Genomic DNA, 72089 nt, shown 5'->3' on the forward strand with positions numbered 1-72089 from the left:
ACTAGAGTGTCCCTGGGGATCATGGGGATGTGGTTATCTGGAGAAAAAAAATCACATAACACATGATATACATGTACCAGAAATAAATTGTTATTGTTGCTAGATTAGCCACCATGCTTGGCACTTGTATATTGTATTACAATAAGAGGTTGGCAAGTTTACAAATGGAAGAAATGTAGGAATATAAAAGACAAATTGTGACATCAGTGTATAAAAGCTCTATGTGATTTATACAATTCATAATTTGTGATAAAATCAGTGCTTGCTCATGTGGAAATGGTGGATATTTCAATTTGTATCTATTTGGCAACCTATATTCCTTGAAGAAGTTACGGTAGTAATTATAAAATTTACAGCCAAGAGGTCAAACCATGAGTCAACAATGTGTTTGGTTTTAGTGACTGTGCATGTAACTGAGGTGACAGTCGATCATGAAAAAGACTATACTTCGGAACCTGTTGAAAATCAACATGGACAGAAGAAAGATTTGTAGAATATCTTATTGTAAATAGTCTTCATTTTTTGTTTAATGCAATCAATGTGACTAAAATAATGCAAGCGAAAAAGAGAAATGATCACAAGACAGCAAAACAGTTGGTTTCATGCATCATTTGAATCAATGAACGTGAATCAGCTCAACGCCAAAGTATTGCGGTTCAAGGTTATACCATCAAGAGATATGCTGCCTGTAACTACTTTGTAGTTTGAAAGGGTGTATAAAGGAATAAGGATACAGTTGGGCAGGCGAGTCTTTCTGTTGGTCTATTGTAAAAAACTGGGTCAAATTTTTTTGCAAATTGTAATAAAACTTGGTATACCGATTGACCCGAGGGTGTGCAAGACACATTTGTTGTGTCTGTCTGTTAAGGTACCTCCATGGTAACCAAGCTTTGCACAAAGAATACAATTTTGTTTTAATAATCTTGTGGAGCATATTCTTTCCAAGTTTTAGCAATTTTATAGTTTTGGTATCTTTGATGAGGCATTATAATAACAGTATAAAACTCAATGCATGTGCAGTGTGTAAAATAAGTATGTGAGCAAACTATTGGAAGTAGTTTGATCGATTCATATGAAACTCAGTACACACAACGCAGAATTGTCTTTTGTGTGCGTATAGGACATGACCAGTTTTGAAATGTCTGTGCTATTTTTTTGAAAAACCTTATGTTGGATGTTAATCACTTGAGGTGATATTCATAGTCGAGCATTAGGGAAGATGAAAGACATATATGTACCTAACTATACTTAATTTTGTGCTGAAACTGATATGATTCAGGATTTGAGATCGATATGGAGTACGTATACATGTATACTCGTACACATTAAGGAAAAGAATCACTCAGACAATTTTTAAAGCATTTATATATAAAGTAAGATGTGAAACTTAAAAGATAAAACCAGTTATGGTCATGCGACTGCATTGTGAAAGGATTGTTGTGGAATCGATCAGAAAAGGTTGATCATCTAGCATATAAGTCTTGGTGTGTACTGCAAGGTTCTAGAATCATCGAAATGATAAAAAAATTGGCCCAGTCTTGGTAAAGTTACAAGCACTGTACACAGAAAGATGTATATGGGACTACGCACAAGTGCGTGACACATGCGTTATATCTATCAAGTCCAAATAGATATAATAATTTACCAAATATATCAATTAGTAGGCAGTTTCTCGGCAAAATTTGTATGATCACGTACTAGTCAAAACATTGTGTGCGGGCAAGCACTGAATCAAATGACCGGGGTAATAGTATATTTGTCAAGCGCGTAGAAACATTACTGTTATAGATACTTTTCTTTGGTAAACTTATCTACACATTGCCTATAGAGTATGTCAAGTTTTTATGAAAGACACAAGATAAGATGTATATAAATAAGCAGTAACTAATAAGTAACAAGACATGGTGGTATACAAATAAAGTATATTGCTCCTTCTTAATGACGACGGTTAAAGTTGTCATAGCGATAGATGCTAAATAAAAATGTGCCTTTTTTAATACACATGATCTGTTTGTATGCAATGGTTGGAATCAACATCACGTTTAAATATTGCCTTCAGTACAGCAAGTATAATTTGTATTCATCTCAATAATGTTGTGTAAATTTAACTGTTAGTTATGGCCGAATAAAGCTTTCAATGTACACCATAAAAATATGTTATGTATCTTCATTTTAGCATTACTATAATTATATTAAAATCTTATGTCTTTACACATTTACAAGTTATCACGTACTGACGTAGGTCATGCAATACACAGGCACTGTAGAACACAACTTATTTACAAGAAGTTACAATCACTTTTTTTTTTAAACTTTACAATTGCATGCAGTACCAAAATAAGAATACTGAAAAACACTGCATTGTGGACAAGTATGAATCAAGTAAGATGTTAAATTAATTCACTACTGTTATTCATTATAGTATACTGATACAACAATTTTTAATATTTTGTTTAATTTATTTCTTTTTATTTCTCCACTTTCCCTTTAGCCATGTACCTTCATGTTGTTATATATGTTAAAGGTGTCGCTCTGGACCTATAACATATGATAAGACAAAAAATCCACCAGTTATTTCTGATTTCTATCAAATTTTTAGATTTTGTGTTGTTGTTGTTGTTTGGTATTATCGGCGTTTCATTCTTTTTTAGAATATTTACGCCTTTCACTTTATTTCTTTTTTTTCTTCTATTTTTGGTACTATTTGTCAATTCATATTCATCTCTTTTTTTTGGATAATATAATCTCAGATCTACTGGTCCATGAAAACCCCTCACCGCAATTGGCACCTTCCTGCCAGACCGGCGCGGTACATTGCGCAATCTTCTCGGCCATCATTGGCCTAGGCAACTCTGGTGCCGGTGAGAGGATTCTGGGGTAGATCTTTTGAGTCTCTTGTTTGGGGTTTACCGTCCTCAATCCGTCTTTACTCTTTCTTACCTTTTCTCTTCTAGTATTTTTCCATTTTGTAAAACCTTATTTTTCTATCAAAGTGGGTATCAACATCTTAGGGCATTTGGTTGTCGTGCGATATGTGCCAAAAAAAAATGTGGATTTAGTAATTCCTTTTTGAATGAAACATGGATTTAGCTTCTTTTGGAATTGAATGGATTTAGCTCCTTTTGGAATGAAACTGTAATAATGTTGTTTACTTTCTTTTCGAAAGGTTATATTTATGTGTGATTTCACTATTATTATTTAAAAGGAAAGGTTTGCTGCTAAATTTGAATAAAATTTCAGTGACTTTATTGAGAAAATATGATTTATTTTTTATTTTTTAGGTACAATAACATGTTTCATTCCAAAAGGAGCTAAATCCACGAAAATAAAAAATCAAAAAATTTAGTAAAAATCAGAAAAGCCGAAGGGAAGATTTTTTCTTATCATTATTGGCAGATAATCAGGTCCATGCAGGGTGACACCTTTAACATATATAACAACATGAAGGTATACATGGCTAAAGGGAAAGTGGAGAAATAAAAAAGGCAATTTACTCAGAAGTACCCAAAGTGGATTTGGCTCCTTTTGGAATGAAACTCTTCACATATTATAAAAGGAAGACAAGTAATATAAAAGGAAAAACGAAGGCCCACGTCATTTACATAGAAGGTAGGTGGACAGATAACCTCGATGTTTTTAATCTAATTTCATCTGATCATTCCACAGCTTTGTTCCTACAAACGAAATACAAAATTGCCCTTGCGTTGTCTCACATATTGGTTGATAGATAGAGTAAGCCACTTTCTTTACACTGTAGAAGTAATCAACTGGGTCATACCAAGGAGTGTGTAGTAACTCCTTGGTCATACCAGGGACTTGGGATAACTAACAAGTCCCTGGTCATACGACGTACAATACATACACATACACTACTACTAGGTCGAGCGTACTCGCACTACATACACATACAGTATTCGCATATCGCGCTCAAAAACAATAGCGCTACCAGTACCACAGACCATGCAATTATGTGCAGGCCTCGCATACCATAATGTGTACAATATAAATCAGTCAGCGCGCTATAGACATGGTTCGGATATTACTCGCACGCCCATATCCGATCGTCGTCTTGGCGAAAATTCACGGTGTGCTGCCGCTTGACCGAGAGGTGGCGCTATACAATTACACTGAACACGCCTCGAAAGTAAAATTTTTGATAAATAAAATCATTTGCAGTCGAACAGGTTTTTTGCATATAAATTCACTCTAATGTAATATTTCGGATTTATATCTTCAATGATGCATTCTTAGACATGTATTGTATGTTTTTTATGTTTAGATCATAGTTTCGTTCGCTAATGTGAGTATTGACCAACACTCAACTATTCCTTTAATATAAGAACCATCGGGTTGCGGTAAGCAATGGGTTAAGACTTACCTTGATTATCCTATCCCCTGTCTGTACTCCTGCCTTGTATGCTGCTCCATCTGAGGAGAGAAAACAACAACAGTGTAAACAGATTTATCAAACACACCTTTCATACAACTGGCCTGCATTTGTACCTGTCCCCAAGGTGACAGTTTAGGACCTTTATTGTTTCAAGGACTTTGTTCTCCTCCCTTGTACGCAGCGTATTTCTGAAGAAAACAAAACAGAGTTATCTGAACACACCCTTTTTATATCACTGCCCTGCATTTGTACCTGTCCCTAAGGCGACAGTGTAGGACCTTTAAAGCCTGTCTGCACTAGCTTAGCCAGGGGGGATTAGACCTCCCTGCAAGGTCACTCACAAGAGGTTATCTCATCAAATAAGCTCTCAATTAACAAACAAAAAAAGGAGAAAATAGGGGACAAACAGGCACTGATTAGGCATTGTTTGCCATGTAGAGGGCGCAAGTAGCTATAAGTAGTGCAGTGGGGGGTTTAATGTTTCAAGGACTAGGGTTGCATGCATGCCCCAAATTTCATCCACCAAAACAGCTCCCAACTAGACATTATCTAACAATGCAAACCGGATGACGCAAACAGAGGATGTAAAATGAGACACTTATTCCTACATCCTGCCAACTCCAATCTGTATCTTCTTCTTCTTCTGGAGGCAGATCGCTGCCCCTCGATTGGAAACTACCTTTGATATTTCTGGTGGATTTTCAAGAATATAATTGGTATTCATGGGAAGACTGCATAAGAGGAATGAAGCGACACAAGGCAAATCCAACTCCAGATGCAATCTCCGTTTGGCTCACGGCTCCAAATGTCAGAGGCAACAGAGGATTATGGAAACTACAAGCCGTTTCATGCAAAAGGAAAAAAACCTGGGAACTTTTACTTCTTTCTTTTTTCGTTCTACCTCTCGGGTATCTAGATGAAAATAAAGCCTCAAGGATTATACATGAATCGTAAGTGGAATCAGGCTTATACTCAAACCTGGGTTTCTTTATTTTTCTTTTTCTTCTTCATGGACACACCTGACAATTTTTATTTTTTTTATTCATTGGTGCTTCTAGTAGTAGTCAAGTGGTTTAGTTACTTGGCTGGAAATTTGAAGGTCGTGGGTTCGAGCCACAGCGCGCTGCACTTACGTCCTTGAACAAGGCATTTTATCTACATTGCTACTCTCCACCCAGGTGTTAAATGGGTAACAGGTAGGATGCAAACACAACTGTGGTTGGATTAGCATGTTGTTGGTTTTTATAAAAGGATGTGGGCAGAGATTTAAGGAACTCATGTGTCCCAGGCACCCGTTAGTATCAAGCCCTGTATTACTTTGCATCATGTCATCTTTTTGGAGGGGGATGGAAGAGATGAAGGAGAGATAGGAGAAGGGAAAAGAAGATGAAGGAATGAATAGAGGGGAGAGGGGGAGATGAAGGAGAGATAGGAGAAGGGAAAAGAAGATGAAGGAATGAATAGAGGGGAGAGGGGGAGATGAAGGAGAGATAGGAGAAGGGAAAAGAAGATGAAGAATGAATAGATGGGAGAGGGGAAGATGAACGAATGAAGGAGAGGAGTAGGATGCAAACACTGTTTTTTAAGGATTTTTAAGGATGTGGACTGAGATTTATGGCACCTCAGTGTGGTGAGCCCCGTATCACTTTTGATCATTTCATCTTTTTGGAGCCAGAAGGGCATTAACTCATATACTTAGCTTCAGAGTCAATGCCCTTCTGACAGAAAAAAAACTGCTGAGATGAAGCTAGACTTACGATCTTTGACACTTTGGATAAAGACGGGGTTGTCGCCGGTAACCGTTAGCCCGTATCCCTTCTCATCTTTCTGTACAATCACGCATCTTTGAAGCATTTGCTGGGGACCTGGAGAAAAATGAGGAAAAATCATATTAAAACAAGCAATGTTAATGTTATCTACTTTGTAAAAAAAAAAAAAAAAAATTGGCTGAATCAGTAAAGTCTCTCTGATGCAGTGGAGGACAACTTTCCCATTTGTTCCAACACACAAAATGACTAAAATCTCAATTTTTCAAAAAATGTATAACCTGACCTGTAATAATATATTTTGAGTAGTGAAGGCACTTGGGAGAAAAGCAGAAATTAGTGATTTTTTTTTTAAAACCCGACAAACATCACTACGTCACAATCCACTGAAAAAAATTGCCAATTTGAGATTTGCATAGCTGTAGTGATCTCGTATACATGTATAAACATTGATAGCTTTCTTATTATGGGTCCGATTTATTACAAACTTTCGCCATACTGTTTATCTGATTATACATGTATGCTTTCATTCAAATTAAAATATTACAAGGGTTGGATTGCCCTTTAAGTATTTTAGTTTAATAATAATAATGATAATATGTCTTGTTTACTCAGGGTAGCCTCATCAGTATTCATACTGTTCTCCCTGAGGGCCCTGCAATCATATTATTGATTGCCCTTTACATTAGATGAATTGGTTTGGTTGCTGCTCTTTTAGACTCCTACATTTATTACAGACAACATACTGTAAATGACAAGTAGGATTCTTTATTTCTTTTATTCATTCATGGATTTCTCTGCAGAGCCCCAAAACACACATACCCACATCATACATCTGATGACTCGCGGTTTATCATGTTCGCATTCTGCGTTTGAAATCGTATCCTCTCGCTTTTGATGTGGAGCGCAAAGTACCATGACTTCCGCGCGTGTATCCTCTTCATCATCCAATCTTTAATGCCCAACATTCTACAGGATAATGCAATCTATTCCGACCCATTCTGTTACACGATTCTCAATTTGTATCAAGTGGACTTGACGCAATGCAATACATTTGGCTGGAATTACGCCGCTAAAAAGTCGGCACGCCGGGTGCACCATGCTTCCAAGAATAACACGATGGGTTCTAAAACACGCTATAGGCTTGTACTTCAGGCCTGTTTTATGGTCTCAGCCTCTAAGATGTGAATTAGAACTAATTGTTTAAGTGTGCGGTGCTTTCATTTTACCTTTCAATCAGAAAAGTATTTCATTTTAGTTCATGTCAGTTCATTTATTACCAAAATGTTTAAGATACTTTGCATTTCAGCATGACAGTTACCATACATTTTATAGTATGATTTGACAAAACCATTTGCCAAACTACTGTAGGGATAAGAATGCAGTGCACTTGTGGGGAAGTAATTTATCTTCATGCTTAAATTGGCTTTTCAGAAATTTAATAGAGAAGATCTTGAAATTCATACTGTTTCCCTAATTTGGATGATTATTATTATTATTTATCAATGTTTAGTACAGAAAACTCAGTGGTAATTTGCAATAAGAAATCATATTATCCATACAATACAGAAATAAGCTGAAATTATATAGATTCTATACAATGACCCCCAGCACCAATTATATTGCTTACACTGGCATTTTGGACTTTATTATGCACCATAACTTTCATCTCCTCTAAAAAGTAATTACTTATAATGAACTATCATTTCATCTGTCCAACTAACCAACTATACACAATCCTTTCTCCATTTTTCATCCTTTCTCTCTTATCAAATCAATTTCTGCATTCATCACAGAGTGCTGTCAGTGCAACGGGTCTGTACTCCAAGGCTAAGTTGCCCCTGGCATTGCGCAGGTCATGGTACTTTGCAGAAAGCAATAATTGTTGTGTAGCAATGGCATGAGTCTTAACAATCTCATACTGAGGATATCATTTAAACTCTAAGGACTTGTGCAATCTACTTATATGCTTTTTAAAGGGACAGTCAGGAGATGGCAATGGTTTGCCAATCCGCAATCGCATAGAATTCAACATCCTTCTCCTCACATGGAAGGCTGTAAATGGATTGGCACCAAACTATTTACAAGACCTTGTTATGCCTTATACACCAGCTCGTAGTCTAAGATCATCACACCAGCATCTTCTTAAGATCCCCAAGACACAAGTAGCCTGTGGTGAAAGGGCCTTTTCAGCTGCAACACCTTCTCTTTGGAAAAATTTACCATTGAACTTGAGAATTACAACTTCCTTAGATATCTTTAAATCCTAGCTGAAATCTCATCTTTTTTAACAATACCTATACTTGGCACTATATGACACTCATCCAAACTTTCTTATTCTTTCTATTTTTCTTGTGCGCCTCGAAATAGAATTATCTAGATACATTGTAGAAGGCACTATAAAAATGCCTATTATTATTATATTATGATACCTGCCAACGTTTGCCAACGTTCCCCTGCAAAAAATAGTAATCTCCAAAGCCAAAGTTAGGAAGAAAGTGCACTTAAATGCATTTATGCAGATGTTTTCAGAAAACAAAAAGATATTGTTTAAAGCACTAGTTTGAAGGTACAATAACAAGAATCATTCCTCCAAACTAAAAATGGTTTAATAGCAGCTAAGCATTTTTCACATTTTGTTTTGTTTTGTTAATCATCATTAATATCTATCCCTTAAAAAATTTATGAATTGAAAATCAATTGATTATGACTACTGGTATAAACCTCTGTATTTGTGTGTTCCATTTTCCAATTTTTTCTTTATTTATGCCTTGGCCGTGGCCTTAAACACTTCAAGTTTTGGCCTTGGCATGGGGGGGGGGTGGGGTCTTGACTACATTGATGTTCTATTCAACAGGGGAAATAATTTATGAAATCAAAAGAAATGTAATAACATCTTTTTTTCAGCCGAAAGACTCAGTATTAAAGTTTATGAGTGAACGCCCTTCTGGCTCCACAGAGATGATAAAAGAGCAAACTTACCACTGTACATATCAGGGTAGCTGGACATTGGGGACCAGCTGGGCGGTCTTCTCTCACTGCGAGAGAAGCTATTCAGGTCCACCAATCTGAAAAGAACAATAATGAAACAATTTTATAACAATGATATTAGATAAGATGAAACTACATGATCATAACGCAAATCAATAAGACAACACTGTAAAATCGGGGTAGCTGGACATTAGAGCTGTTTTTTTTCGTGAAAAAACCAGTAATAAATTATAATAACAATGACAATAAATAATTATAATCACACACACAAATTGATAAGATGAATGAATAAACAGCAATCTGAAAATAATAATAAATTAAAAAAATGACACTGAAGCAGATCAGCAACAGATACAAAAATAATCATAATCATAACAAACTAAATGTTTTTAACAAAACTCTGGAAAAAAAGATAGATAAAAGCAGTAGAAGACATGTAGTAGTAGAAATTGATTTTGCTGTCCAGGTTCAACAAGCTGGAAAAAAATTGTAACAATAACCAATAGAACATTTGTTCTCACTCTCCATATGTTGCTCTCTTCTCTTCTTTGTTTTTCTCTCACTTGCTCTCTCTCTCTCTCTCTCTTCCTCTCCTAGTTGTTTGTCTCTCTTGTCCTCACTTTCACTTTCTGTCCCTCATTTTCTTCCTCTTCTTCTCACTCCCCTCCCCCCCCCCCCCCCCCCCATTCAAAGATGCTTCTCAAACATTAGGATTTCTCTCTCAAGACATTTGCATCGCATTCGCACAAATGTAGACGATCAGGAAATTGCATTTGTTCCGCAGCCCGCACACTTCCGCGGCTAAAAAAACCGGTGCGAAAACGATCGCCACTTGTCTGCCATGATTGGAAGCAGGTGGTCCGAAATATGCTATCTGCGGCATTAGTAAATATCTCCCTCTGGTGTCCTGCCTCATTGAGTATAATGTGTTGATGACTGCACTCTACTGCTCATGCATGAGTGAGATGCGACTAGTCTACATCCATCAGACAGCATTAGGTGTGTGAAGGATAGATCCAGAACGGTGCCAATTCATTCATCTATTTGAACTCTGTAATTATCTTCGCTTTTTTTATATTACTGATGTTCTCCCAACTGAACTGAATGCAGACATTGATATGAATGGGCCTAGAAATGAAGAGGATTAAATGGAGCTGATCTAAAATTAACTTAACTGAAGTGAACTATAATGCACTGAACTCAACTGAAGTCAACTGAACTCATTTGAACTTAACTGATCTCAACTGAACTAAACTGATCTAAACTGATTTTAACTGAACTCAACTGAACTAAACCGATCTCAACTGAACTCAACTGAACTAAAATGAACTAAACTGATCACAACTGAACTCAACTAAACTCATCTAAATTCAACTGAAATCATCTAAACTCGACTGAACTCAACTCAACTCAACTCAACTGAAGTTAACAGAAATGAGCTGAACTAAAATGAACTATTTTCAATCACCTTAATATGAGCAGCCTTCTTTCTCGCTCAACCTGGAGATAAAATATCAAAACAAAAGCACAGTGGTGCGCCCTCTGGTGGTTCTCGGAGGGCAGTCTGTCAGGGCAGCTGGCTGATCTTCTTTGACAATTGCTACCCCTTTCTGACACAAGCACCACAAGTGTGGTAATCATATTAGCAGGGCAGGATATGGCCGCTGTGTGTTTGATATGGAATACTTCCTGCTCCGCTAAATTCATTCTCTCAATAAAGTGAGGCCGACTAATTTTACGATTATCCTCCCGGTTTAAAAGCAAAAAACCACAAAGTGACACAAATCCCGCTTCAGTCACCTACACTGTAGCTAAAGTCCAGCGTGCAAGTGAAAAATGGCTCATGAGAACAGTGAGCAATTTTGAGTATCCAACCCTTCACATAAGCTCAGGTAATATAAAAAAAAACTCTTCGTAAAAAAAAATATTTAAAAAATACCAATGAAATAAAATAGACTGCTCAGAGAAAATCGTTGTCCTTACATCAGCCTAAACAGAGACCCTCCATGAACAAAAAAGTAACAGGGAAACAATTACACGGGGGCTCAGGGCGAATTAGCCCCCAAAATGCCAAAAAGAGCCCCCAAAAGTCATAACAGAGCCCCCCCCAAAAAAAATTGCATAGAGTTCAATGCAAATATAAAATAAAGAGTGTTATTTTTATGCAAGCAAGTTTGAAAAGTTGGCCCAAAAAAATGTTAAATATTTTTTTTTCCTTAAAAGTAATATTGTCTGTTTGGAGCCAGAAGGGCAACAACTCTCATGCATGCCCTTATGGCTCCAAACATACAGTATTTACACTGGGATTCTTAATGAAATTAATACAGGAAGTAGAGATCGATTGAGGTCTGGATATCTCAAAAAGAGCTCCGTGAAAAAGTAGCAGCGGCACAGCAACAAAATTTGCCACACGAATACCTTAAGTGAATTGTAAAAAGAGCTCTAGTGTTCTACATGTAAAAAGAGAGTAATCTTCAAACACTGTACACAGAAAGATGTGTATGGGACTACACGAACACGTGGCGTAAAAATCCTACCCCAGAGTTTTACGATGTTACATGACATATTTAGAATATGAAGGCATTTAAAGAGCCATGCTTTTCAGGGAACAAGTCTTATCTGATGTTCTTCCACACTTGCATAATACAAATGATAACGCTCACAAATTATTTTTCACCTCTTCCCAGAACTCAACCTTCTCTTAACACAACAAAAGGATAGCAAGCAGCGGAAACGGACATATTTGTTCATTACGCTTGTTCCTTCAGTTAGCGTTCATATTGTTTCACTGTGGCTACCTGTATACTCTTGCAGTTGATTATGAAGAATTGAGTGCAAGACGAAAAGCTTAATATGTCTCTATCCGGTGCTATTACTCGTAAGGGTTAATGTCCTCGACATCTCAGTGGATGACATATGAAAAACTATTATATCATCAATTTCCAACTCACCGCAGATGAGGCATCACAGCTAAACTTTCTTGAAATCAGAGAATAAAATAATCAACAATATGCTATCCTGAATCGAACAATTCCTCACTCGTATAGTGTACATGTATATGCATAGCAAGATAGGAAACTTCGAATGAACGAGGCCTCTTCGAGAAATTGACGGACAAACATGCAAATTGGGTTTTCTCCCCGTTTTCGCCACAAAAGTAATGAATGAATGATGAGTGCATCGTTTGGCATTTACAGAGGTATACCCGGCCGCGATCAATCCTAGTTTCTGTTAATTGGATACGATGGACTGGAGCCAGGCTCCCTTCACACAGAGGTCAGTAGGGATGATGGAGTGTCCAACCCCCTGTCCAGTTCAGACTATTGAAATTCTTCGCGCAGCTTTAGTGGTATAGCTATATGACAATTGATTATTTCTGTTCAAGTCTGAATGTTGTGTAAGAAAAACGTCTAATATGAAACGTGATCTACCACAATGGAGAATTGAGAATCTTTTCGATTGAACTCTGTAAAGAATCAGGGTCCACTTCTAGTCTAAACACTGCATCATATGAAAAAAATCATATGATTGGGCAGGTTTATCATGAACATGCATTGATCATCTTGTATCCTCTTGCAATACCAAGAAGTATTAAAGCTGTAACTAGAAATATAGGACCTCAATGTGATTTGTACATGTACATGTACGCACAAGACAAGAATTTATTTTGTTTTTTAGTTACTGTTGATGTTGTCATGATGGTGTAAAATGACCTCCCTGAAAATCGTATCTTATTCGTACCACGTTTCTCAAAAAAATACTTTCTTCACAAGTGCACGCCCCTCTGTTCACATGGTGATTCTTTATAGTTTTCTACATAGATTGTGCACGTCTTTCTGTTAGTGTGAACAGACCTAAATTGCTAGAATGAATGCAACCTCAAGCCTTCCTGATCACCACCTGTGTTTCTAATTTTAGTAGCTGGGTGCTCCTCCATTCACAAGAATCACCCTTCACACTGCCCCTTATTGTCTTTTCTTTTTCGAATTTTGTGTATGAAATATATTTATACCGATTGTATTTTTTAATCGAGAATGAAGTAAATGATATGAATTTAATTTAATTTAATAACCAAGTCACACTGCCAAAACTTACCGATAACACAACACAATATTGGCCACTCATGGTACATTGACATGTAATTCATTAGTGTGTTTTTGTTGGGGGGGGGGAGGGGGGTCTACTGCCAGTCTCATTGGCATGTAGAAATGTTTTCAGTAACAGTGCACAGGAACATACAACGTAATTTCATTAGAAATATCTACAATATACATGTACAACTCCTTGTACAGAGTACTCTCTTAAAAAAAAAGAGTGAATTTTTCACTTTATTTTCACTTTCTTGGGAGTGACGTCCGTGATCACTTGTTTAGGAGTGAAAATCGATTTTAGAGTGCTCTCTAAGAAGAAAAGAGTGAATGTTCACTCTATTTTCACTACATTTTCACTCTCCAGAGGAGAGACGTCCGTGATCACTTGATTTTTTTTAGAGAGTACATGTAGCTTTGATAAGGTTTGATTGTTCTTAGATTAGTCAAAAAATGACTATATTTCTAAGGCTAGAAGTATTGTTGTACATCAGTTATAATTATAGATGACACTCCAAATAAAGTTGTATGCTTCATAATATTCTGGTTTTACAAAAGTTCCTACAACTTACCCATCACAAACACTACTGAATTACAACTAGTTTCTCTTCAACTAGTGAGAGCAAGAAGGGCATTGGGTAATGTCCTTTAATAAGGTAGGCCTGAGTCATGTCGGGATTTTCATAAACCGGGTCCCGACGGCCTTGCACCGGTCGGGACCCGGTGTCCCGAAATCAGCTCGCAGGATTTGTCACTTGCCTCTATAAAAAGCGCATATCATCAGTATGTCCCTTAAAAGTGACATTTTTATCAGTCAAATAAATCAACACATGCATACCTCGGCACAGATTGGTATATTCTTACATTTGACATTATATTCATCCATGATTGGCGATGTTTAGTGCCATTATCGTGCCTCTAAAAGTAAAAAAACTCGAGCAAAAATATAAAGACTACAATCGAGCCGCCATTTTGATTTATGCAGGTTGAATAAATCTGGTCAAAAAATATGAATGTTAGAATAATAAAACGGCTTTCTAAAAAATTCTTCTGTACAATATACTGATCATATAATATTTTAAAGACAAAAATAAATATTTATCTCTTATTTTAAACATCGCATGCTTTTTTTTAAAAGCTGAGAATTACTTGGTAATCACAAGAAGTTTCGATACGAATAGCTGTTGCAAGGCTAGTTCAGACTAGTCTCGGAAAAATGCGCAGTGCTCCTCGTTATCTGTAATGCGTGCCAGAACGAACCCAAACAAAGACGTGATCGTAACGAGAAAAAAATCATTAAAAACTACGAGACCACAATTGGAAAGATATACTGCTCAAAATTACCATAATCAGATACATAACTTGGACAAAGAATTCAATAATCGCCCAAGAAATGCCACAGAAATTGTGATAATCGAGGAGTAACTGGGTACATTTTTATCGCAAGGGGCCCGCTGCAAATACTCGAATCCTTTGTTATACTGCTTTTTACCGTAGAGGGCGGTATTTGCCTCGTGTTCAATTTAAACACGTTTAGATATATTGCAGCAGGCCCTTCCGATAATGATTGTACCTATAGTAACTCATTAAATATCACTATTTATGTGGCTTTTCTTGGACAACTATTGTATTCTTCCTCCAAGTTATGTATCTGCTTACGATAATTTTGAGTAGTTGTCTTTCCAATTGTGCTCTCGTAGTTTTTAATGATTTTTTTCTCGTTACGATCACGTCTTTGTTTGGGTTCGTTCTGGCACGCATTATAGCTAACAAGGAGCACTGCGCATTTTTCAGAGACTAGTCTGAACTTGCATTGCAACAGCTATCCGTATCGAAACTTCTTGTGATTACCAAGTCATTTTCAGCTTTTAAAAGAAGCATGCGGTGTTCAAAATCAAAGAAAAAATATATATTTTGTCTTTTAAAAATTATTCGATCGGTATGTTGTAAAGAAGTACTTTTTAGAAAGTCGTTTTATTATTCAAACATTAATGTTTCTTTCAACCTGATTTATTAATTCTGCCGAGAGACCCGGCCAGTACAGTAGCTAGCTAGCAGCTGGCAACAACAACCCCATGGGGCGAACTGCTTTGCAACCCATATTTATATCAGCAGTTCGGATTGATTCTGGATGAGCTAGAATACGATTGGTAACAATTAAATACTTAAGTTTTAGGGTGGATTGATTTTAGTGGTGTGCAAAACTGCAATATCTTACATATTTCATTATTTTTTTCGGAGCGCCGGTTCTCAAAAAACGAAACCGGGACCCGACGGCAACGGTCGGGTCCCGGTGTGATCGACCGTACCGACTCAAGCCTAAAGGTAACACAGCCCCCCCCCCCCCCAATCTTCTCATAACAGATGTAATATTGTTTGTATTTCATGTCATTTACTTATATTGGTCCTTTTCCTTCCAATTTAAACATCACATAGTATCAACATAAATTATGATAAATCACATTATAAATGTGTGAATGATGTGAAACGTACACGTGCCTAACATACAGTACATAAAAACAATGACATCCATACCGATTACCGTATTTTCCGGCGTAAAGGCCGCAGTATTTTCGGGTGAGAAAAAATCAAAAAGTCGGGGTGCGGCGTATACGCAACAACAACAAAATTCAGCGGTCAAAACATCACGTCCATTTGCACGTATGGGACTATAGGAACGGTAGCATGACTAGACAACGGTACAGGACAATTCTAGAATAACTCCACACAACTTACCGACAAGTTTATGTTGCATAGTTGACATGAAGACGAAAAAACTTATTTTTCTAATAAAATCTGCCGATAGATCTAGATCTAAGTCCATACCATTGCATCGCCAAAAAGTAAACAAAGGGACAGGCCGTTACTTACGGAGCTAGCTGCCGCGCAACGCAACTGCGCAGGTCGAAAAATGCTATTTCGGATTACACCGCACATCGAGGAAGGGGTATTGTAGGATACCAAATCTGTGTACGATACAGTACTAGCTTAAAAGTCGATGAAGATCTGCTAAATTATGATCATTTTTGAGGTTAACTTCTTGTTGATTTATAAGAATATTGATGAATTTGGTATAGTTTGTAAAAAAAAAAAGAGTGTTCTACAAGAAAATTACGATCATTTTGTTTGGTCCGTTTTTTTTTTTTTTTTTTTTTTTTTGTAGTTTTTTTTTTTCCTCTACGAAATGTCAAAGTTGGGGGTGTGGCCTATACGGCGGTGCGGCCTTTACGCCGGCAAATACGGTAGTTGTTGATTGCTGGTATAAAGAGATTACATACATGTAAGCTGAATACAAGAGACAACCAGAGATAAACAATGCTCAGAAAATAATACAAAAGCCCAAATGAAAGGGAAAAATAGCAGGCGTATTGCAAACTCTGAAATTCATGCACATGCCCATATAAAAGTCTAGATTACCTTTAATTAGATTCTAAATCCAAACTCTACAGGAGAACTCATTGAATTCTTTCCACATGATATCATCATGATTATTACCAAGGCCATCAGACAGACACATGGCTGTCTCAACATAAACATGAATCCATCACCCCCTGGCACCATGTGGACAACTTCGCGCCAGTCTGGGGTCGTCCGGTTACCATAGGGATGGATGATGGGAAGCATCCCAGACACCAGGGCAGTGTTTCACGAAACCGTCCTAAGAACGAGTTCAACAACATCCTATTGAAATGCGTGTATTAAGTCTAACACACATTTCAATGGGATGTCGGTGGACATGTACTTATGAGGGTTTCGTGAGACGCTGCCCTGTCTCTGCCACCAGTCAGGGTTGCTTTGGGATGTTTGGATTGTCCGGACACTTGCTCCTGCCATAATAGCTAAGCGTCAATTTCCAAGACTAATTGAATTCTTATTAAACCCAAACCCTGGACCTAACGTTATACCTAACCCTAACCTGAACCGTAACCTTATTTGACAATTGCAAGTCTGAACCTAATTATAAACCTAAACCTTTGGCGAAAATAAAGCCCAGCGCAATTGTAGCAGGAGTAAATGATGGGTCACCGTGCAGGGGTGCCATGAACTAAAAATAAAGATAAGTAACAACATTTTGCAACTGAAAATATCAGATTTTTACCAAATGCGATGATTTCAAAATGAAAATCTTTTGATCCCTTTCACTTTCTCTTCGAAATCATTTTGGCTCTACCTTTTCTCTCTTGAGTCTTGACCTCTCAAAAATGTATTATTTATTGCCATCCTACTTCCCATAACTAATTTGTACTGTTTTATACTATTTTTATATATTTTTTTCTATGTATTTTTAATGCATTTGCTGGAATGGGAATAAACAAATTGTATTGAACAATTCCCTAAACTTCCCTCAATATTTCTCTCCCTTCCTCTCTCCCTCGATTCTCTCTTCCTCTCTCTCTCTCTCTATCTCTCTCTTTCTCCTCATCCCATCCCCCCTCCCTTCTCTCTCTTCGTCTCTCTCTCTCTCTCTCTCTCCCTCTCCCTCTCCCACCTCTCTCTCTCCCTCTCCCACCCCTCTCTCTCTCCCTCTCCCTCTCTCTCTCACTATCCCTCTCCCTCTCTCTCTCACTATCCCTGAGCAAATGAGAATGAATGGGAGTCTTAATAACAATATTCCCCAGTGGCATACATCTTCATTACCTATCTTCCATTGTAGCATCTTGCTTCATTATCTCATACCAATTCCTCATCATGAATACACTGACGAAATCCTCAAATGAATGATTTTTTGACCGACTAGGGAATGGTGCCCAGGCAAATGAAATAGAAATCATCATGAATCAGGACAATACACAAATCATCATTCATGGTCAATGGTTGTATGCTAAAGTTGACTCATTTAGTAATTGGAAAATTTGCGAGGGGCGGATTTTCGTGATTGATGTTCGGGGAAAACGGTAAAGTATGAATAGAGAATTGGGAATACCCGGTAAAAAAGCCTGATTAAAGAGAAGGTAAGGATACCACTGGTAACGCTGAGCGTGTAGTCTGGGCTGGGGTACAGCAGCAAATTACAACGAGTAATAATAAAACATACTGTAAACAAACCAAAAATGGTGCAAATTCAATATTCCCAGATTATCAGAAGTTCAAGCTGCATAGGGATCAAATAAATACACTCCAATCTGCAATTTGCTCAATTTACAGTTAGCAAGAAAAACCAATTAACTAGAAAATGGATAAATGAAGTGCTATAAAAGTATGTGTAGCTCTTCATTTATACAACAAATAATTTTCAGAAATTGATGTTGTTTAGATATTAAAACTTACATGCAGCTCATGTACTTGTAGGCATGCCATTTTAGGAAAATCCAGTACAGACTAGTCCCAAATCCTTGAGCAGAGCCTAGATGTGCCAGTATCTAGCTGTGTCCATACAATCAATGTATTCTCATTTTGCAGACAAGTGTCAAGGGTTTGTACAGATCTGCAGACTATGTCAACATCGGATCATCTTCCGAGGAAACGAATCAGGATGATGAGATTTTCTGCACTCTAATTGAATCTAACCGGGCAGGATATAGATGGTCATTTCACAAGTGCTTCAGGGATGTTATCTAATACTTTATATACACGTAAAGTGTAGCTAATCAAGTAAATGCCCATCCTGTGAGGAGGCTACAGCTGTTGGTGTAGCACGGTCATAGTTTTTAATTAAAATTTGCAAAACCATCAGTATGAAATGATGATGATCCACCAATGGGCAACAAATTCATGACCTCCAAATTGCATCCACACTTCTTTGTTAAAAAACAAACTGAAATTGCACGAAAGCAACACCATTGGTGCTAGTGCTATTAAAGGACTCTTATAACTTCAGATACTGTAATAGTCAGATTAGCACAGCCGATAACCAATGACTTGTCAGATTTGTTCTTACTTCAATTTGTTAAAACAAATAACATCATTTACTATAGACATAAGAGATAACATCGCTTTCATAATACCACCCCAGTCACAACTCTTACCATATGTCTTGGGAACCTACAAAAACAAGCTATGCTTTCCAGTAGCTTCCTGTTTCAGTTTATAATTTTGAACTTACTTTGTCAACTATGTTCTTTTTTGCGCAAACAATTGATATATGAAATGGAATGAATTTTAATCAATCAATCAATCAATATTTGACAAAATGACGCCTTGATAAATTGTCTTCAGAGCAGTTTCCGCTGGGGCATATTTCGAAGCACCCTCTCCTGTGGAGCTTAGTTTTTCACTGGACAGGTCGCAGTCAACGGATGCCCCTCGATACTGTTTAGCTTTGGTATGATTAGATATGATAGTTGCCAGGAAATAAGGGATTTCTGAGGTGATTAATACGGATGATGGGGATGCCAATATGATGTGCTATGCAGTTGATCAGAAACTTTCAGATTACTGAAGTGTCCTCCTATTAGGGTCATTCACACTACATGTAAAGGCAAAAAACATCATTTTTTCTCATGTTCGGAATTTTGCCGGAACTTGCTAGGCAACTACCCATTAAAATGTTAAGGAAAAACCCACTTCTGGAGTATTTTTTTTAACACTGGCCAAAATTCCACCGGATTTTACAGTGTAAACACAGGCTGTCAAAACACCAGCCATTTATTCATTATTTCTGAGTTTTGCTGATGTAAATGAACTGTAAAAGTTGATTACAATGTACATGTAGGTACTTCAGTCATAACACTATATCTACTGTCACTAATGTGAGGGGGTTTTTTATCATGAAAATACTAAACAATTCGACCAGTCTCGATGAAAGTTGTATACATTAAACATACTGCACACAGATATTGCTATGTGGGACTACACATACAGTAAATGGGAAGTTTATATTTCAGTCCTTGATTCTGAGCTAGTGGGAGTTTTCTTTGGAAAATAAGGGCTTCCTGTCCATGTGATATTTATTCCTTATTCTATTCTACCCTGTAGAAAGAAACAGAATCAGAAAGCTCAAAATATGTTTTCCAACTTTATTCAACAGGACTCGACCTTCTCTTTAAGCATGCAGGTGATACGAAGACAAGTGGAGCACGGACCAAAGAGAAAGGGGATTAGAATAAATGTTCTAGACATGTTTGGTAGACTGAGTCATCATCTTGATTTGGCTTTCACTCTGACACACGTCATCATGTAACCTGAGTAGAATTGACTGTCTCACTTCTGTCAATAGATGGCTCTCTTTCAAATGCAAGCACTCTCTTTACACACACAAACAAAAAGAAAGTTCCATTTGATCCAACTGTGTGGATTGATAGTCTTAATGCCTTTCAATGTTTCAAGATGGGATCCTTTGTTTTCTATCAAGTCTCTTTTGATTTCTTTGATATTGGGGTTGTCTAGAGAAGAATAATTGTTGAGAATAAGAGTTGTGACAAAATTATGTAAAATACACCTGTTCAAAAGATTTGTTTGTTTTCATTGCCCCTCCCCCTCCAAATGATGTTTGACAGTATTTCTTTTTTTACCTCAGTCTCTCTAACCCCCCCCCCCCCCCCCTCCCCTTCTCTCTCTCTCTTGTATGAGTTAATATCCTTCTGGCTCCATTCAGACACAATACTCATTAAGATCTATGGGATAGTATGTGATTATTCAAAATCACTGTACTCTAAGATAATCACAAAATAATAAATCTATAGAAATGAACAGTCCTCTTGGATTAATTATAAATGTTAAAAAGAAAATCCATACTAATTACTACATCGTCAGGTACAGATGAATTTCCAATCTTAAAAAAAGCACACTTCTTTACAATGTTGCTGTACTGTACATGTAGCTTCTCATCATACACAAGATTAAAGAAGACACTCAACCCTCCACCCATGTAGTCTGCACACACAGACTCTATTTGACACAAATAAATTTCCATAAAGCCTTGAGCCAAGCCTAACTCTGTGAATTTCCGGCTGTGTCATGAACAGCTCCTGTACAAAGTCTAAGGGGGGCAGTAGACTGAGCAGTCTACATAGTCTCACAGTTCAGACTTTCTGCTTCAGGCACTACGACCGACAAAGGTCTGTGACTGCAAACTATATGTACATGTACCATCATCCATACAGGGCTTTTCTGTCCCAGTTTTGGCGTGAGCACCACCCTTGGGGTCGAGATGATGTCATCGATGGAGTAGTATCAATAGCAGGCCAATCTACAACAAATAATGCACCAGGGACAAGCTTGTGTATTGATGTACACTCCACCAGGCACACAAGTCTAGATTCCCTTTCAAGATTAGGCTATTTTGGTATAGATTTTTCATCCAGACTCATAGCACCGGCAAGCTCAGGTTCATATTATGCCTACATCATGTACTATCCCCCAAAAAGTGATGTAGAAACGAAGGTACAATACTAAAACCACAAACTTTGTATGTTTTGGAAATCATTCACAATGGCCATTTTCATGACAAGAGCATTCCGGAATTGCACTAATGTCAGTGAAATAATTAATAATTTCTTGGCGGCGACATTATCCAGACTTTCTATTTTCACAAATTAAAGGGATCGTTTAACAATGTTAAATCTGAGATACACGGCCCTACGTGTTATCAGTGTCTGTGATATTGAAGCCCTAAAAAAATTGCGCTTCAAAATGATCAAGAATTGCCTCAAAAAAGTAAAAATCTTTGAGTGACTGGTTTTACCATACTCGTTTTCCCCAATAGACTGTAGTGTTATGAAAACCGTCCGGCGAACGGTTTTCAAAATTTGTAATTCCAATCATAAATATCTTGATAATCAGACAGGCGATCGGCTTGTAAAAGTTATGGGGTTCCTGACTGATCTAAAGGTTTATAATTAGCATTGCATCAAGAGCTAAATCCAGAATTTTGTTTCAGGATCTGAGACAAAGTTACCGGATCCCTTTAAGACCAGAAACTAGCATTTGGGAAGGTTTATGTTTTTATTAAGAACCATTATGCCTCTGATTTTTATAGAAATTTCAGAATCTCTATAGAAAATAAAAATCTACCGGTAGTTTTTATCAAATGGAATTTTCTATACAGGTTTGTTAACTTGGTTGAAATGTAAAGCTTTCGAAAGAGATATCAAAAGTTATTTTCAAGCATGAAATTATGCCTAATTCATCATCATCAATCATGTTCTTTGCACTAAATTAATTTCATTTTCCATATACTAAAAGATTGAAATATTGTGTTACAAATGTTTGCTTAGGATGAAACAAAAGGTGGGTGAGTACACGTCACTTGGGGTACACACTGTAGTTCCAAAAGCATGGAAATTGGGCAGTACTCTTCAGTTTGTGTATGTCTATAAAGCACTGTGCATTTTTATGTGGGAGGGAATTCCAGAGATAAACAAATAGAAACGTGAGAGGAAGAAAGATCCAACTTCACCAAAACAATTTTTGTCTCGGAGAAAATCAAAATCTCACTTTGATAATTTCAACAGACAAACGTTTTCATACGTACACTCTAGAGGTGTTGTGGTCTAGTGGATAAATCACTGGACTATGGATCACAAGGTACAGGGTTCAAGCCATTTCCTCAGCAGTAATGTCATTTGGCAAGACACTACTCTACACTCGCCACATTCGCCCGAAGTGAGAATAATTGGTACCTGGTATTTCTTGAAATGCTAGAGCGCTGTTATCACAGCCATGCTAAAGCTGGGGTTATATAACAAAGGAGCACCAGGCAAGAGTGTCAAGTACTAATGACAGGACTGGAATACAAGAACCCACCATCATTATTATTTTTGTTGTAATAAATTATCATTGTTCTTGTTGTTGTTCTTCTTCTTGTTGTTCTTCTCCTTGTTCTCATTATTGTTGTTGTTCTTGTTGTTCTTCTTGTTGTTGTTCTTCTTCTTGTTCTTCTCCTTGTTCTTGTTATTGTTGTTGCTGTTGTTATTAGCGCTTAGAGACTTTGGTGGTAAGCGCTTAAAAGTAACGTTTTTCATCATCATCATCATCATCATCATCATCATCATCATCATCATCATCATCATTATTTATTATTATTATCGATGTTATTGTTGTTGCTGCTGCTGTTGTTTGTATTTGTTGTTGTTTTTATTATCATCATCATCATCATTATCATCTATAGGGTCTTCATTCATGTAAATCTTTCCTTACATTCAAATATTTAGCATGCTCCTCCAATTCAAGCCAGACATTTAATGATCCATTATCATTCTTCTTTAAATTAATATTTATATTTGTCTCAAACACAAATGTATATTACATGTACATTGTTCTATGTTAATTATTGAATCAATAATTATGTATCACGCACATACTCATACTGAAATGGAAATAAATCAAATCAAATCAAATCAAATCAAATCTCGATTCATGAAACTTTTTTTTGCAAATATTGTTCTAATGAACTTGGGTCCTTTTACCTCCCATGTATGGAGATGATGTCATACCAAGCCTTGGCAGTGAGGCTGACCTCTTGTGGCACGCTCCTTGACCTCTCTGACCTCCGCACACAATGCAACTCAACCACGCTGCTCAGGCTCTAACCCCATACAGCACGCATGTGGGTTGATACCAGCTACTGTAGTTTGGTGGTACAAACCTTTGTCAGTTTCTGTGCGTAACAGTGCCTGCACTGTGAGACTAGGCTGACAGCATACAGCATAGGCTCTGTACTTAAGCTGCTTATTTGACACAGCCAGAGACTGACAGAGGTAGGCTCTGCTCAAGGCTTCAGAAGCTGTGATAAATGGCAAATTAGAGCCTGTGCCTGCAGACTAATAAATAGCCTGCATGTGTACAGACATGTACATGTAGATTCCAGTTGTAAAGTTCTGTCTCCTACACACACAAAAATACTGTCATGTACCAAAATATGTTATGAACTGGTCTTTTACTATGGGCATAATTGGTGCTGAAATCATTGAATTTAAACAGACAGATTCCTTCTACTCCTTGCTCAAAGACAGTTAAAGTAGCAAGCGATGAGACACAAGAAGCACAATTATAGATGAAATATTTAGCTTACTGTACAGGTAGCACAATGGTGAAGACTGATGCAATTCAAGCAGAGTTAGAAATGTGTTTCCATTGTAATAGATTAATGTCGAACACGTTTCGGCAAAACATCATCTGGATTTCAGTATTGATCCATTTTATAGAGGAATATAATTCCCAACCTCAAGCTGGCTGTCCGGTCATTAATTGCCATCGCTTAGATTTATCAATGACGGTTAATGATTCATGCGACTTGTGTGCATTTGAGTTTTAATCGTGGAAGGTGGCGTACAATTCTGGATGTGAAATCTGGTATAAATCCCTTCAATTACATTCTAAAACATGTAGCACTTACTGCAAAAGGCATACTACTGTTTAAATACAGAGTTTTGATGTTTGTTTTTTTCAAAATTAATGAAAAGTAATTTCTACAAAGTATGTGAATGTTTTAAAATGTGCTCTACACAATTTCATTTGTCTCTTCCTTTTTTCCTTTATTTCTTTCTTTCTCCTTCTCCTCTTCCTTCTCCTTCTTCTTTCTACCTTTTCAAAGCAAATGTCGGATTTGTATCTATATCGTTCTTTGCTCTGTTAAACTAAAGCACACTTTCATGGTTGTGTTTCAAACTAAATGATCAACAATGATTAAATGACTGTAAAATATGCTGAAAGTTAGGCTTAAAAAAAAAGATGTTGTATTGCACCCACAAATTTTAAAATTGACTTTTATCGGCGGCTTTTTTTTTTTAACCGGTTTTTTGAGAAGAAAAAAATGTATAAAAGCATTCAAAACTGAAAAAACATCAGCCAAAAGAGGGTTGTTTTTTTTTAATGTAAAAAAAAAAAAATCTGACCGACCGATTCATGTTTTGGCACCTATTAAAAGGGCAATTCAACATCTTTTTTTTTTTAGGCCTTAGAATGGTGTTCATTGTTCACCAGTTCATGTACTTCTTGGTAATGGCAAACATAAATTTTAAAAGCTATTAATTTGAAATAACATTCATCACTTTAGCTGTAGAACAACAGGATTAATGACCTTGTTGACATTTGGGGTAACCATGACAACCACCCACACAATATATAGACAGGATAAGAACCATATTCCAAAGTACAACAAACAGAGTACTTTGGACAACCACAACAATGTCCAGTTGCTGTTTTTATTTTATTTTTATCAAAAGCCAAGGATACATGCATATTTATGGCTTTGGGTTTTTTAACATAAAGGTACACGTACACACAAATGTACTCCAACATTCAAGGAATTTCTTCCTAACAGATACCACATTTACTTCACCTGAATATAGCGTGGCAAGTGGAGATTACTTTAATACTGTCTTGCACAAAATATTGTGCCAAGCAGAAGGCCATCGCAGGAAAGTTTCTTTACATTCAACTTTCCTTTTTTCTGATATGTGCTTGCACACATTCATCCCAATGTATAGCATGTACCTGTGTAGCATGACATTTCATTGCTGTTGTTTTTGTTCTGTTTTTGTTTGTTTTGTATGTTGTTGTTGGTTATTAATGATGCTGGTGTTGTTGTTATAGTTGTTTTTTATATTGTTATTCTCATTGTTGTTGGTCATTATGGTGTTGCTGTAGCTGTTGTTTGTTTCATGTCAATTTTCTTTTCTCCCCAACTCTTCTCCTTTATGTTAATGAGGGTGAATACAGATCTTGTCCATCTGTGTTGTTTTTTTCCTCAGTTTTCTGACAATTTTGTACACTTTGCCTGATGTCAAATAAAATAAGCATCTACATGTACTTCTACATGTAAATGTATGCAACTGCTCTCTGCAGATCCCATCCTACAGAGTAAGCATTCAGGAACAAAGCATGTTACATCTGTCTGTATATTTTGTAAATAATATGGAAAATCAATTTTCTAACTACCGTATCAAGAAACAAACAATACAACACAGAGGATATCTCCGAGTGTCACAGAAATTAAAAAGGGAAATCCCCTAAAAGTCCAATTTGCAATGGCTTCCCACATGTAGGCCTACAGTGTATCACATACAAACTGTACAGGTACATGTAATGTACATAAACCTTATATAACAGGTTGTATATTTCTTGAACATTTCTACACATTGCTTTAATGCATATCTCGCAGTGAATGCACCTCCTGCAGGCACAAAACCTCATTATTTTAATAGCTACAGTGCATCCAGCATTCAACGTCCAAAAGATCCTTTCAGCTTTTTCAGACTATGAATGTTTTGTGTGACTCACTGGCGACGGCGGCAGCGAGGACAGGTTACACATGATGGCTTTCTAGGAATGCGTAATATCAACTGCATAATTTACCCAGAGAAAGGCGTCATTGAAGGGATACTCCCTTTATATGTAATTCACAGGTTGAGAGTACGAGTGTTACAATTGATGACTGACACTGTCGCTGTATACAGCTACAATGCATATAATTAGTTCGTTAGGGGCCAAAAGGGTGTTGACTCTGTGTATTAAAAGTGATACAAGTTCATGCCCTTCTGGTTCCAAATGAACAATCAAATCAAATGATGATTATATTTCTCCTGCCAAACATAGTACAATGAATAATTATATCACAAAAATATGCAATGAAACGACAAATATAATAGGAAAAAGCATAAAAAAGAAGAACTAACTAGAAGCAGAGCTTGTTGAAGTGTTAGTTCCTCAGATGCTTGGTACACAAATTGGGCACGGATCATGGTGACATAAATGGGAATATTTTGATCAAGCTCTAAAAATACAATTGTATAAAGTGTGATGTTTTGCAGTGTTTCCTAGATTCAGATTCATTATTTCGTCCCTATTTTCACGAAGTGACGGTAGTGAATGAAAATCGCATAAACTTTGCGTAACGATTTTCCTCACTACCGTCACTTCGTGAAAATAGGGACGATTTGTACAACATGAAAAATTAATGTCATTTGATGTTTGGTTGGTAAACATCGAGTGATTACATTACGGGCCAGAAAATAATCAATGCCAACATAATATCCTGATTTGAAGGTGTGTGTATTTAAAGAGAAGGACACACATTGGCTATCAAATCCTTTGTGATTTCTCATTGAAAGAAAGAATCATTGAAAGACTAACATACAGGGTGCCTTAAAAAAAACAAGATTATTCTTCAATTGCTTTCATATTTAAATTGTGACAAGAAAAAGCTGAATAGTTTGGACCAAACATTCATGCCACATGTTTGTGTAGTCCCACATACTCATTTCTGTGTGCAGTGCACGTGATTATAACCAAGATTAAATCAACTGATTTGAATCATTCCAAAACCTCTCAGTATAAAATTGTACAGTACATTAATTCTATTGCTTTCCCTATTGCTTTCAATTTCGTTCACAATGAAATCACATGACCAGCAGTAAGCTTTGAATCTTTAAAAGCAAAATGTAGCACAAGTTGTTTGTCTGAGAATGTCTATCAAAGCTCTTCTGCTTTATAGCAGAAAAGATAATTTAAAAGACATCATAAACCCATATGTGTTTGACGGTTAATGTAGTAAACCAGTACCCAGTCATCCAGCTGATACACGCATCTTCCAATCAACTAAGCAGAAAATGATTTCATGAGTGACGGCCATCGGAGCGGAAAGTCTACACATGCTTTGCAAGGTAGGTCTAATGTACAGGAGCCATACACACAGACCGGAGAACAAAAAATAGATGGGAGCAGTGAGTGATTTAGCTCCGATAAGCGTTAAAAATAAAAAATAATAATAAAATACTTAAATATCATTGTGGGTAAACCACACTTATGCAGACACGAAATCCTCAAAGAGCTACTATACACAGACAAATGTATTTTTACCACTGACACAGACAAACCCCCAAAATGGGAACAACAACAAAAAAATTATCCCCATACAAAGTGTGTACAAGTGTGGACCAAGTGTGGACCAAGTGTGTACAAAGTATGTACAAACTACAAAGTGTAAAACCGTCTCATATGGTTGTAAAGTCATGTGAATTCTTTTCATAATAGGATTGTCTGCATCGTTCGTTGAAATTAGGAAAAAAATGTCTAGAACAGGGTCAAATAGTTTTAAAATAACAGATGTGGAAGTCGAACAGTGTCATAAGTGCCTAATCCTTCCTGTACCGGTATTCTACATACCATGGCCAAAGGAGGGTCATCTTTTTCTCATACAGAATACCCAAATTCACTGTACAGCTATATGAAGTTGTATAGCTATACTCTGACTAGATTTTTCTCGTCTTAATGGTGTATTTAAGAAATATCATCTAGCGAAACGAATGTTTGAGCATCATTTCTAATGATAACTTGATAAAGATGAAAGATCCCCCCCCCCCCCCACTCCGGGAACGGAGGGACCGCATTCATGTTCCCAAAATGTCCGGTAAAGAGGTACTTTTCAAGCAGCAAAGTCTGGCTCGTAACATACAAAAATTTTGGTCCCTATTGACTTTACACACCGGATTTAGGGGGTGTTTTCAAAAGGAGGGAACAAGCATATGCGTACCACAAATAACACTGAGTGGGGGGGGGGGGCGTGAAAAGATTAGTCCCTGTTCTAGTCTGAACATCGTATCATACAAAAATGGGCTGGACTTATCATGAACACCATGGCCCCGTTTCACAAATCCTTTTTTCAATGATAAATGACAAAAATCAGTGAATAATCAAAAGCAAGGATTTCACTAGCTTATAACAAATAGCGTCATTTGTCACTGATGACAAGTTTTGTGAAATGGGGCCCTGATGATTGGCCAGCTCATACAGTGTATATGTCAACTAACCTCTTCAAAACTAATTTCTTTTTAAAATGGTTTGATGGTTTCTTTTACCCGACTGCTAAAGAGAGCATGTGTATGCTTGTAACTAAGCAACCAGGGGACTGGTGGCAATCAGTCCTCTCTGAGGGACTTGGTAATGAGGATTGATGCCTTATCAAAGGGCACTAGCACATCGACTTGGTTTTGAACACGGGACCTCTGGGTTACGAGACCACTGCTCTACCAATGCTGTACCAATGCGCTACCATTGAGTCATCACGTCTCCTTTATACAATGTTGTTTTCTAGTCTGTTCGCCCCATTCCATTTTTCTTAAATTCTTTCAACTATCTTTCTTTGAACCGGTTCTGTATAAATTCCCTTTATTCTGAACAGGCCATCATTGTGTGAAAACAGTTACAGGAAGTGAGAAAGTTTGTTGGTAAGGATGTCTTTCATACCCAATAAGTACTCAATGGGAAATCAAATCAAAGCACTTCAAAGTTCAAAGACCATTTCCCAGCAATCAGAAAGCCACAATGTCTTTCAGGGTATATTAAGGTATAGAAGGACCAAAACAGTTTTCCCATGTTCTTCGTACATCCTGCAAAGGGAAGGGGGTTTTCCCTCATTTAAATACTACACAGACTCTCATTTGACACCGGTAAGGTCTGGGGCCAGGCCTACGTCTCGTTACCAGTCTCTCGCCGTGTCAAGTACAGACACTACGGTGCGCAGTAGACTGTGCAGTCTGTATAGTCTCACAGTTTAGGCACTCTGATATGCAGACGTCTAGCCAAAGGACAATATTGCTGGGCCTCAGGCTTGAACCCCCGACATTGCCATCTACATCTCATCCCTTACCATGCAAGCTCACATGGCAGTGAGACGGTACTTGTATATTACATCCATCTAATCTTATGATTTGTATTTTGTAGTTTCACTATTTTACAAGTGATATTGGCAGCTGAAGAGAAAATGAAACTAAGGATTCTACCAAGAAAGTAAAAGTCATTTCCTACATATATTTATATATTTACACCACTACACACAGGTTCATGACTTCATGTGCATATGACACTGGGAAATACCCAACAGAAATACCCAAGTTACTAAACTATCAATTACTTGGGGTCACAGGAAATCAGAACGCTGAAATGAATAAAGAAGTGAAATCACATTAATTACTTTCATAGTGGATTACAGTAGTGAAGTTGCTTTGAGCCTCTGTATTTATGAAACATAAATTGGGGGAAATTGATTTTTCACATACTTAAAACAAAAAAAAACTCAGTAAAAATGTTTTTGTTAACTGTATACACTGGAATTGCAGAGAAGAGAGATATGTGGTGAATTGATGTGTTTCAATCAACTTCAGAACTAGTATCCAAGTATCAGGACAATTACCCCCTGGAAAATGACCCCCCCCCCCCCCCCCACCCCACACCCGAGGACAATTACCCCCAGGAAAAATACCCAGCAGGTTACACTGCATTTAGTATTTGAACTTGTACTAAAAATGACCTGTTTATAAAGACCACCTGCCTGCAATCATGTATAGACCTCTTTTATTTCCTTTAAGCGGTCATGTAGGGGCCTACAGGTTAAAGTGTGTACATGGCAGATATCGTCCCTATTTTCACGAAGTGACGGTAGTGAATAAAAATCGCATTCACTTTGCATTACGATTTTCCTCACTACCGTCACTTCGTGAAAATAGGGACGATATGTACTAGGTAATGGTCAAGTGGACTCCAGATGTAATAGACCCATGGCTGGTCCGAGGCATAGTCCATTTAGCAAACACTTATCACATCCATTATGACACCACCAATCTAAAGCAAACAAACGAACAGCCTCCATTTGAGACACCCGTAATCCAGGGCATCGTTTCATGAAATGGTCGTAAGTACAAGATCACCCATTGAAATGCAAGTTACGCAGGTTTCAATGGGATGTTGGTGAACTTGTACTTCTGACTGTTTCGTGAAACATGCCCCAGGCCTCTACACTTAAAATGTACATGTAAGCCGATTTAGTGTGCGTTCAAGCGACACTTTTTCACCCTAGAAACATGTTTTTTCCAAGACATTTTATAGTTTAAACGGTTGCGTTCAAGCGATTTCAAGCGATTTTGTTTGTCGTGTTTTGTATTGTGATTCTGCAGAATAAAGGTCACTAAAAATCGCTTGAACGCAAAGGAGATCTCAATCATGATTCTATAACGTCATTATTTTGGCCTGCTTCCGGTTTGGTTTTAGATTCAAACAAGTATTATGTCGATGTGGCCAAGCAAGAACTGCATCATGATTTTGAATTCAAATGCAGAGTCTGAATAGTCAGACTAGAAAGGTTACAGTGTCTGCATTTCTCTAATATTGAGTGAGTTCAGAGTTCAAGTGGTTTGGCCATTGACAAGATAACACAGTCAACCTTCTAAAATTGACTCAAAAATTAAACAGAAACAGCATGTACTGAAAACACACCGATTCTTAGCCTAATATTATCTTTCCACATACGATATTTAACCCCGTTGTTTGTTTCTCTCTCTCCTTCTCTCTCTCCTTCTCTCTCTCTCTCTCTCTCTCTCTTTCTCTCTCTCTCTAACTCTCTCTCTTCTATATTCCTACCTGAACCAATCTTGTTGTCTATTTCTTTATTCTGTCTATCTCTTTCAATGCTTTCAACTCTTTTGTCTTCCTTTCTCTTCTCTACCACTCAGCTCCTCGTCCCCTTCCTTTCTCCTCCAACACATCACCTCGAATCTCTCCAAAATACTGCATTTTCTATTTCAAAATACCAATTCATGTTACGTAATAATCATTTAAAGAGAAGGTTGAGCTCTGGGAAGAGGTGAAAAATAATTTGTGAGTGTTATCATTGTTATTACATGTATGCAAGTGTGGAAGAACATCAGATAAAACATGTTCCCTGAAAAGCATGGCCCTTCAAATGCCTTCATATTCTAAATACATGTATGTCATGTAACATCGTAAAACTCGGGGGTAGGACTTTTACGCCACGTGTTCGTGTAGTCCCATTTACATCTTTCTGTGTACAGTGTTTGTAACTTTACCAAGACTTGGCCAAATTTCTTATCATTTTGATGATTTCAGAACCTTGCAATACACACAAATTCTTATATGCTAGATGATCAACATTTTCTGGTCGATTCCACACCGTTTCTTTCACAATGCAATCGCATGACCAGAACTCAACTTCATCTTTAATGAAGGCATGGATGTACAACATGGAAGTGTACAAACAGTTTAAAACAGGAAAGAAAACTTTTGACTCATGGTTAAACAGTGTCGTTGATGCAAAAAAAAAAAATGGTTTTAATAATGCCGTCTCAGTAGGCCCGTCTTCTTCAAACCAAAGTTGCAAAAAAACCTCCTATTTTCAGACTCGGATATTTTCTTGAAGCCTGAAATTGGTAGTCACCAGACCGATACGCGTATCACAAATTAACTGTGACGGGCGCAATTTAGCCCACTATTTGGGAAAGAAGAAACAGCTACTTGCAACTGCGGGCTGATGAAGATGCAAATTAGCTGGCTAATTTAAAATCGGGCTGGTTAAAATAGCAGGTTATTTTGTAACTTCGGTCTGATGAGGGCAGGCCTAGTGTTACATGTAGATTTACATATATGTACATGTATGCTATATTTAGACAGAAGATCAGTATCTGGATTTCTCATTACTGCACGATTTCTGCATATTTATTGGGATTTGCCACTATCACAAAAAGTATACAGTAATACCAGTAATCCAGTGTTTGTGCTGTAGTTGCCACAAAATACTAATAAAACTCTGATTTGCATAACCATAAAATACTGGGTGTTGCTTTGAAAGTTCAAACAGTCATCATGTCGGAAGATTTTGCACACAAAAAAGGAACGGTAATATTCATACAGAACTAAGGAAAAGAGTTTATGTTACTTGTACCACTCACCTAGAAAAACAATTTATATACATGTACAGGTAGAATGGATAAAATGAAGGACTCAATTTGAAATGTAAACTTACCAAAAGAAAACTCTGAGCAGTAGTTCTGAATCCAGTCTGCCTGGACCTATGAAAAGAGAAGAAAAAAATATTTTAAATTAGTCAATAGATTTGAATCATTTGATTTGATTTGATTTATTTATTTCTGTTTGATTTTTGTTTTCTTTTGCATTTTTACAAATATATAACAAACAAACATTTCAACTGTACACATGACAAAAGAATATATGTAGAATAAAGCTGTAACTAATCGAGAAAACATCAAACAGGAGGGTTGACAAAGTAAGCAAAGCTTGATAGTATGACTACCCTTATTTATAAAACTATAAGCGCGCTTTATGAGTATTTATTATTTCAAAATGCTACTCAGTCATACTTGTGGCATTTAGAGCCTGCTCAGATTTATAAAGGAAATTTATACAAAACTTGTACAAAGAATCATCGCATTGCGAAAGGAGCATACAGACTAGAAAACACTGTACAGTGTATCAAGAAACGTTATATAAAGAAACAAATTTTGAGCAGGTCACTTAAAATGACAGCTGGCCAATCATCAGTGCGCATTCATCATAAGCCCCACCCACTTGCAATTCAAAACAAAAATTCCGCTCATTTTTCATTTATCTGCGATCAGAATTCATCATCAGAATTTTACCTGATCGGCCAGCAATCGGCTTCCGGTTACACCGTTAATTAGTTTTGTATATTTTTTAATAGTTTTATAAATTTGGAACATTGAACGGTCATATGCAGTTACAATGTGAAATTTATTAACTACTCGTAAAGTTCTCTCAATACCAGACTAGCAGACAATAACAAGTTCATCTTCTTATGTCATGACCTCTGTAAGGACACACTCCACTATTAGTCTCAATCCAGGCAAAACAAAATATTCTCCCTAAAGAACACACCTACCAGTACAGTGTACATGAACATCCATTCATGCTCTATTACTTCTAAGTGTTCTAGTCATCAAATACACTTTACATTTTTTTATTCTGTATTTAGCATTAACAGTGTCGCTGTATGTACGTAACATGTTTTTTTAGATTTTTTTTAATTTCTTGAGTCTGTGATTGAGACTAGCTAGACCTAGTCAGCTGGTTCTGGTGTTTGTGTACATGTCAGCATAGGAATGCAGCTTAGCCAGGTGTGGCCCATTTGTACTGCGTTACATATGCCAGGCTGGTATATACACAGCACTCCCAAACAAACCCCACATTGTACATGTATAAATGTGCAAGTACTGTGTGAAAATCTCAAGTTCTGTCATGAGCGGCTGGGAAAGTGCATTTCAATACATGTAATTTATTTATTCATTTATTTATTTATTTATTTATTTCTAATCTTTTGTTGGAGTAGCTCATTCACCAATAAGTAGTGGTCTTCCATGGGGCCCTGAATAATATACATATACATATGCATCTACTGAGAAAGACATATTGTTTTTTGTTTGTTTCATCAATAAATTGCATTATGACTTGTATATATATTATAGGAGCATGGACATTTCCTCCTCAATTACCCTTCAAAAACAAACAAAAAACGCTATTTTCATAGATTTAGGTCATTATTATCCTGGACAATCCAAAAGGTCAATTAGATAATCTTGTTGTGTCAACAACTTAAATCAAACTGATCTGTTCCAATGAATAACATAATCCAAATAAATTGATAGAATCCAACTTTAGCATGCAACTACTGTATTCACAGATGTTAACAATTATGTACAGTGTAGATGTACATGTAGTTCTTACTAGTGAGTTCTACATGAAGATGCCTGCAAGTATTACGAGGGAAAGTCACATTATAAACAAAATATGACAAGCTTTCCACTTATGGGTCATTCCATCGGGTTCGTCAAGAACAAAAATTGTTCCAGAAACATGCATAAAATTAACAAACAGGTCTACATGTATGTACTGTACATGTTACAAAAAAACGACCATGGTTTCCTGCATCATCTACAGTATGTGTTCACGAGCAAGCCTTAAAGCTGGAAATCTACTCTACAACCCCCTACTCGAGACAACACCCTGAATGGATATCATCAATATGCATAGGAGATACAAATCCTTCAATCCAAACAATCTAGGACGGGTTCCATGCATAGCGTGATCTCACTGCCAGACACAGAATTGTCTCTTTTTTTTATATTACGTACGGATACTCAATGAATGTATCATCTACATTGTACATGTATATGTTAATTGGATGATTGGATGATTGAATGGATAGAGGGATTAGTGGCTACATGAATGAATTAATTATTCAATTAATTAATCAAATGAATGAATGAATGAATGGATAGATAGAAACATAGATGGCTGAATGGGTGGATGGATGAATGAAGGATGAACAATGTAACGGTGCCTCATAAATTATACAAGTGGTCTAGGGCCCTGTTTCATAAAAACTAATTATCAATAACAAATGCTAGATTTCTATGACAAATTTGATCCCAGCCAATCAATTACCAAGACTTCAGTAGCTATACAGTTATTGTATCTTGTTATCGACAACTAGTTCATTGAAACAGAGCCCGGATTCAAGTTTTGACACTACCACATACATTGTCAAATCAAAACACTGTATTTTTGCAATACTTGCCGAAGATTCTTGCCACAAACATGGCTACCATTGGCGATTCATTTAAGTTTTTGGTCTAGTGGGTCACAATCCAACAAATATTATATATTTTTCTTGTACAGTACGAGATGGAGTAAAATTTTATGATTTAACTGCAAGATGGTTTGAAGGTCTGCTTGAGAACAAACGTCTGCTGGAATGGGGCAGAAACGTTGGCAGTTTACGAGAGGAGCAGATGACTGAAGTCATCAAGTCCATGTCGGTCACTATTTGCTCCAATTGAGGAAAGGGCCGATTGGGATCTAATCTCCAGATGTTTATAAGTTCATTAGCAGCGCTGTTCAGCATTAGGGTGAGATCATGCTCTCGTTGAACGCGAACCACTCTAGAGGAAATACAAGCTTCCAACAGGTCCATCAAACTTGAATCAATTTGATGAGGGGTATGAAAGGGTTATCCATGAGTACATCCGTTTAAAGTGTACAAATCATCTGAAAAAATAATTATTTGTGTATACATGTGGCTAGTAGAATGTACAAAATCAATGACAAAAAAAAGGATAAAAATACATGCGAGAACCCCTGCGCATCCTATCCTATGATGCAAGTGCTTATGGGTGCCTTAACTACTACTCAACCATACATTTTACTGTAAAGTTTTAAAGTAGAATTTTAAGCTCATATTTTGAGTAAAGTATACATGTACATAGCCACATGGAACCTCTTTACATCAAGAGCAAAACTTGGTGATTGGTACACCCTAAACCATATATGCATGAATGTGTCATTACCCTCCTGCTTTTACTGTCAGGACAAGATGAAGACCAATCCAATCAAAACCTACAGATTTTCTTAAGTACCCACTAAAACAGAAGAAAAAATATATATATCAATAAATAAAAATCAACATTTTGCCAGGAGTTGTAAAGCTTGTTTCTTCTAAATAAAGTGAAACCTGTCTCTAAAGACCACCCAGGGGAGACAAGAAGAGTGGTCTTTATAGACAGGTCATCTTGATGCATCTTTATGTTTTGCATAACAGTCTCTGCTCTATGAGACTAAAATAGTCTCTATGTTTGACACAGCCGAAAACTGCTAGATGTAGGCTCTGCTCAATGCTTTAGGAATTGTAGTTAAGTATCAAATTAGAGTCTGTGCTTGCAGACAAGATTAATACAGTGATTGGAATCATGATCGGAATGAACATTGATTTTCAGCTGTCAACCCCAATAAATTCATCAAAATGTAAACGCACTTCATTATTAAAAGGGCTGCGGCAATAAACAAAACAGTATTTGGTGCGTGACATTCATCCTGCACTCTCCATCCCACCTTAATTACCTGTAAAGACCTGTAGAAAGTCAAGGCTCTGGTAGAAACAAGGCATGTCTCCATCAGCTCGAGATTGCCAAATTTCCTGCTATTTGAACTATCCCGATCGCAAATTATCCAGTTAATTTGCGCCTTCATCAGCCCGAAGCTGCAATTAGCGGGGTATTTGGTCGAGATAATCACCCAAGATATCTTGGGCTAGTTTGCAAAATATCCCGCTATTTGTCCGGTGCGTCTTCACCAGCCTGAAGACTCGTAGGAATGCTGAGCAAAATATCTCGAGCTAATGTCTCGAGCTCGAGTTTCTAGTTCAAGTCTCAAGCTGATGAAGACGTGATTTGTAACTTCTGGGTTATTTCCCAAATCAGAAATAGCAGGCTATTTGGCGATCTTGAGCCGATGAGGACACACCTACAGATTACCGAGGACCTCAACCCACCCATCGCATTATCAAAGCAGTGTCACAGCCACTTTGAGGATAACATCCGTTGCCTGGTGGTATAATTACTCTACCAAACTAGTGCACTATTTTGTCTCACAAATTACCGCAATGTCCCTGCAGCATGGACATCAGAATAAACTGAAAAAGATCCTCTATCAAGAAAGAGCATGTTTAATAAGGCAGACACGGCTGCAATAGGCAATTTTTTGTATTTATAATGTACCAAATTGAATGTGTACATCTTTGTGAAGTGCCTCAATACAAATTATTTAATTCACACGTTAAGAATAATTGTATTTCAATGGTCAGAATGCAAAATGCATCTATATAATGTGTTGTTGGGGAGGGCAAGCCATAATGTTTGTCCTACCTAGCAACAAAAACTGCAATTCCCATTTTGTCTGTTGAGATACAATAATTGTAATACCGGTGGATGAAATAATTTGTACCAAGCCACCTTTTAAAGATGTATGAATTAAATGTTGTTACTTGTTACATTACGAAAATAGCCTATTGAAGGACGACTAGGAGTATAATTCAAACTAAGAAGTCTTGTTGCATTAAATTTAAACCCCCCCCCCCTTCCCCTCCCCCCCACACACACACACGTGTTCATTGTGTATATTATTAAACAGGCATCATACGATAATGGATTCCACAAGGCACAAGCATCTGCAAAAGGGCAGGTCCAAGCTATTTGGATTGTGACGTACGGGACATTCAGAGACTTTGAACAAAAAATAACAATGGATGAAATTATTTATATGGCTATCTTTTGGTATGAGTCTGTGGCTATTATGGGCTAGTTCATTTGTGGAAAGTTTTAGTTCTGACCAATTCATAAATTAGTTTTTAATGTAATTAATGTGCTGCGTGACGTACGGGACCAGAGAATTTCTGACTTTTTCAAAAATAAGTTTGTCGTAAAAATTCTCTGAATTTATTAAGTTATGAGATTTATGGTAATGATATCTTAATTCATTATGGAATCAAGCATTAATCACAACTATAACCATATTTTTCTGACCTTCCGTTGTTATGTAATATACCAAAACATAAATGTGTGTATGTGACGTACGGGACACGTGACGTACGGGACAACTTTTCCCTATGGGAAAATGCATTGAAATGAAGAATTTTCATCAAAATCTGTTAAATATGAACAATTTTAACTTAAATCAGTGACAATTAGAGTGTTTCAGAACCCAATTAGATCCTCTGACTATCAATCAATATCCTCTGTGTTAATTTATGAGGTAAATCAGTACAAATATTACTTTAATAAAGAAAACAAATTAAATTACATTCATACACACACACTATATTACCATTTTTATTCCATTTACCCATCTATCATGTGCAGTCATGCTTCTTTTCTCATTTCTTTCATCCATTCCATTCAACAGTGCTACATGTACATGTACATGTAAATGTTTTAAAATAATAATTAATGAAGAAGATGAACTTGAACTTGAAAACTTTTATCAAAACTTGTTTGAAACACAGGGGCACACTCGGCACATCATATTTTGTGAACAAAGATACAGTACATTACAAATATGAAATCTTTTCTTCATAGCTTGTTTGAATTACTTGATAGTAATATCATAGAATTTTGAAGGAATTCAAAGATAACGCTGAACATATTGTCTTATTCTTTTCTTTTTATCACAGATTAGAACATGTACATGTACATATGTTGCTGTCATATATTCAAGAATTTTAATGTACCGGTACATTAATGTACATGTTTGTGAAAGATGGATACAAAAATATAAATCTTGAATGTATTTTGTATTGATTAAAGACATCTTATTAACACCACCAGATATAATAAATTAAAACCCTAAAGGTTCGTGTGACCTTTTCCACAATTCAAAAGATTAAAGCGTAATTCAACAAAAATGCATGGGTGTAAAAGTGATGAAAATCCTAAGTGGGTGAGAGTGAGAGAGGCTATCCTTCCTTAAAAGTTATGATTTAGTTTTTAGGAGATCAAAATTCCTGAGCTGGCTCCATAACATGTACATGACTTGTACTATTATGATTTACATATTTAGCATCCTGCCAATGTTGGGGACATCAACTGGCAAAATACCAAAGTTGATAATACCAGGGGTCTGGCTTGAAGACTAACTACATCAATAAATATTCATCATTGAATGACACATGCCTTTAAGACTAAAACAATAACAACAACAGTACGAGTAAATTCCTAGAAGGGACCCAGTTGGAATGTTCATATATCCCTGTATACATCAAGTTTCCTAACACATATATATTCTCCTTTTGATCATTTCCTTTTTTCACATCTCGCATTGGTTTTATATGGGGTTGTCCCGTACGTCACACACTTGTCCCGTACGTCACATTTCTTAATTTGATTATGTAATCAACACAGAATTTTCGTAATTTTTGTTAAACCTATTTTTTGTTAGGTATTCATTTAAATTAGAACTTCCTAGAATATCTTTAAAAAAAAAAATTATTTTCATAATTAAAATTAAACAAATTAATGTCAAATTGTGACGTACGGGACATCACACTTAGGAACCTACCTCATTTGCATAATTAATTAATTTTGAAAGTTTTTATATTTTTTTCCTATTTTCTAGTATGACGGTCTACATGTCCTAAAATATTTAATTTTGAAAAAATAATTCAAATGAGATACAAAAATAAAAATGTTATGTCCCGTACGTCACGCTAATTAACACAAATCAAAGTTCGTGACCTTGGCATTCTTTGTATTTTGATAATTTTTTTAATTTTTTTATCAGATTCATAAAATTCATAGTTTCAGCTTTAAAATGATGTATAGTTTGTTAAATATATATAAAGATGAAATTTGACCCCCAGAGGGGACAATAGCTTGGACCTGCCCAAAACTACACACAGACCATTACTTTGAGGCCATTTCCTAGAAATCTACACTGCCCCTGAACAGTACTACAAACAATGGATCAGAAAGGCCCTGAACTTTGCATTGTACGAGAAACAAGTCATTTCTGGAGGGAGGCAGAGTAAACTCTTTTTGGGTAGTGGTAGAATTTCTTAAAAAGAATGAAAAAATGAAAAGGCCAACTATTTTTCACGTTTCCCAGAACTCAACCTTCTCTTTTAAAGATAGGCCAGTTCTGGTCATGCGATTGCATTGTGAAAGAAACGTTGTGGAATCGATCAGAAAAGGTTGATCATCTAGCATACATGTATAAGTATTGGTGTGTACTGCAATGTTCTGGAATCATCAAAATGATAAGAAATTGGCCCCGTCTTACTCAAGTTATAAGCACTGTACACAGAAAGATGTATATGGGACTACACAAACATGTGGCTGTTACATGCCATATCAAGAATATGAAGGAATTTGAAGAGCCATCCTTTTCAGGAAACATTTTGTATCTGATGTTCTTCCACACTTGCATAATAACAATGACAAAGCTCACAATTTATTTTTCACCTCTTCCCAGAACTCAACTTCTCTTTATTAAGTTCAACGCTGAACAGCAAGCTTGCGATCGCATCCTACTAACAGCTTCCAGTGTACTTGATGGCAATGTGATGAAAGACGGAGCAAATTTATTCAATTCATGAACACTCCATCTTCATGTGAAGTAGCCAGGGGTTTCACTTGGCAGATTTTGTCAGCAGCCAATTGTGAAAATTAACGCAACATTCCAGCTTGTACATTGTACAGTACATGTATCATGTTTGTAAAATTTGGCCCAAAGGTAATCTAAGGGCGCGTTCATGCTTGATTTTGACGGCCAGAATAAGGCATCTGTTATGCGTTTAGTTTAAAACACGGTTGCGTCTTAGCTCACTTTTGTAGAATCACCGAAAAACGGCGATCACGATCACCGATCGTAAACTCACAAAAAGATGCGTTTACAATTTGTAAACGCGTTTAAATGGGGTCAACGCACTGACCTCTAGTGGGTCTACGTAGCATGCACAGTGAAGGTTTGCGAATCCAGCTGGAAGACCAATTAAGGCCACACACGGAGAATTGCCTGGGGAGCCAGAGAAGTAAGCATGAACACTACATCGTGGAACTGCGATCACGATGAGCGTTTACGATGAGCGTTTCAGATCGCTCATTCTGCCTTCAAAATTTAAGCATGAACGCAGCCTTAGAGACATACTGTACATGTATATTTTAATTATGTTGTGTATTACTGACTACAAAATCAGAGAGTAAATTCTGTTCTTAAACACAACTTTATTACTTCTCTCCAGTTTGTTTCTTTGTCTTTTGTTGTGTGTACCGGTATGTGTGTTTGTATCAATTGTTTTGTTTTGTTTTTATTTTTAAAGACATTTGAGTCTTCTGAAAGACATCATCATTAACTGCACTGAGAAATCATTTTGTTCACGTGCTAGAAAAGGTTGAATATTTTGACTACTTTGCATCCAACCAATGAAGTCAACATGTACCAAATAATATCTCGGCACTTTGTTCTTTCTCTATCAATCGCATATTATTCCATTTCTGTCACTCACTCGCTCTCTTTCTTACAAATGTGGAGCACACTCACCTGTAGTTCAGTCTCCTCACACATTTCAATTAAGAATATTTTCAATCAATTTACCACCACCACCCTTTGACATATTCCAGACGCAAACGAACGACAACATGCCGCCTCTTCGCTGCTACCACCTTTGCCCTCTAGCCACCCACTCTATAAATCCAATTTAGTCATGAAAATGCTCCAAGCACGGAGTCGTGGAAAGAGCAGTCTGCTGATAGCTTCAATAATAGGCTTTTCAATTGGTGACAATAAGCTACTTAAATTTAAAAGTGCAGCAATAAAATATATTGTAACTGTTTGCACAGGACGATATTGTATAAAATACTCACTGACCCAACCCTAAAAGAATTTTTTTTTCTTGGATTGTGGCTTTTCTCTTTTCTTTCTTCAAATTTTTAACGACGTGATTGTCGTAAAGAAGGCAACTACAATGTACTTGAGGTATTTGAACAGCAATAGAGAATAGATCTCTAACTTTGGGAGTAGCCTTTACCATTTCTATTTCGAGTGCTTCATCAAACAGACAAATGACATTCAAAATGTCCATATTTTTAGACAAGTTCTGGTAATTTAACACTACTATTACTAACAACAGGAATAATGATAATAATAATACACATACCAAACAGCGGATATCCCAATGCGCTGTAATGGAGTGAAGGAAACAGAGAAGAGTGAGATACAGTGTACGCGCCGTCAAGAGTTAACAATGTTTCTAAAAAGAAAAGTTTAAAGACTAATTATACAAACTATCACAAAAATATATTGTCTGAACCCTGCACAATGTTGATACTTTTCAAATCATATTTTGGTAGTGCATACATGTACAGTACAGTGTATATTATTTCCAAACTTGTTCCCAACTTCTCTCTCCATGCAGTATTTTTCCAGTCTGACAGGCACAAAGAATAAGAACCCATAATTATCATAATTATTTCAAGTAAGTTAAGTTTTCATAATCAGAACATTGTATACCAAAATGTTGTATAGCGAAATGCATATTTGAGCGGCGGCACCAACACAAACTCTTACAGAATCAGCATCCCCTTGTAGTCTGAACATCATATTTTGTACGAAAATCATATAACTGGACGGGGCTTATTGTGTGCGCGTGATAATGCAACCAATATTGCTGTCTATGGCACTACCTGATACTAAATATGTGGTGTCAGCTGACTTCCCCAAAACAGTTTCGAATCTGTATGTTCCTTTTGCTATACAATGATTCTTTATTAAAACAACAATCATATAAGTTTCTGAAGTCTGAACATGCAATGACACTGTTACTGTCATGTAAGCTACCCGTTTCCTCATATTATTACAACCTAATTCCTCATTCACTCTTTGAAGGACGATTGCTGTTTTAATACCAATCTTGCTACAATTACAAACTATGGTACAGTACCCAGCGAGTCCACACACAAAACAATTTATCCCGAAACTCTATGACGAAGCGTCGTATAAAGAATCATTGTATAAATTTCAGGGTTGTCCACACACAAGAAACGTCGTATAAATAAACATCGTATGAATTCCAGGATGTCCACACACAGAAGAAAGTAATCCTGAAACTCTACAGCGAAATGTTGTATAGGTGCGCAGTTTGCTACTGCGATCATGAAATGGAAGCGGAAATGAGAGATCAGGTCTCCTTTCGCTCGAGGTCATGTTAAGCCCCGCCCAGTTATACCGTTCTAGTTAGGATAGTTATACTAGTTACGTACACACATAACATATTCCCTGATTAGGCGTGATTAGTTATACGTCGTATAACAAAACGCATGTTTGGGCATGGTTTCGTTCTACGACGTATAGTTAGTAAGCGTCCACACACACAATTTCATCGTATAACTAACCCGAAACAGTATAACTATCCCGAAACGGTATAACTACAGTATGAGTCAAAATAAACTATACGATTTAACGCGGTTAACGTTAACGTTTTAAATAACGCGTTTGTAACGGGTCGGTATCAGAAGTTCCCGTTAAATGTCCCTTGCCGTTAAATGTCCCCTTGCCGTTAAATTGCCGTTAAATGTCCCCTTGCCGTTAAATGTCCCCTTGCCGTTAAATGTCCCCTTGCCGTTAAATTGCCGTTAAATGTCCCCTACCAGTTAGGAAGTTCATTAACGGGTAAGGAATTTTTCGAGTGCGCCAGGAATGTCCCAAACATTACAGTTGAAAGCAAATAGGGTCTGGTAAATTTTGCAGAGACGTACGTCTCTTTACAAGAAGCCACAACAAGTCGGCAATATCGAAGAATATTTAGAGAGCAGTGTATAGCAGCGTGGGAAACTCGCTCACAACGTGGTCGAATACAATCACGAAGAACGATCTTTTAAACTTAGCGATTTTCCTGTAAATTCACTATTTTTAAACACAAATATGTAGAAATGTCCATCCAAATGATATATGTCAATTTTCATGACTTACAATTGCTTCATTCCCGAGATATATCCCTTAAAACCTGGTTAAATTAGCGGAAATGCCTCCAATATCTGTCTTTTTATGTCACATTTTTCTAGTGGAACGCTATTTCCGCATAGCGACTGCTGTAGAGAAGGGGAGAAGCTAGCCGAGCGTAATAGGCAAATTGACGTGGGCTTAACGGGGGATCTATGGCGGTGTAGACCGTCAGCGCTACGGCCTCGCTGTTGTTGGTGTTGCATTTTGCAGTTATAGTTTGACATGTTTTCATTTTGTTGCCCTGCATGCTTTTCAGTCGCATTTCGAGCATCGCTCGTGTTTTCAATTTAGCTTGCTGGTGTTCATTTTATCTTGTTTCTTTGACACTTGATTATTATGATGATATTCAGTCTCAAAAATACTTAATGCTATTTCGAGTTCTTTCCTTGTTTTTCACAACGGATTTTCTGAAAAATGACTGGTGTTTGTAGGCCCTACTACTTTTTGTATGCATGCTTTGTTGAATTTTTGTTCTGATTTAAAATCCCGTTATACATAGAGTATTATGGAGCCAGCCTACCCCCCCCCCCCTCCCTTCACCAATCCAAATTAAAAGAAGTATATATTATGGTATAAATATTAGTTCCTCTCACTAATGTACGCCAAGATTATAAAATACCCCCCCCCCCCTTCCAAACCCTACTGCCACTCCAACCAAGAAACGTCAAGCCACGAACCGCCCGTGATTCCAAGGGGTGTGATAACCAAGGCTAAGACCCCTCACTGCCTCAATCAAGCCAATATTCACGACTACATTAGTAGTGAATGTATTTTCATGACAAATACTTCGAGAACAATATCAATTACCTACCTGTTTCCACCAAGTTCTGTATAAATTTTACAGTCTATGCCCTCTTCTCCTTTGGTTCCTCACCAGATCGCACATCATACTTGTCACCCTTTAGTCTTCATTTGGATGTACAGTTTGTACATTATATCCCATATACAATACCAATATAATGATATGCATTTAAAAATAATGATGTTTATACTAACATGATGATGAAGTGATGGCAGATGATGATGATGATGATGATGGGCTGATGATGAAGTGACGCAGTATACATTTATTCAGGTAAGTGAATCATTTCTTCACAGACAATGTGGATTCAAGCGACATCATTAGAAGGAGCATGCATTTACAGGGTTGTTCATAATCCCTTTATAAGGGATTACCTGCTAATCGCCTTAATCCTATCATAGCCCCTATTCAGGATCTGACAGTTATATTCATAAGCCAAGGGCCGGGAGTGATCTTCACAGTGTAGTGCACGTGTAGTTCTGTGATATTGGCATTCCACAATGACCTATGGCCCTTTATAAGCCACATTTTTGTTGTTCGTTTGTAATTTCTCTAATCTGTAAAATGTGTATATGTACGTATATGAGGATGTTCATGGCTTTATTGTCTTGCACTATGCGTAAGTTTGTTCACAAGCTACCTTGTAGCAAATAATCATTATCCTGAGACATTACTGCTACCCCAATCCCCCCGCCCGCCGAATCATTACGTTTTTCCACAAGTCACCTCTTGCAAAAAATTAATTAGTATCCTCCCCCCAGCACCGAGACATTACCGCCACCCCAACCACCACCCCCCCCCCCTTCCCACATTCCCGTCACCAATATAAAAATGATCATATAGATTATAGAGTATGGTGTAAAAACCAGTTTTTAAAATAACATTATCCTCCCAGCCCCCCGGTACTGAGACAATACTGCCAGCCCCCCCCCCCCCCCACCTGCCCTTCACCAATCCAAATTAAAAAAAGGATATATTATGGTATAAATATTAGTTCATCTCACTAATGTATAAAAATACGGTATTCCCCCCCCCCCCCCCCCCCTCTTCCGAACCCTACTGCCACTGCAACCAAGAAACGTCAAGCCACGAACCGCCCGTGATTCCTCGGGGGGTGGGATAACCAAGGCTCAGATTTACGACTATGATTAGCAGTGAATGTATTTCGATAACAAATACTTCGAGAATATCATTAGTTAACTACGTACCTGTTTCCACCAAGTTCTCTATAAATGTTTACAGTCTATGCCCTCCTCTCTTATGGTTCCTCACCAGATCGCGCATCATCCTCGTCGTCCTCCAGTATTAATTTGGATGTACAGTTTGTACATTATACCCCATAAACAATACTAATATAATGATATGCATGCAATTATGAATACTTTGCTATCAATGTCGCAATATCAAATACAAATTATTAGTCCTGAATAGCAGGTGCATGTTAGTTGTTACGGAGAATTAAAACAAAATCTGACTCATGAATATGTAATAGTTGGCATGGCTCCGTAGCAGAAATAGTTGAAATCGATTGTAAGCTAAGACGCTTTATTTCAATATCTTTTTTGTACGCGATTCATTAAACAAATCAGATTTGCTCATTTAAAAACACATGATCTGACTAACAATTGATCTCTTTCTGCAACGGGGCCCAGATCAGATGATGCTGGCAGATGATTGATGATGGTGTTGCAAAACGGTTGATAATGATGATGTTGATACTAACATGATGTTGATACTAACATGATGATGATGTGATCGTAGATCATGCAGTGGCGCAGTATACATTTAGTCAGGTAAGTAAATCATTTCTTCAAAGACAATGTGGATTCAAGCGACATCATTAGAAGGAACATGCATAACAATTCAACCATTTCTGTGCCCTGGTCAGGCGTGCGTCAGGTAGGTGGGCAGTTCTATAGAGCTATATTTATGATACTTTATAGAAGGCGATCTTCCCTCCATTTTTTCAAAAATGAATGCCAATATGACATCGAGAAAAGAAAAAGAGGGAGATCGTGTAACAGAAGCGAAAACAATTAAATATCGCTGATGTTACTGGTTTTTATGACAATTAAGCCGACGGCAATAAAGAAAATGAATGCCAATATCATTGGCGCTTGAGAAAAGAAAAAGATAGACATGCAGAGTGCGGTAGAAAGAGAAGCGAAAACAATCAAACATTGCTGATGTTAATTGCTTTTATAACAACATTGATATTGATCGGTTGTGAATGAAATAAAGCCTAGCGCCGCCGTGTTGTATGAAGGAGAGAAGGTTAGCACTATCCTTGATAAGGACGGATTCACCTTCGGGTGACAACCACAAATGGTTAAAGCACTGCCACTTTGTGGCATCTAACCAAGTTTTTTTTTACCGAATCTATTCTCCATCGCCTTATAATGGGGGAACTTAGGGTTAAATGAAAATCTATTTGAGTTGAATCAACATGAGACTGGACATTGTTCATACTGTGAGCACGACACAGGCTTGTGCCAATCATGATCTCACACATAATTATCATCAGCGTTCGTAGAGCTCTCCAGGTACTATGCAGGGGCTGTATTTAAGCGTTTTTGTAATTAGGTGGTCTGTCAACGACAGACCACCTATTCATTTCGTCAGAATTTTCTTTCTTCTTTATTTATTTCTCCCCACTTTTTTTGTAGAGGATAACTAATGATCGGTTTTGTCAATTTCTTTCAATTTTTAGTAATGAGACGTAACATTTTTAAGGTCATTAAAGGAAACCGAACCCCAAGAAATAATTTTACCCATTCCGAGAGATTTATTATATTATTGCCTACCTTCAAATTGCTTTTAATCACCCATGCATGAAATATGCATCATATGAGTAGCATCAAATGAAAGAGGAGGATCTAAGCTTTGCAAATATGTGTCAATTAGTCCCATATACATCTTACTGTGTATGGTGCTTGTAACTCGAGTAATGTCCTCTCCAGTAATAGGGACTTTTAGAATTGCCGAACGACAACGTGGATTGCTACGATCGACGTCCTTTTAATGCACTGCCTTGAATGGACGTCACACGTATCAGTCCACGCAAATCTAAAAGTCTCTATTGTGAAAGCTGTCACCTCTTGCAACCGAACCAAAGCCAAGGTTATTGTCCAGTGTGCACTCAAGCCATTGCAAGAGAGGCCTGAGTGCACACCGAACAATAGCCCGCCCCAAACCCAGGCCTAGCCACAGGAGGCAACTATCTCACATTACTACATTACGAAGACTGGGCCAAATTTCTTATCATTTTTATGATTCCAGAACCTTGCAGTATACACCAATACTTATATGCTAGATGGTCAACCTTTTCTGATCGATTCCACGTTTCTTTCACAATGCAATCGCATGACCATAATTGGTCTTTAGGCATATCTTTATATGTTTAATTTGTAGTGTGTCTTTTTTATCTTTTGCATCCAGGACATGGCACAGAAAACATGCCTTCAGGAATGGTTGCATCAATTTATTTTTACAGGAACATGCATGTTGTTGATTTATATTTATCATTTTGTTATTGATTGCTATTTTTGGTATTTACAATGTCGTTTATAATACTTATTTAACATTTTTCAAACATTCAACGTTTTAGTTTGACATCGTTTTTGTTTTTCTTGACCTGCATTAGAGTAATATTTCGAACATCATTATGTTTCACTATGACTTGTTGGTGTTTAATTTTTCTTTGAAAGTCTTTACTATCTAGTCTTTCCGACATTATTTTAAGATCTGTTGTTGTTTTTCATTATTGATTTTCTTAAGAAATAACTCATTTGTATTACTCCCTTTCTACATTTTCGTTCTTATAAAATTACGTTTCGTTCTCCATTAACATTAAAAGCGGTAGTTCAGTTTTGGGGTGGGAAGGATTTGGACTGTTCTCGGGACTTGGTGTCTAGTTTTTCTTACATTGCGTAACATGCAATTTCTGTCATCAAGCATGGTTTGTAGTAGGTCCATCATGTCCCTGCATCAAGTCACTCAGCAAGAGATTGAGATTAGAATCTAGTCGTTGACTGATATAATTATGTCAGCAAGATAAGAGATAAATTTATTTCTCTGGGGACTTGGTGGTTGAAGGCTGGTGGAATGTGACAGCTAGGGCCACGCGAGCGCGAGCATATATAGTAAATCAAGTTTAGGGTTGAATATAGTAGCGATCTTTTGTTTTTCTTCCAGTCTCTCTCTACCCCACCCCTTATCTCTTCACTATCTTCCCTCTTTCTTTCACTGTCCCTCCCCATTTACTCTCTCTTCTTTCTCTCTCTATATACCCCATCTCCCCTCCCTCGCCTTTCCTTATATCTCTTCCTCTCACCCTCTCTCCCGTCCTTTCACCTTTTCTCATATGCATTCCTTTCCTGAAAATCTCACAGCATGCGCGTCATTTTCACTGAAATAACAGCCATATTTATCCATATTTTAAGAAGTTCATAACCCATATTAAATGTGATACGACTTTGAAATAATCTTTTTATGAAGTTTTGCGATAAATTTTATAATTAAAGAGGTGAAAATTGGGCTCTTCTTAAAACTACAAAAAGCGGCACTCATCAGGGATGAAAAAACACTTACGATAATGGAAATGGGCATTAGTTGAAAGAAAAGGGGCACCGATCAGATTTTGATAGGGGCATTTTCGGAGGTAAAGGGGGCACTTAGATGTGATACAACTTTGAAATAATGTTTTTATGAAGTTTTGCGCTAAATTTTGCAATAAAAGAAGGGAAAATTGGGCTCTTCTTAAAAGTACAAAAAGCGGCACTCACCAGGGATGAAAAAGCACTTATGGGGCACTTATCTGAAGTGAAAAGGAGTAACTTCTCGAACCTTAAAAGGGTCATTGACCAGAGATGAAAAGGGGCATTTACGAGAAGGGAAGGGCTTTTTTTTTTTAAATTGAGGTTGTAATTATAAAAAGGGGCATTTGTGAAATTATGAGGTGCGCTTGTCCGAGTTAAAAAGGGGGTAGTTATTAAAAGGGGAAGGGTCACTTCTATAACATAGGAAAGAGGGCACTTTGGGGGAATGTGAAAAATGGGAGGGGGCACTGTACCGCTAGCTAAACGTAAAACAAAACAGTTTGCCATTCACTTATTCTATTCATTCTCAGCTTGCCGTTTCTCTTTTTTAAATGGAGGTATAGTTGTCAATAGAAAAAGGGGCATTTGTGAAAATACAAGGTGCGTTTTTCCGAGTTAAAAAGGGGTAGTTATTAAAGGGGAAGGGGCGCTTTTATATGAAAAAGGGGGCACTTTTGGGGTACTTGAAAATGTGGGGGGGGGGGACTGTATCGCTAGGTAAACGTAACACAAAAATAGCGTTGGCCATTCACTTATTCTATTAATCTATTCATTCTCGTTTTTCCGAGTTAAAAAGGGGTAGTTATTAAAGGGGAAGGGGCGCTTTTATATGGAAAAGGGGGCACTTTTGGGGTACTTGAAAATGTGGGGGGGGGGGGGGCACTGTATCGCTAGCTAAACGTAACACAAAAATAGCGTTGGCCATTCACTTATTCTATTCATTCTCGGCTTGCTACTCTTCCCTGTGCGCTGTAGCCAGTGGCTTAGATCGTTACGTAATACCTATCGTTCAAGGGGATCCCCCTCAACAATAGACATTAGGCCTCGTAGCTAGGACAACGCCCTTTGCCCACGCTGAGTGTCAATAGCAGGCCACATTTAGAGTAAGCTTCTTTTGTATGTGACAGGAAGTTTGCTATTAAGCCTTGACCGTAGCTCTTCATACATGTAGCTGAATGCTATGTATTTAAATAGCGTTACTATAGTGTTGTAATATAGTCCGACGGCTATTGATAGGAATATACATAGGTACAGGAACAGAAGAAAATGAATGCCAATATACAAGGCGCTTGACAAAATAAAAGAGATAGATCGCAGGGAAGAGAGAAGCGAATTCAATTATTCTGTATATCGCTGATGTTACATGCTTTTATGACAAAGAGTAAGTCGACGGAACGAAAGAAATGAATGAAGATAAATGAATGCCAATATACAAGTGCTTTAACATTTGTGGTTGTCACCCGAAGGTGAATTCCGTCCTTATCAAGGATAGTGATAACCTTCTCTCCTTCATACAACACGGCGGCTTAAAGCTTTATTTCATTCACAACCGATCAATATCAATGTTGTTATAAAACCAATTAACAGCAGCAATATTTGATTGTTTTTGCTTCTCTTTCTACCGCACTCTGCATGTCTATCTTTTTCTTTTCTCAAGCGCCAATGATATTGGCATTCATTTTCTTTATTGCCGTCGGCTTAATTGTCATAAAAACCAGTAACATCAGCGATATTTAATTGTTTTCGCTTCTGTTACACGATCTCCCTCTGTTTCTTTTCTCGATGTCATATTGGCATTCATTTTTGAAAAAATGGAGGGAAGATCGCCTTCTATAAAGTATCATAAATATAGCTCTATAGAACTGCCCACCTACCTGACGCACGCCTGACCAGGGCACAGAAATGGTTGAATTGTTATGCATGTTCCTTCTAATGATGTCGCTTGAATCCACATTGTCTTTGAAGAAATGATTTACTTACCTGACTAAATGTATACTGCGCCACTGCATGATCTACGATCACATCATCATCATGTTAGTATCAACATCATGTTAGTATCAACATCATCATTATCAACCGTTTTGCAACACCATCATCAATCATCTGCCAGCATCATCTGATCTGGGCCCCGTTGCAGAAAGAGATCAATTGTTAGTCAGATCATGTGTTTTTAAATGAGCAAATCTGATTTGTTTAATGAATCGCGTACAAAAAAAAATTAAAATAAAGTGTCTTAGTTTATCGATTTCAACTATTTCTGCTACGGGGCCATGCCAGCTATTACATATTCATGAGTCAGATTTTTTTTTAATTCTCCGTAACAACTAACATGCACATGCTATTCAGGACTAATAATTTGTATTTGATATTGCGACATTGATAGCAAAGTATTCATAATTGCATGCATATCATTATATTAGTATTGTTTATGGGGTATAATGTACAAACTGTACATCCAAATTAATACTGGAGGACGACGAGGATGATGCGCGATCTGGTGAGGAACCATAAGAGAGGAGGGCATAGACTGTAAACATTTATAGAGAACTTGGTGGAAACAGGTACGTAGTTAACTAATGATATTCTCGAAGTATTTGTTATCGAAATACATTCACTGCTAATCATAGTCGTAAATCTGAGCCTTGGTTATCACACCCCCCGATGAATCACGGGCGGTTCGTGGCTAGACGTTTCTTGGTTGCAGTGGCAGTAGGGTTCGGAAGAGGGGGGGGGGGGGGGGAATACCGTATTTTTATACATTAGTGAGATGAACTAATATTTATACCATAATATATCCTTTTTTTAATTTGGATTGGTGAAGGGCAGGTGGGGGGGGGGGGGGTAGGCTGGCAGTATTGTCTCAGTACCGGGGGGCTGGGAGGATGTTATTTTAAAAACTGGTTTTTACACCATACTCTATTATGATCATTTTTATATTGGTGATGGGAGTGAGGGGAGGGGGGGGGGGGTGGCGGTAGTGTCTCGGTGCTGGGGGGAGGATACTAATTAATTTTTTGCAAGAGGTGACTTGTGGAAAAACGTAATGATTCGGCGGGCGGGGGGATTGGGGTAGCAGTAATGTCTCAGGATAATGATTATTTGCTACAAGGTAGCTTGGGAACAAACTTACGCATAGTGCAAGACAATAAAGCCATGAACACCCTCATATACGTACAGATACACATTTTACAGATTAGAGAAATTACAAACGAACAACAAAAATGTGGCTTATAAAGGGCCATAGGTCATTGTGGAATGCCAATATCACAGAACTACACGTGCACTACAGCTGTGAAGATCACTCCCGGCCCTTGGCTTATGAATATAACTGTCAGATCCTGAATAGGGGCTATGATAGGATTAAGGCGATTAGCAGGTAATCCCTTATAAAGGGATTATGAACAACCCTGTAAATGCATGCTCCTTCTAATGATGTCGCTTGAATCCACATTGTCTGTGAAGAAATGATTCACTTACCTGAATAAATGTATACTGCGTCACTTCATCATCAGCCCATCATCATCATCATCATCATCTGCCATCACTTCATCATCATGTTAGTATAAACATCATTATTTTTAAATGCATATCATTATATTGGTATTGTATATGGGATATAATGTAAAAACTGTACATCCAAATGAAGACTAAAGGGTGACGAGTATGATGTGCGATCTGGTGAGGAACCAAAGGAGAAGAGGGCATAGACTGTAAAATTTATACAGAACTTGGTGGAAACAGGTAGGTAATTGATATTGTTCTCGAAGTATTTATCATACAAATACATTCACTTCTAATGTAGTCGTGAATATTGGCTTGATTGAGGCAGTGAGGGGTCTTAGCCTTGGTTATCACACCCCTAGGAATCACGGGCGGTTCGTGGCTTGACGTTTCTTGGTTGGAGTGGCAGTAGGGTTTGGAAGGGGGGGGGGGGTATTTTATAATCTTGGCGTACATAGTGAGAGGAACTAATATTTATACCATAATATATACTTCTTTTAATTTGGATTGGTGAAGGGAGGGGGGGGGGGGGGGTAGGCTGGCTTCATAATACTCTATGTATAACGGGATTTTAAATCAGAACAAAGCATGCATACAAAAAGTAGTAGGGCCTACAAACACCAGTCATTTTTCAGAAAATCCGTTGTGAAAAACAAGGAAAGAACTCGAAATAGCATTAAGTATTTTTGAGACTGAATATCATCATAATAATCAAGTGTCAAAGAAACAAGATAAAATGAACACCAGCAAGCTAAATTGAAAACACGAGCGATGCTCGAAATGCGACTGAAAAGCATGCAGGGCAACAAAATGAAAACATGTCAAACTATAACTGCAAAATGCAACACCAACAACAGCGAGGCCATAGCGCTGACGGTCTACACCGCCATAGATCCCCCGTTAAGCCCACGTCAATTTGCCTATTACGCTCGGCTAGCTTCTCCCCTTCTCTACAGCAGTCGCTATGCGGAAATAGCGTTCCACTAGAAAAATGTGACATAAAAAGACAGATATTGGAGGCATTTCCGCTAATTTAACCAGGTTTTAAGGGATATATCTCGGGAATGAGGCAATTGTAAGTCATGAAAATTGACATATATCATTTGGATGGACATTTCTACATATTTGTGTTTAAAAATAGTGAATTTACAGGAAAATCGCTAAGTTTAAAAGATCGTTCTTCGTGATTGTATTCGACCACGTTGTGAGCGAGATTCCCACGCTGCTATACACTGCTCTCTAAATATTCTTTGATATTGCCGACTTGTTGTGGCTTCTTGTAAAGAGACGTACGTCTCTGCGAAATTTACCAGACCCTATTTGCTTTCAACTGTAATGTTTGGGACATTCCTGGCGCACTCGAAAAATTCCTTACCCGTTAATTGAACTTCCTAACTGGTAGGGGACATTTAACGGCAATTTAACGGCAAGGGGACATTTAACGGCAAGGGGACATTTAACAAAATTAACAAAATTAACAAAACTAACGGATAACGTTAACGGGTAACGGGTAACGCCTACACCCGTTAAATATATAATTAACGTATTGAAAACGTTACACGCGTTAGGGGGGGTAGTTTATTTTGACTCATACTGTAATCACGCCTAATCACGGAAAATGTTGTGTGTGGACACGGGATGGGTACAGTACATGTAATTACAGTCAAACCTGTCTTTAATGCCCCCCCCCCCCACTCTCTATCAAGGCCACATGTCTGTAGCGGTCACCTAAAGTGCCTCCCTCTAGAACTTAGAAGGCAATGTGTATTGTACAACCTACATGTACATGTACATGTAAATGTACTTCTAGAAAGGCCACCTCTGTCTACAGTGGCCACTTTTTGTGGTTCCTGTGGGTTGCCTAAATAGACAGGTTGGACTTTATATTTAACATTTCAATTCAAACATCTTGAGAGAGAGCTAAAATTAATCTGTTTGATAACAGGACATCACTGCTCCTTTGCTACATGTATATAAATGGGGTGGTTTTTCCTTGGCATTTCCAGACGGGTCAGTTTCAGGTATTGTATCCTATAATACTGTAGTACAATTGGCACAACAATAGTGGTGATGTTACACTATACTGGTCCAAATTTACAACTGTACAGTCTGGCCAAAAAGGAAGGTTACATTGTTATATTCTTTTACTTCAAGGCCCACAATATACATGTATATTGTACTGCATGGACTGGGATGTGCTCAAGTGGTACAATACATGTAGGCCTATAATACATGTATTTTAGGTCTACATGTGCATATCAGTCAGGAAAAATGGCTAGGCAGCAGTGTGCAATTATAAAGATCTAATAAACTATGTACAAAAATACTGCTGTAGTTGTGGTATTGTGTAGTGTAGAATGACCCGACTTGGCTTAGTTTAATAGTGGCAGGAGGTAGGACACAGCATGGAACTTTCCACATACACTGTAAAGACGTCTTGAACTTTGTAAGGTCAAAGGCCACTAATACATGTAGTTGTTGAGATCGTTATCGTAGACGGGGTGAACTTTGTACATTGACTGTATGGCCAGGCCTCCAGTACACAGCAATGCTGTATTATATTGGCTGTGTGGTTTGACTGTATGGTTTACATGGAAGGAGACTTGTACTTTGAACGACTTACAAAGTCATTATTGTTGGCTACATTTAGTATTAAATTGTTCATTTGTACTAATTGTCAGTCACAACTCGAAGCCAATCAGGGCTCCACGTTAACCTTTTTGGAAGGGGGTTCGGATTTAACTTTCTAGTCCAAATGTATGAGCCCTAGAATGTACATGTATGTGAAATATTCTGAATTTGGGGGATTCAGGCTCAGATTTTGGGCCATGTATCCCAGGTGCCTGTATAATAGTGTCATGCCCTGAAAATGATAAAAATATTGAGTGTCTAATCATGAAGTACTTAAGCAGAATAGGCCCCTCCATGTACTAATGTAATCTAATGTACAGTACACCTGTACATCTGTACATTTTACATGTACCAGCCACTCTTAAGAGGTCAATATACCATGGTGGAAAATACACAATAAAGCATGAAACTGGCTGTTGCTGATTTAAGAGTACATGCATACTCGTACTTTACATTTAATTCTCATTTCCTTTAATTCAAATTCAGATTCAAATCTATTCATTTCCACATTAACATGAAATATAAATATTGGATCTCAATTTGGCAAAAAAGATACTACCATAACCAAACTATCTGGTCTAACATTAGCTTTATACTGTACACTCACTATAGACCACAGCTTTCTGTCAGAGCCTTTGGATTCATCCCAATGGAAATGAATTACAGAAGAATAATGGTCCTTTGTCTCCTACTTTATGTACATGTACAACCCAATGGATGAATGTACATTGTAGTGTACCTGTAGGTGTTGGTATCAAAGCCGTAGTCTCATCCCAGTCCTTCTAAAAACAGCTGTTGTAATCACAGGTGGGTATCAGACATTGTCAAAAGCCCATAATAATAATAATTATAATATGTTTGTTTTTACCTAGGATAGGGTAGAGTACTAGCCTTATCATTATTAAGACTGTTCTCCCTTAGGGCTGGGCTGTCTGCAGACACAGGCTCTAATCCGACACTAGTTTTTGTTATTTGTTTTTGTAAGGAAACCAGTCAGGATTGACTGTAACATTTTAAGCCCATAATAATAATAATTATAATATGTTTGTTTTTACCTAGGATAGGGTAGAGTACTAGCCTTATCATTATTAAGACTGTTCTCCTAAGGGCTGTCTGCAGACACAGGCTCTAATCCGACACTAGTTTTTGTTATATGTTTTTGTCAGGAAACCAGTCAGGATTGACTAACATTTTTTTTTAATGCCAGTCTTGAGCTGAGCCTAAAAACTAATCAGATCTATACCTGTCTGTAGAAAGTAACACATTTAAAGGTAAAGACCAGTTATGGTCATGCGATTGCATTGTGAAAGAAACGTTGTGAAATCAATCAGAAAAGGCTGATCATCTAGCATAGATGTACTGCAAGGTTCTGGAATCATCAAAATGATAAGAAATTTGGCCCAGTCTTCATAAAGTTACAAGCACTGTACACAGAAAGATGTATATGGGACTACGCACACGTGCTATTTTATTTCTCACACACCAATAGATAAACTAGTTTACCAAATATATCAATAAGTAGGCGGTTTCCCGGCAAAATTCTTATCATGTATTATTCAAAACATATTCTTTAACATGATTGGTAATAAGAGCTTCCATTTCATTTTTTTGAAATTGGGGCGTTTCCAATACTGGTCTTTACCTTTAAGTGTTCATCATCATACAACAGAAAGATGCCTCAAATATTCAAAATTGAATGAAGAATAAATTAAACCAACAACAACATCAGCAGCTAGAAAAGAGAAAACCAAAGTGTACATCAATTGCATCAGATCTTTCAAAGCCCTGATCGGCCTTCTTCTCCCTAAAATCAGAAGAGAAACAAGTACCGTTTTTTGCCGGCAATAAGGCCGCAGTGCCGCATAGGCCGCACCCCCAACTTTGACATTTCGTAGAGGAAAAACGGACCAAACAAAATGATCGTAATTTTCTTGTAGAACACTTTTTTTTTTACAAACTGATACCAAATTCATCAATATTCTTATAAATTTTCAAGAAGTTTACCTAAAAAATGATCGTAATTTAGCAGATCTTCATCAACTGTTAAGCTAGTACTGTATCGCACACAGATTTGGTATCCTACAATACCCCTACCTCGATGTGCGGTGTAATCCGGATTAGCGTTTTTTTCTGCCTGCGCAGTTGCGTTGCGCGGCAGCTAGCTCCGTAAGTAACAGCCTGTTCTTTTTTTTTTACTTTTTGGCGATGCAATGGTACAGACTTAATGTACATGTAGATCTAGATCTATCGGCAGATTTTATTTAAAAAATAAGTTATGCCTTTTTTTTCGTCTTCATGTCAACTATGCAACATTAAATTGTTGTTAAGTTGTGTGGAGTTATAAATTCTAGAATTGTCCTGTACGGTTGTCTGGCCATCCTACCGTTCATTGTCCCATACATTGTATGTGCAAATGGACGTGATGTTTTGACCGCTGAACTTTTGGTTGTAGCGTAAAGGCCGCACCCCGACTTTTTGATATTTTTTCTTCCAAAAACACTGCGGCCTTATCGCCGGCAAATACGGTATGTGAAATGAATGTTAGACTTTCAGGGATTAGCAAACTTCAGACAATAAGACCCTTTGTGCAATGTCTGCTGCTTAATTGCTATTATTAACTCAACCTTTGCTTCTTATTCCAAACACAATGCTGTTGTTGACTATTATGTAACATGTCCTTATGTACAGTACAGTCCCTTGCACAGGCTCAATACATCCATATTGTACAATGTACAGCACATGTACAGTATATGTACTGTCATTTGCATTGTACACAAAACTCTTTTTACGTACATTATAAATGTGTACATGTGCAAGTCTTATTATTGTTATGCCAAAATATCTGTTGAGCAAAAATTTTCTTTGTCAAATTTTCTTTCTTAAAGCTTATCTGCCGTAGTTTACAGGAGGGATTAGACCGCTCTGCAAGGTCACTGGACAGGTGGTTATCTCATCAACTCAGCTCTCAATTAACATAAGAAACAGAGGATCATGGGGGACCAATGGTCACCAATTAGGCATTGTTTGTTATATAGAGGGCGCAAGTAGCTACCAGTAGTGCAGTGGGCCTTTAAAGGTTATTGTTTGTTCCATGAACTTTTGTTTAGAAAAGATCAACAACAACAAAGTGCAGCTCAATATGGTTGCAAACATGTACAGTACATGTACATGTATACAACCATACAACCCGGAACATGTACACAATCCTGTCTTGTTTTTGATGGATTATTACAAATCTAATACCTCAGTCACACAGCCAAACCAACTCAATACCGATTCTTAACCGACTTATTTTTGGCCATTGGGGGTAAGGCCATGTAAAAAAATATACATGTTTAGCTTCCCCGCCCGCTTCCTTTTTGAGGGCCGCCTCCTATTTTTATTTTTTTGAATTTTTTTTTTTTTGAAATTTCTTTTTGATTTTTTTTTTTAAAGAAAAAAAACATGAAAAACACTGCTAAAATGGATCTATTTCTGATTTTAAAAAAAAAAAAAAAACGTCGGCGGCCATCTTAAAAAATATCCAGACTCTCAGGGAAAATGTACATGTACCTAGCGGCCATTTTGAGCGGCCATTTTGAAAGAAAAAAAAAAAAAAAAAAGGGCCTCCTCCTTCCTATTTTTCAAAAAAACAGGACGCTAAACATGTTTGTTTTTTTTATTTGGCCTAATGTGATTGTTTGTTCAGTCTGTTGTTTGGTCTGTTGTCTGTCTTGGTGGTGTGACTGAGGTTTTAAAGGCACACTGTCCTACTTGTAGCTACTTGCTCCCTCTATATAAATAACTTCCCGAATCGGTGCCTGTTGGTCCCCCATGATCCTCTTTTTCTTATGTTAAATGAGAGCTGAGTTAATGAGATAGCCACCTGTCACAGTGACCTCGCTGGCTCGCTGGGTGGTCTAATCCCTTCTGGCTGAAGTAGTAAAGCCTGCCTTTAAGGCCCTGTGACAAGAAAAGGTCACTGTTTGAATTACCAAAAATACTAAGAAGACAGGTAAATAATAGTGATGCTATAGAATTAATCAGTGTTCATACATGTAGTAGAAAATGTGGTGCTCCATGTTATACCTTGGCTCAGCACTAACAGGTGCCCAGGACACCTAAATATCAGAAAGGACCTTTAAGATGTACATACTGTAGGGCTCATGCATATGCAGAGTCTAAAACTTGAAATATGGGCCCTGTTTCATAAAACTTTAAATAATATCAACAACAAGTTACAATAACCGTTATAAGCTACTGAAATTGTGGCATTTGATTGACTAAGAGCAAATGAGTCATAGATATTTAGCATTTGTTATTGATAACAGGTTTTATGAAAAAGGTCCCTGGACCAATTTACAAAAAGTTAGCGTGGAGCCCTGATTTATCCTGCAGGCTAACATTGTTCTGTGCTCAAAACTTGCAACGCTGAATTTAGCAGTTTTTACTTTCATGACTTTCGGCTCAATATTTCAGTTTGATTTTTGATATTTAAGGTGCACATTGAACAAGAAATCATAGCACGATGAGTTTGTCTAATACAATAAGATGTTGCGGTTTTCAACTGAGGCCATCAGAGCCCAGATTTATTTTCTCTTGTCTGTTGAATCGAATATGTACACATTCTTGTATGAGACATTGCGCAATTTGCCTTCATGTTGTAGGTAAAACTTGGCTTGTGCCAGTTAGAAAGATGGCTAGACTTTCACTTTTTACATTTTTACACCAGGTAAAATTTCCTGCCATGGTTCACTCTCCTTTGAAATACATTAGTATTCTTTCAGTTAGGACTATCTACTGTTAGGCTCTTGTTTTTTTAAACAAGTCCATTCTGCTTTCAAAATAGTGGATTTCTCTTCCAGTGCTTTCCTTTTCAATCACTGTACTGTAGGGTGCCGTGTTTAATAGAAAGATTGTATCCTCATATTCATGCAGTGCACTGTTGTAATCCAGATGAACTTGGGAAGTAAGAAACAGCATCAAGTGCTTCAAGGGGCTTTCATTTTATTGGCTTCATCACCTGGCCTTTATCACGTTAGAAAGCTTTGCCTCAGACGCCTTGATGGCATTTAGGAGCCAGGCTCAATATAATAGCCTGACCCAGAGGGAAAAACAATATGCAGCTAGCCTCGCATGGCTGATGGTACTGTGGAAGTGGAAGGGGCATGGAAATATCGTGCATTCTGAACCTTCCAGTCAAAAGGTGGAGGTTTTGAATCCTTGAAAACAGGCTTTAGTTAAAGTGGCTCTGTAACATTTCCAACAGATTCTGAAACAAAATCTTGGATTTAGCTCATGCTACAACCATAATTATAAACCTTTAGGTCAGTTAGGAATCCCATGACTTTTACAAGCCAATCGCCTGTCTGATTATCAAGAATTCAAGATATTTATGATTGGATATCAAATTTCATTTTCCCAACCGTTTTTATAACACTAGTCTATTGGGAAAAATTGGGATGGTAAAACCGATCACTCAAAGATTTTTACTTTGTTGAGGCACTTCTTGATCATCTTGAATTCAATTTTTTAGGGCTTCAATTTTACACCATATGTAGACACTGATAACACGTAGGGCCATGCATCTCAAGATTTAACATTGTTAAACGATGCCTTTAAAGTATGCACTATGCATGTAAAATGTTTTCATCAAGATAAATTTTGCTGAAATAAACCCCGCAAATCAACCTTCATTGTACATCCATCGTGTTGTACGATAATGGAACAGGATCAATGCTGATGATATTAAACCAGTTTTCAATGTCACAGCCTCCAATAAATCGATGCTTGACTTGACTCTGACACTCTCGACTCCATCTAAGAGATATCAGACCGTTTTATTCTCATACACTAATTTGATTTAAAACGGTAACTGCAAAACCTTTACTCCAATTGGGGCATGAATACATGTACATGTTTATTTAGGCCAAGGATATGTTACAAATGAAAAACAATGTGCCCTATATACTGTACTTCATTGTACATTGTAGACCCAAGTTGATTGTACAGCTCTGTACAATGTACATGGAAATTTGAAATCACTGTATAAAAGGTGTGAAATGAATTTTATGAACCTAACTTTAATTCTTGACCACAGGATTTTATTGGCATTTTCATTTTATTTTAAAATTTTTACTGGTACACAATACATGTGCATGGCTAAAGTGAACTAAAATGGCCAGTCTCGATGTATGTTTAGTTGTGTACATTCTCATACATCATCTGCTTTAAAGGCGTGCTTACAGTAGGCCTACAAAGACTTACAAACATGTACATGTACAGTATGTGAATTGTATAATGACACTGAAGAACATTCAACCTGTGTACATGAAATGCACAGCCTTGAAACTGTTTATTCAGGCAGAGATTCTGTCCAGACTCCATTCTACAACTGAAAGGACCATAGCAATGTGTAAGGACTCTAGGAGTACATAATACAAAACCTATGATCGTACAGAGTTTAGTCAGACATCATGTCTGCTGTAACATTTCTCATTCAACTACAGTGGGATGGAGATTGTGTCAAAGGCCAACGTGTACTGCCATGGACTATAAGGAATCGCCTGCATTGCTGAGTTGACCTCATGCTGAGAGGTCACGGAGCTGGAGTCTGTTTTCACTCAGCGTCTTCATGTTCAACTGCAAGCAATGCACATGTCTGTATTATTGGAAATTTGTGAGTGTTGTAACACATACACTGTACAAATGCCCATGCGGGCTATGCATGTAATTTTTTTAAGGCTTTGGTCCATGCACAAGCTCATTTAAAAATAGTAATTTAAAATAGGCCAGCACCAAGTGCAGCAAAACTGTACAAATGTAGGCTTTGTGTGCAATCATGGACATTGGTCCAAGGTAGATCACATTTTAGGAAGGAGAACATATTATTTTGATTTCATCATGGGAATCCAAAATGTGTAGCAGAGTATAGTTAATGAGGTAACCAGCAAATGTAGCAAATGAATAATCAGTAAATGTAGGTTAACTAACCCTTCATGTACCTGTACCTCCATTAATTTTGTTAATACAGCAGTTAATTAAGGACTTGCAGTGAGTCCCACATAGGTTTGGAACTATGGGTGGCTATTGTATATATTGTAATAGACAATTGACTGCCCAGTCAATTGTAGGCACACGCACTGTTAAAGTAATGTGACATACATGTAATTTCACCAATGTGGCCATCTAGAATTTCATTTCAGAACAAGTGAAGGATTGAGCACAACTCCACATCTTTTTTTCCACTATCTGGATTAAAAGTTTTGTTTACAGTGTACATAGTGCATGGGCCCCCTGTAAAAATGATAGTAGGTCTATCATTGTTGATCCATATATAAACAAACCTTTCCTGGTTTCATACTACATGTATACAAAAAGGTAGCCTATTGGTTTCCAATTCCAATGAATCATAAATATGGCAACCTCACCTTCATATAGATTTGAATTGGATTCTTTCTATCCAAATTCAGTATCTCTAGGATAATGAGAATTCATGGTTTCTCTAAATTTCAACTTTTTCAGCATTCTACACCAAAAATAAAACCTTCTTTTACACAAGTATATGAGAGGACTGAAGGAGTCTACACTCTCAATGCTAAAAGTCATTCGACTGTGGACATGGTGGACATACACAGATTAAAAAGACACTATCCAAATGTGGAACTCCTTACCATCTGCTGTCGTCAATTGCGCCTCTTTGGAACTTTTCAAGCAGAAGGTGCTACACATTAAACCTCTGTTGAGCTTCAAACTATTTTTAGCTGCGCATAGAATTCTTGTAGAGCCTTTTTACTTGCACTGTACACTCGGCATTTGACAAGCACAGGGTACGATAATACGGCAATGGCGGTCTTTACTATACTGGAAGAAGAAGATAAGGTCTGATTTCCCTGAGAATTGACGAAATTTCTGTCAATTTAATTTTCATCAATAACAGCTTTCACTTTTTTTCTATAGCTTCACAAGAAACATATTTCTTTTCTTTCTCAAAACAGAAACTAATAAAATCTACCGCTTCATCTACATGTACTCGTTTTTGTCTTTTGAAGAATAGGGTCTAGGTAGAAAACTAGAATCTAAATGGTAACCTCGCTCTTCGCATTACTGTGACATCATTTGAATTCAACTTCTCATGCACGATCACAGCCTCAAACACTACCGCAGTACCGGTATATATAAAATGTTAAGTCACAATACATGCGCAGGCTACATGGAGACTAACTTCAGGGAGCTCCGCCCTTACAGGCGTCAGAGCTCCAGAGCCTGCATAGGAAAACGATTCAAACAGCAGGTTGGTTCACATTTTATCGGAATATAAAGTAGTAATTACAATGTTGACTTATAATGTTTTTCGACTCCTCTGCCTCTGGGCATCCGTTCAACCACTTGAAATTATCATTTGAAGAGTTCAATGAGTTGGGTTAGGACAAGGAATCACACTTTTTCCCATCAAACTTCAAAGTCTTCTTCAAATTATAATTTCAAGTGGTTGAACCGATGCCCAGAGGAGTAAAAAATTAACGTACCGGTAAGTCAAGATCGTAATTACTTGAACGAAAACATGTGACTCAAGTCACTCAACCCGCAGTTTGAAACGTTTTCCTACAGCTGTATGCAGCCTTTCTTGCAGGCTCTGGAGCTCCGAAACTTTCAGCGACGGATCTCCCTGGAGTTACATGGACAAATGTCATGATCTTGGCTTGGTAGAGCCTACACAAAACTAATCATTGCTGAAAATGACAAGTCACATTTGACTTTTCACTCATTTTATCATTAACTCATTCACTCACTCACTCACTCACTGACTCAGTTTCACTCTCACCCCTCAGTCCGAAACTCATTCCGAGACCCTTCTCGACAGGTCAAATCTCAAATCTACAAACAGTTCTTTTTTATCATGATATTCTAACATTTGGACCTATATTATCACCAAAATTATGAACCAGACAGTCATGTTTACGTTGCGACTTTTGGAGTTTAGAACTCCACCCTAATTCATGCCTCTCGTGTACAGACCCAGGGTCGAAAGTCTACCACCCATGCAATACAACGTACACCAACGCTGTGCGGCCTACGACGGGGTTGAGTCCGGTCAGATACACACACGAATCCCGGTGGTAGCCCTCTCATGCGTACAATCGCCGCATAAGTCCATTATCACTCCGGTGTCAGAACTTACCGATTTACTGGCAGCAAGTTGGCCAAAATTACCTCCAGTTATGTCACAGATCACAAGATGACAGGCATCAATATCGAATCAAAATGTCAAGAAGTTCTCGATAAAATCCAGTAGTCCAGTGTAATACAGATTCCTAGAGCAAGTGAATTGACGTGAAAAAAACTCATAAATTTCTCGTAAGATCACTCGGCTCGTCGATGCTCGATCACTGAATGGGCCATTTAACACTATTGATATTTGAAAATGCATGCGCGTTATGAAATATAGTTCTCTCTTCAATTTTGATTTTTCGGAAGTTCTCTCAATTATTTGATTTCATTTATATTTTGCATATTATTTTGATTATCATAGAGTTCATATTTTTCACTCCTGTTGACAGGTTTTGAAAATAAAAAGTTTTTTACCAGTTCTGACTTTTCAGATTTTCATCCGCTGGTTGTGCGGTCACCAAAAATGGCCGTCTTGTGTACATGCAGTGCAAAGGTTAATACTTCCTGGATATTTGTCAGCAATTTGGCTTTCGAAGAAAATAGTGACCTCGACAACTTTTGACAAAAATGGCTAATTTCTCAACTTTAAAACGGTTCGTCTAATATGACAGAATAATCTCAAACATACATTATGTACACCACCAGGGAGAAAAAGAATGAGAGAGATAGACTCTAGCAGTCTAATGGTTTTGTCGAAAGCCAAAATCAGAAATATAAAACACAAGGATACCAAATATATATGTACATAATTATATACATTGCTTAAAGTCCAGTTGCATATAATCATGAATAGGGTATCTCTACAGAAAAGGGGGGAAATACATTTAACAATATACCTTCTTCTTCCAGTTAAGTGCCGCTTCGTGGTGATGAAGATAATCGCATAATAGATGTTGTTGGTGTACCCCGATCCTAACCCCCTTTTCGTCTTGTTTTTTTGTTTGTTTATAAAAAAGATACGACACGTACACGCTCCAGTGAGAATTGACCTGCTGTCACTTTAGTTGTAAACACAAACTTCAACCATGGACACAAGTGAGCTGCTGGACATACATTGAGTATTGATATACGAATTAATAATAATAAATGATTGTGATAAATTTGATAATTTTTTTTTTTTTAATATAAAAGTAGGATGACGGAGGAGAAGAAGAAGAACGGAACAGTGGCGGCGCTCCCGGGGGCGGGGGTGGCACAGTGCCCTCCCACTTTTTCAAGTACCCTAAAGGTGCCCCTTTTTGTATAGGATAAGTGCCCCTTTAAGTTTGTAAAAAGTGCCCCTTTTTACATAGGAAAATTTTGACACGTACCCCTTTTCCTTTGACAAATTCCCATTATACTTTGCAATAAGTGTCCAGTTTCCATTCTCATAAGTGCCTTTTTTAATCTCTAGTAAGTTCCCCTTGTCAAGTACGAGAAGCGCCCCTTTTCACTTTTGATAAGCGCCACTTCACTGTAATTGCCCAATTCAATTCTAAGATGTTCATCTTTTTCTTTGACAAGTTCTCATTTACCTTTGTAAAAAGTGCCCCTTCCCCCTTTGAATAACTATCCCCAGTTTAAACTTGGATAAGTGCACCTTATATTTTCACATGGGCTCCCTTTCCTTTTTAATAAGTGCCCTTTTTCCTTATGATAAGTGCCCCCATTTAAAAAAGAGCCCCTTTCCCTTCTCATAAATGCCCCCTTTTCATCTATGAAAATAGTTCCTTTTTATTCTCATAAGTGCCCCTTTTCATCTCTTGTAAATCAATTCTGAGAGATACTCGTTTTACTTTGCACTGCGACCTCAAAAATCTTAACAATTTTCCTCGCTCGCAAATGAATTTTCAGACCATCACACCCAACTGCAAAGTATGATGCTTAAACAATATATTGTGCTGTGTACAAAGTGAAACAAATATTGAAATCATCCCTGATAATTTAATCACAATGTAAGGGTATATACCGATGTCTAAAAAATTGTATATTTTCGCTTTGAGATTTCCCCTTGAAGGTGCCCTTTTTTGTTGGTGCCCTCCCACTTTGGAAGTCGCTCCGCCGCCTCTGGAACGGAAGAAGGGTATAGGATGAGGAGGAGGAAGAAGAAGACAAAAAAATCATAAACTAAATTTGATTCAATCGCAACCAGTCCCAAACTCTAAAATAACGGCTAATAACATACATCGGACGGCGCGGAACTCCCGATAAGGAAAGATAGAAAGAGAAAGTGATAGAATGATAAAAACATAGAATAACATACGAGAAGGAAGACACAAAGAATAACATAAGGAAAGACAAAAAGAGAAAGTCATAGAATCATAAAACACAGAATAATATAATCAAAGGTGATAGAAAAATAACCAAAGGATAACAAGATGAAATAATATAATAATTAAAAAAACGTTAATTTTTGCATTCTCGGACTAAGCCTCAATGTGTTAAAGCGTGAATTAGACTTAAATAATTATTTACTAATGCCAATTATTAAGTATTCATTGATTTTCCTATTTTATGAACTTTTTTTAAAATTCGTTCTCGGACTACTTTTTTAAAAATTTCAATAAACAAAGCAATTTTCATGTAAAAAATTCACCAAATAAAGTAAACCCAGTGGCGTATTTAGGCATTATGCAAGCAAGAAAATTGTGCCCGGGCCCTAAATTTAACTACCTAAGAAGCGAACGAGTGTTACATTAAAAAAAAAAACTTTAAAGAGCAATTTCGGTTGCATTTTACTCATAGGGAAATTCGCAAAAGAGCCCTGAGATCATAGCCGAACGGTAAGGGAATATTTCCAAGAGGTAGGCCCAAAGGGGACTGCTCAAGCCTCATGCCAGACTGTCAATTATCAAGTTTCTAAATTTTGTGGAGCACTTCGCTGTCCAAATAATATATTCGGGTATCCCGTTGCCCAGAATCATCCCGTTTTTTTAATTTTACGAGCAAAAAAGACATCATGTTTTCTTTAATCATTAAAATGTACTATACATATTCTACATTCGGCCTCCTTGCTGCATTGTGAGGCACATTTTGGAAGAGGTTGAGGTGACGAAACTTATATTTGAAGGAGCACGGAGGCAAAAAGAATTACTGATATAACAAACACTTTAAAACACTATTCATGAACTATATCCTATATGTTGGGCGCAAAAGCACGATAGGAGGGAGCAAGCGACCAATCAGTATACATATTTTCTGTGAGAAGACAAGGTTATAACTTATATAACGGTGCATTTTGCAAAGCAAAGTGAGATGAAAGGCAAAAAGGAAAAACAAACATACGAGCAAAGACAAAATAGCTTGCAAAATGAATAGTAATTCTTGGTCTTGTTATCGATTGTGATAACATTTTAGGCTCTCCCTTTCTCTTTCTTTTTTTTTTCTTTTTTCTTCTCCTTCATCTTCTTTTTTTTTCTTCTCTTCTTCTTCTTCTTTATCTTCTTCTCCTTTTTCTTTTTCTTCTTCTTCTTTTTCTCCTCATTCTTCTTTTTCCCTTCTTCTTCTTCTACTTCCTTTCCTTCTTCTACTACCGTCCTCTTCTTTTTCTTCTTCTTCTACTACCTCAGTCTTCTTTTGCTTCTTCTGTTTCTTTTTTTTCTTCTCTCTCTCTCTCTCTCTTGCTCTTTCTCTCACTCTTTCTTTCCGTCTCTGATTCTATCTGTTTTTCTCTATTCATTTCCTATTTTCAAGGTCCCCCTTATTTGTTTATTCGATTTAGGAGGCAGGGGTGACCAACGGCTTCTAATAAACTACGTTCAGAGGGGCGGAGTAGCAGAGTATGCTGTATCGGGCTCCCCATCCCGCCCTTCCCCTTTCTCTCTTGTTTTGAAAACGAAACATATATTGAAACCAAACAATTATGAAAAAAGTAAATGACCATCAATGAAACAAATAATAAGAGGGGGTGGGAGAAACATGAACATTTCAATTTAAATTCAGTCATGTTTCCAACAAAACATTACAAATTAATTATAAGCATTTAAAACAAATGTAAGAAATACATGTTGATCAGTAGATGGCGCTAGTACAATAGGTAGATAGCAAGTTGATCTCGCTATGAATTCAGATTACGGTGTAGAGTTTCTGTTATGATATTGATGGTAGCACTTGAAAGTTCATCCCTGCTCCCATCCCCGTTCTATTCAAGTTCAAGTTCAAGTTCAAGTTTACAGATACAATCTGCGCATGGGCAGATAAAGGTCATTTGTACCAAAAAGGTACAACCCACAGAGATGAATACTGGATATGCGCTCATGAAAATTATGTAACATTATTCATTTATCCACCAACGGTGAAAGTATTCTTTTCAAGAGGGCAAACAAAAGGTATTCATAAAGCACATCAAGGACTTTGGCAGTTATTATTCTAATATTCTCAAAGTGGAACTTCTCCATGTGTAAAAGATCTGTGGATATTTGTAGCATGTGCTATCTGTAAACTCCCTTATTCTGAGATGTAACAATTAGAGATATAAAGATATAAACAATATGATTTAAAAAACAGTTCAAAGAGCGAAGGGAAAAAAAAGTGGATATCAATGTTGAAACCATTAGCCAATAGATGGCGCTAGTACAATAAGTCATAGAGGAAATTTTTATTCAGATTGCTTAATTTATATTTATATTATTTATATGTTGAAAATAGAATCAACTACCACTACTGCATTTTCACCTACAAATACTCAATAATCTAACCCCTTATTATTTAGAATCTTTTGCTTGTAAACGTCCAGTTTACTATGTTACCCGTCATTTTACCTTAAATCTCTCATTTATCCCGAAACCCAAGACTGAATTTGAAAAACGATCTTTTTCTTTCATCGCTCCAAGCATCTACCGACTCATATTCGCACGGCAACTTCACTCCAAATGTTCAAAAAATAAATTAAGTCACTCCCTCCATCCCTTTAATGCATTCACTGGTACCTAATATTATATCAAGACTTTTACCATACAGTTAGTTTTGTTTGTTTGTTTGTTTGTAGTAGTCTGTAGTAGTTTTATTTCTTACCTTTTACCCGTTTGATTTTATGTCTATTTGTATGGCATGTGTATTTGTACTTTTTAGGGTAATTTTACTTTGTATCAGTAATATCTTAAATGTTTAATATTTTAGACCTTATGTTCATTTTTTATCTAGTTTTTAATTTAATTATTTTTTTAAAATGTATTTGATATAATTGTCTCAATCTCTTATGGTATGTTGTTTATATAATGTCTTTGTTTTCTACAATGCATTCTATTTTTTTGTAAATCTTTGTATGTACAGGGCTCTTTTGTAAAGCAGGCCTTTGGCACTGAAAAGACTACCCTGTTTTTAAATAAAACTGAATATATAAATACATAAATAAATAAATAAATAATTATTTTGCATAGAAGATATGCTTAAACTGTAAAAAAATTGTTCCTTTTATGATGTTGTATCCGAAAAATATTAATATGAAGTATTAACGTCACCTTTTACTTTTTTATATTGATTTTCTTTTTCTTTTTCTCCCAAATTGCATTAGTATTGTATCACAATTTGTATACTTGATTGAATATGTACTATTTAGTTTGGATACTTATGAAAAATATTTTAAAAATATATCTTTGTTTATAATGTAAGAGAGAATCTTTTAAGTTTGTATTGTAAGAACAATTATGTTCCTCTTCATCATTTTGTATATGAAAATCTGAATAGAGGCAAAAATGCTTTAAATAATAATAATTTTTTTAAAATAAAAAAATCCAGTGGTACAGCATGGACCTAACAGGGTACCCTGAATGGTATAACTTGTGGGGATGTAGGAGGGGGGCACTCTTACCGTACGCTACGTCGGTGGATATGCGTTATATCGAAGTAAAATACAACATTGATAGTAAATTACTCTAGAGGAAAGCAGAAAATCACAAAAGTAGACTTTTAAAAGTTTAAATGAAATCTGACGATAAACAATAAATCTATGTTGTAACAAAAATTGTAATGACAGTATATATGGGCTCTTTAAATTGGCTTAATCTGGAATGTCTCTGAAAACTTTAAAATCACAATACAAATTGGCAACTCACTCATGAGTCTGTGACGTCATTGCCTCACTATCCACTGATCATATTTCCAATTTCCTTCCTAAAAATCTCAGTTCCTCACACCATCATCCAAGTTATATTGAGAGTAATATGTTTCTGTGTGGATGCACTAATATGGAGTAATTTTGTTCAGTTAAATCATGAGAAATGTGAATTTTAATAAACTATTTATATAAAAATCAATGATTATGAACCCGGAATATATTCAGAAAATGGTATTAATTCTTTAAAGTTCATAAAAGATTTTGTGAAATGTCATGCACGCATTATGATACGAATCATATAACCTTGGCAAAAGTATGGAGAAATCCAGTTTAGGGGGATTAAAAGTGAAATAATTGGGGGAAAAAATACATCATATTGCTCCGATTGTCTCATTTTCGCTCGCGTGAACATTGCCAGCACAAAACACTGACTTCTACCTCCTGGACGGATCATCGCCCATTCCCATACGTTACGTACTAAAAGGCTGTATTGTCTGACCGTTCATGAATATTCATGTTTTTGCTATAAACTCGGCAAAATGTTTGCTTTTACTAAATGGAAAAATTACGGTGGGGGGGGGGGGGTGGATGAAATGGACATAATGAACATAGCAGAAGTGATAATTGATAATTCATGCTTCTTATCCTTCGTGTGCTTGACCTATAATCTTACAATCACTTGGCAGACTGAGTCCAAAGTTCGACATGTGTATTATAGGCAATGGCGAGCTTGCAACCTATTTTGAAAAATTACGGTGGGTGAACTTTCAAAAGTCAATGAGACATGAGGGCTCCAATGAAAGAGCTAGTGATAAACTACGTCGGGGTGGATGTGCTTTTCGTTTAAACAAAAAATGAATTTTTAACGATTAAAAAAAAAAAAACGTCCATAGGCTAACATGTATGGCTACTGACTCTGACGATAGGGGGCGTTGTGAAATGAGACTAAACGGAGCTATAACCTTCCTCTATACTGTTATTTTGATTATACACTGTTACATGCAAGACTTTTTTTTCCCTTCTTTTTTCTCTATGTTCATTGATTGATGTAACTTATGAAATGTCTTGTATCAAAGATCTTGTTTTATATTGCTTATCTTGATAAT

At 37.1% G+C, this 72089-nt stretch overlaps 2 protein-coding genes and 2 non-coding genes across 4 annotated transcripts in view; 2 read left to right on the forward strand and 2 right to left on the reverse strand.

Annotated features, from left to right (window-relative positions):
- Positions 1-1215, forward strand: part of LOC105442625 — a 5821-nt gene extending 4606 nt beyond the window's left edge. Inside the window, exon 5 of the mRNA XM_030978111.1 lies at positions 1-1215. This exon is cut by the window's left edge and continues 771 nt beyond it. The gene's annotated coding sequence lies outside the window, so the exon portion shown is untranslated.
- A 3115-nt stretch (positions 1216-4330) lies between these two features.
- Positions 4331-32978, reverse strand: LOC105440127 (rho guanine nucleotide exchange factor 12-like). The gene is made up of 4 exons (XM_030978710.1): positions 32929-32978; positions 9139-9224; positions 6148-6255; positions 4331-4428 (listed from the first exon to the last, which is right to left on the reverse strand). Exons 2-4 carry the CDS (start codon positions 9164-9166, stop codon positions 4331-4333), a joined length of 234 nt encoding a protein of 77 aa, XP_030834570.1. The 5' UTR covers positions 9167-9224; positions 32929-32978.
- Positions 32979-47322: 14344 nt separating this feature from the next.
- Positions 47323-47439, forward strand: LOC115921529. The gene has a single exon (XR_004062938.1). It is a non-coding gene; the product is annotated as a U6atac minor spliceosomal RNA (small nuclear RNA).
- Positions 47440-51064: 3625 nt separating this feature from the next.
- On the reverse strand, positions 51065-51187 carry LOC115921530. The gene has a single exon (XR_004062939.1). It is a non-coding gene; the product is annotated as a U6atac minor spliceosomal RNA (small nuclear RNA).
- Between the last annotated feature and the right edge of the window lie 20902 nt (positions 51188-72089).

The sequence above is a fragment of the Strongylocentrotus purpuratus genome, unplaced genomic scaffold, assembly GCF_000002235.5.
Source record: "Strongylocentrotus purpuratus isolate Spur 01 unplaced genomic scaffold, Spur_5.0 spur5_scaffold_1, whole genome shotgun sequence".
Lineage (NCBI taxonomy): Eukaryota > Metazoa > Echinodermata > Echinoidea > Camarodonta > Strongylocentrotidae > Strongylocentrotus > Strongylocentrotus purpuratus.

Excerpts from the sequence above, each read along its gene's own strand:
- LOC105440127 (XM_030978710.1), bottom strand. The coding sequence starts at position 9,166 with ATGTCCAGCTACCCTGATATGTACAGTG. Across the intron at positions 6,256-9,138 it reads CTACCCTGATATGTACAGTG|GTCCCCAGCAAATGCTTCAA; the intron begins GTAAGTTTGCTC and ends ATTTTTCTCCAG. Across the intron at positions 4,429-6,147 it reads TATCCAAAGTGTCAAAGATC|ATGGAGCAGCATACAAGGCA; the intron begins GTAAGTCTAGCT and ends TTCTCTCCTCAG.